Source organism: Helianthus annuus, chromosome 17 (genome assembly GCF_002127325.2).
Source record: "Helianthus annuus cultivar XRQ/B chromosome 17, HanXRQr2.0-SUNRISE, whole genome shotgun sequence".
Classification (NCBI taxonomy): Eukaryota; Viridiplantae; Streptophyta; class Magnoliopsida; order Asterales; family Asteraceae; genus Helianthus; species Helianthus annuus.
In genome coordinates, this window is record NC_035449.2 from 15,835,654 (window position 1) to 15,907,742 (window position 72,089).

General features: G+C 37.0%; 4 protein-coding genes across 4 annotated transcripts; 1 reads left to right on the forward strand and 3 right to left on the reverse strand.

Annotated features, from left to right (window-relative positions):
- Positions 1 to 10,896: 10,896 nt before the first annotated feature.
- LOC110921900 (armadillo repeat-containing protein gudu) lies at positions 10,897 to 12,558 on the reverse strand. Its single transcript, XM_022166228.2, has one exon. It carries the CDS (start codon positions 12,531 to 12,533, stop codon positions 10,959 to 10,961), a length of 1,575 nt encoding a protein of 524 aa, XP_022021920.2. The 5' UTR covers positions 12,534 to 12,558; the 3' UTR covers positions 10,897 to 10,958.
- Positions 12,559 to 19,711: 7,153 nt separating this feature from the next.
- On the forward strand, positions 19,712 to 22,260 carry LOC110923453 (mediator of RNA polymerase II transcription subunit 14-like). Its single transcript, XM_022167539.2, has 3 exons — positions 19,712 to 20,270; positions 20,661 to 21,586; positions 21,903 to 22,260. Exon 2 carries the CDS (start codon positions 20,844 to 20,846, stop codon positions 21,507 to 21,509), a length of 666 nt encoding a protein of 221 aa, XP_022023231.1. The 5' UTR covers positions 19,712 to 20,270; positions 20,661 to 20,843; the 3' UTR covers positions 21,510 to 21,586; positions 21,903 to 22,260.
- A 1,669-nt stretch (positions 22,261 to 23,929) lies between these two features.
- Positions 23,930 to 29,739, reverse strand: LOC110923764. Its single transcript, XM_022167826.2, has 5 exons — positions 28,008 to 29,739; positions 27,133 to 27,160; positions 24,201 to 24,240; positions 24,105 to 24,113; positions 23,930 to 24,010 (listed from the first exon to the last, which is right to left on the reverse strand). Exons 1-5 carry the CDS (start codon positions 29,737 to 29,739, stop codon positions 23,930 to 23,932), a joined length of 1,890 nt encoding a protein of 629 aa, XP_022023518.2.
- Positions 29,740 to 39,775: 10,036 nt separating this feature from the next.
- Positions 39,776 to 41,512, reverse strand: LOC110923763. Its single transcript, XM_022167825.1, has one exon. It carries the CDS (start codon positions 41,510 to 41,512, stop codon positions 39,776 to 39,778), a length of 1,737 nt encoding a protein of 578 aa, XP_022023517.1.
- Between the last annotated feature and the right edge of the window lie 30,577 nt (positions 41,513 to 72,089).

A 72,089-nucleotide genomic window follows, 5' to 3' on the forward strand; every position in this document is an offset into this window, starting at 1 on the left:
TTAAACCTCGATTAGTCACTTCGGCTTGCCCATTTGTTTGAGGATGATATGCTGTTGAGACCCGGTGATAGACCCCATACCTTGTTAAGATTTTTTCGAGTTGATGATTACAAAAATGGGTACCTCTATCACTTATTAATGCTTTTGGTGTCCCGAAACAAGAGAACAATTTTTTTAGGAATTTTACCACTACTCTTCCATCATTTGTTGGAAGAGCTTCGGCCTCTGCCCATTTAGACAGGTAATCGACTGCCACAAGTATATATTTGTTTCCTTTTGAAGGTGGGAAAGGTCCCATGAAATCGAGTCCCCACACATCAAAGATTTCACAAACGAGAATGCCATTTTGAGGCATTTCGTTTTTGGAAGAAATATTACCTGATCTTTGGCAGGCATCACATGTCTTTACAAGGTTTTGTGCATCCTTGTAAATGGTTGGCCAGTAGAATCCCGAATCAAATACCTTTCTTGCGGTACTTGCGGCACCATGATGTCCTCCGTATGGACTTTCATGACAATGACGGAGTATTCTTCGTGCTTCATTACCATGGACACACCTTCGGATGAGTTGATCGGCACACATTTTGAAAAGATAGGGGTCTTCCCAAAAGTAATGCTTTACATCAGCAAAGAATTTTTTTCTTTGATGATGTGGCCATCCTTTGGTGACTATACCGCTGGCTAAGAAATTAGCGTAGTCGGCATACCATGGTTCTTGTCTGCTTTCCATCATTTCCAGGGACTCTGTGGGAAATTTTTCGTTGATTTGCTCGTCCCTGGTTGTCTCCAAAGCTGGGTCTTCTAAGCGTGAGAGGTGATCTGCAGCAGTGTTTTCTGCTCCTCTCTTGTCCTTGATTTCAATGTCGAATTCTTGGAGGAGTAAAATCCACCTTATCAAACGGGGTTTTGCGTCTTGCTTCTTGAAGAGGTACCTGATGGCTGCATGGTCTGTATAAACTATTGTTTTAGAAAGAACAAGATAAGGACGAAATTTATCAAAAGCAAACACCACCGCTAGTAACTCTTTTTCTGTAGTTGTATAATTTTCTTGTGCATCATTTAGAGTTTTACTAGCATAATAAATTGGGTGGAAATGTTTTTCTTTTCTTTGTCCCAATACTGCTCCAACAGCAAAGTCGCTTGCATCGCACATGATTTCGAAAGGAAATTTCCAATCTGGTGCTATCATGATAGGTGCATTGACTAGCATTTCCTTGAGGGTTAGAAATGCTTGATTGCATTCCTTGTCAAAGATGAAGGGTGCATCTTTTTCAAGCAATTTTGTTAGAGGTCTTGAAATTTTCGAAAAGTCTTTGATAAACCTTCTATAGAATCCGGCATGCCCTAGGAAACTTCTGATTGCTCGCACGGAGGATGGAGGAGGTAATCGAGATATAGTCTCAATTTTTGCTCGATCAACTTCCATTCCTTCGCTTGAGATTTTATGTCCGAGTACTATTCCCTTTGTTACCATGAAATGGCATTTTTCCCAGTTAAGGGCGAGGTTAGTTTCCTCACATCGGGATAGCATTCGTTCAAGATTATCGAGGCATTGATCATATGAGTCTCCAAAGATGGCAAAGTCATCCATGAAGACTTCCATTGTTTTTTCAATCATATCATGGAAAATGGCGACCATACAACGTTGGAATGTTGCAGGCGCATTACATAGACCGAATGGCATGCGTCGATATGCAAAAGTTCCGTAGGGGCATGTGAAAGTTGTTTTCTCTTGGTCTTCTGGTGCTATCGGTATTTGGAAGTAACCTTGTTGCTTCATTTAATCTCCTATAGTCTATACAGACTCTCCATCCTGTGACGGTTCTTGTGGGTATTAATTCATTTTTCTCGTTAGTTATTACCGTCATACCTCCTTTCTTTGGGACTACTTGGACGGGACTTACCCACGGGCTATCGGAGATAGGGTAGATTAGTCCGGCGTCGAGTAGTTTGATGACTTCATTTTTAACCACTTCTTGAACATTGGGGTTCACTCTTCGTTGTGGTTGAATCACTGTTTTGTAGTCATCATTCATTAAAATTTTGTGCGTGCACATGGAAGGACTTATTCCCTTAATATCTACAAGCTTCCAAGCGATCGCATTTTTGTGTTTTTTAAGTAGGTTAACTAATTTTTCTTTTTCTATGCTAGTTAATTTAGACGAAATAATTACAGGTAGACTACCATCTTTGCCTAGAAAAGCATATTCCAAACCCTTAGGGAGTTCTTTGAGCTCGATGGGTGGGTCTTTAGGAGACACCTTATTTTGTGGCTCATCTAGATCAAGAACTTTAAAAGTTTGTTCTATGGCTACCTCTTCGTCGACAAAGTGGTCTTCCTCGTGGTTTGTATCAGGTGGTTCAGCTTCATCTTCAATTAGGGGGTCATTGTTGCCAAAAGGATATTTCATTGAGCGCTCAAGATCTATGCTCCTTTTGAATGCCCCTAATTGAAGAGTTAGAGTGTTGAATTTCCGGTTTTTCAAAGCTTTGTGAGTTTGTACAAAAGGTTTTCCCAAGACTAGGGGGGCATCATCTAAGATGACGAAGTTGGTTGGGATTACCATTTGCTTTGTTTGAACCAAAATATCTTCGACTACACCGATTGATTTCATTACTTTTCGGTCGGATAGAAAAATGGGTATTTGAAGTGGAGTAAAATCACTAATACTTAACTTTTCAAAAATGTAGTTGGGCATTATGTTAACACAAAGATCTTTATCAATAGTGATATTACTAATAAACGAATTTTGAAAGAAACATGGAACCGGTGTGATGTTAATTTCAAAAGGATCTTCTTTTATTAGCGAGGTTTGATCATTAGTTAACTTAACACTTACCATTTCTTTGATTTTAGCACTAGTGTTTAACTCTTTTAAAAACTTGGCATGAGGGGTTATTAAACAATGGTTTTCGAAAGTAGGTGACAAGAGAATAATTTCATCTAAATTAGACTCTTCTTGAATTTCAACATTATCGGACTCACCATTTTCGTTGTTTAACTCATGTGTCTGTTTTTCACTTTCTTGTTCTTCCATTTTTACATTTTCAACTATCTCTACGTTATTATTAAAATTTAATTCTTCTCTTGCGCGGGACTCCTCTTCCCTTGCGCGAGATTCTTTTATGCAACGTTCGATAGTTTTAATGTGTTCCATTATCCGATTAGTTACTTCGGTGAGATTGAAAGAATTCGGATCATCAAAGTTCGAATCCGGTTGTTCGATCCTTGGTTCCTCATAGTACCCAAATGAAGTAGATGGTTCACACCATTGTTCTTCATTGTAAGTGTATGATGGATAAGGGTCGAAACTTTGTTCTTCATAGTACTCATATGAGGTGGGTTGTTCACGCCATGGTTCCTCATAATAAGTGTATGAAGGTGGTGGCTCATATGTTGAATCTTCAAAGTATGAGTATGAAGGCTCATACCTTGGTTCATCAAAATATGAGTATGAGGAAGGAGGTGCATACCTTTGGTCTTCATAGGATGTGTATGAAGTTGATGGCTCGTACCTGGGCTCCTCATAATGGTTGTATGAATTGGATGGTTGATATGAGTTATTATATTGAACCGAGCGTGCATTATGACAATTAGTGCAATAATTACCTCTATAATCATCCTCATCATAGGTGTAGTTGTAACCTCTTGAGTATTGATCCATAGGAATCACTCAACAGACTACAACTGAGCCTCGGGACCAGAAAACAAAAATAAGACGGAAACAGAAGCTGGACACGGCCCCGTGTTGGGTGAACACGGCCCCGTGTTCAGGGACTGTATCTGGGCGTTTTAATTAAATTAACTGGTCACGTTGAGCACGGGGGCGTGTTGAGTGAACACGGCCCCGTGGTCAGACTCTGTATCTGGGTATCTACTCTAAAAATATGCAGCACGGGGGCGTGTTCAGCGAGCACGGCCCCGTGTTCAAGCTACTGTAAATGCAAAACTAAACTAAAATGCAGAAAAAAATGCGCGCGTTTTGAAAAGGTTTTGAAAAACTGATTAGGCCGTCGATTTTAAGCTTTCTTAAAATCCTTGTGTCCCCGGCAACGGCGCCAAAAACTTGATGCGTGTTAGTGTATATATGTTTTTAGATATATATTTAAGCCCTTTTTACACTTTTAGCCAAGTTTTAAATTTATAAAACACGATATTTACTAACACTAAACACACATATGGGCAAGTGCACCCATCGTGGACGTAGTATAGTGTTGGTAAGATACCGAGGTCGTCCAAGGACACAAGAGCTTTTAATACCGGTTTATCCTCAACGTCTAATCAAATCAAAAAGTTAGAAAAATGTTTTAAACTAAGAAAAATAAAAACTAACTAAATGCTGAAAAAGAAAATAAAATAAAAACAGATAGACAAGATGAATCACTTGGATCCGACACGTGTATTAGTATAACCTTTGATTATTTTCGCACTTTTGCACTTGTTTAAGAGATTATCTTAGTTATTGTAGTAGGCCCCTCTTTTGAAGGCGACGTTACCCTCAACCCAGTAGTTTGAGTCAGCAAGGATACAATCCTAAAGGGTCGGATTATTGAAAGATAATGAATTAAGTTATTAATGCAAATTATGGTAGGCCCCGCTTTTGGCGGTGACGTTACCCTCGGCTAAGTAGTCTGAGTCAGCAGGGATACAGTCCTAAATAGCCGGGTTATAGTATTAATAGTAGTTAGCTTATGAGGGGGTCAAAGAGTTTGGATCCCCGCCATCCAATACCTATGGGCATTGAAGGAGATCCTACTAAATTTGACCCAGGTCCCAAGCAGGACCTCTAAACGCTGAACAAGGGCAAGACCTTTACCAAACCGTTCCCTTAACCCCCGACCAGGTAGCCAACATACCTCCATATAGACCGTGGAGATATGAATGGTGAAAATCTTTTATTTTATATAGACAGTAAAATAACGCCAAGACACCACGGACAAACGATAAGGAAAGATCACCTTCAACATAAGTAACTAGTTATTAAAGTCATTAATACAAAACCAAATAAAAAGTGCAAAAGATTAAAAATAAAAAGTATTATACTAAACACTTGTCTTCACCAAGTGATGTAAGAGACTTAGGCAAACATGGCCTTGATTGTCAAGAACTCTTACGATCAATCTTGGATCCCGAGACGACTCACACACTCTATGATGGACAATGGATGATGGTGGTGGATGATGGTGTTATGGTGGTGGTGGGTGGTGGATGAAGTGTGAGAGAGGTGGTGTGCCAAGGGATGAGAGAGAATGAAGCCAAGCTCCTCTATTTATAGGCTGAACAGAACGCTGGACACGGCCCCGTGTCCGCTGGACACGGCCCCGTGCCCGTCTGACATTCTCTCTCTTCATTAATTGTAATTGCGAATTACAATTAATGCGCCTGCTGTACTTTCAACACGCCCCCGTGTCCGCTGGGCACGGCCCCGTGGTGAGCAATGGAAGCTTCTACTGGTTTGTCTTTTCTGCTGCTTCCTGGGCACGCCCCCGTGTTCACTGAACACGGGGCGTGTTCAGACTCTGTTCTTTTCTCTTTGTCTTGGGAGGTGCCGTTGAGGGTCCGGGCAGTTTACTTTTGTTCCTTTTCTTGTATTTATGGTAGAATTAGTGGTCTTTTTGCTTCTTTTGTGATTTTGAGCTCATTTCATCCTGAAAATACAAAAGGAAGACAAAAACACTCTTTTTCCAACATTAGTACTTAAAAAGGGTTAGTTTTATGCCTTAATTGATGTGTTTTATATGTTGCATTTTACACACATCAATTATATAAACGGGCAGTTTTAAATACTGAAAGATCCTGTTTTAAAAAGACTTCCGCTGTCGCCTAAATTAAAAACCACGGGATTTCTGTCCCGCGGCTCCTGAAACGGGTCAAACCGGGTCGGGGGCCATGACACTTGCACACTTCCACAATGCATCCTTGTATTGTTTACCTTTAAAGGTTCCTTTCATATTCTCATGAATATGTTTGAGACAATATCTGTGCTCAGCTAATGGAAACAATTTGGAAACTGCAGGTAACAGACCCTGTGGAAAACAGATTGTAAGTAAACCAATTTCAAATCTCATATCCATGTTAAAAACAGAATGCAAGTAATACTAACCTTTTTCCTATCACTAATGAAAGTAAAGGGTGAGTTTCTTGGTATCTCAAGGTCATCAGCTAACAGATCTAGGAACCATGTCCAAGCATTGTTTTAGCCTCAACAATTGCATAACACACTGGATAGATTCCATTATTAGGGTCAACACCCACTACACTTAAGATTTGTCCAGGATAGGGCCCTTTCATGAATGCACCATCCAAACCAAGCAAATCTCTAAATCCCTACCTAATGCTTTAAACCCCTGCTTTAAAGCCCCTAAACAAACATATATCCTTCTAAACTGTCTAGTCAGATCCCTTGGATGACCTGGTTCCAGATCTATCTTAACAGTGGTACCTGGATTTTTACTTTGCAACTCAAGGACATAGTCCCTCAACAGACCATACTGTGATGTGTAATCACCTTCCACCATCTTCTTTGCTTTTGTTTTAGCCCTGTAAGCCTTCATCCTGGATACACCAAGAGCATACTTTCTTTGAAACTGTTCTTAAACAGCCTTGACATGAATATCTGGGTTTTCTTCAATTTGATCAAGCATCTGTTGAGAGAGATAGGTTGAAGTACATGCATGTATTTTTCTGGTACAATTGCAAAAGGGCCAGGCACATCAACTTCTTCAACATCTGGATTCAACCTTCTTGTTACAGTAAGTCAAGGCACTATTGCAAAAGGGCCAAGCTCATCAATTTCTTCAATTAGAAAGCCCTTTTGTGGCTTCATAGGTGACTGAATGAACTCTTTAATAATGTCTAATCCATGTAGTGTAAACACATTGATAACCTTATGAAATTCTACATGCCTAGACAAGTTCAAAATATCTTGGTCACTAGTTAAGTCTTCAATACCATTATCTAAATCCTTTTCAAGATTTTGGAAATAATAATATATATGATCATTAACAGAATAACCTAGCTCATCCATCATCTCTGAAATGTCGTGAACTAAAAACATATCAATGTAGATCATGTCTACAAAATTAACCTTACCACCTTCGTATACACGACCAGGACTCTTGGTTAACCTACCACCATGTTGTAACCTTATACTGAATAGATGAGGCATACCAATTGCAAATTTCAAATTTTTACTAGTTAGAAATATGCACATTACAGTAGGTGTCTTGAATCATTATAAAGATCAGAATTTAGAGTAAAGCTAAACTTACCATACATCTGAAGAACTTCATCTTCACTAACTGTCTCTTGTATAAACCACATTGGTGGTACTAGTTCTGGCTCAGATTGCATGACCGTACAAGCAAGAATTCTTGTTGAAGAAGATGATCGAGCAGAGTAGATGAGGGATTTGGGGAGGATATGCAATTTCGTTAACCTAGGGGTGAAGATCAGGTGCGATTTGATAAATGAGGGATTTGGGGAGAAATGGGGGTTTTTAAATGATGGGTAGTTGGGTGGTTGAATGGACATAAATGCCCTCACGTGCTCTGCACGTGATCAAACTTAACTTAATTTTCTAACTAGGGTTGGGGTTAAAGACGAAAGATGTAACAGGTTTTCAAAATAAAGGATTGTGTCTGTAATTATTAAAGTTAAAAGTCATCCATTGCAACTAGCTACAAACATAAATGGCGAAAAGTGTAATTTACCCATATATTTTTGAAATCAATTATAACTTCTTCCGGAAATAAATAATTAACTGTCGGTAGCCAGGAACCAAAGAGCCGGACCCTATAAGACCCCCGGTAGTGGGGCGCCATGTATGGCATTTTTGCAAGGATCGCGCCCCATAGCGCCCCGCACACCACGACCGGCGGCGCTATGGGGTCAAAATGGGTTGTGGCGCCATGCTCTTCGCGGCGTGATGTTCTCCAACACAAATCCCCCACTCACACACATATATACATACATATGTATGTATAATTGAAGGGCTTTATAGAACCCCCTTACCACTACACCCTATTTTGATATAACGCCCCATAAAGCCCATCTCTTATGCATTTCGCCACGTGTCGCATAACGCCCTTAAAGGGACTTTATGACTACGGATGGCCTAACAAGTGGTATAAAATGTATACGATCATTGAACTCTGATCATATATATAGTTGTATAAGTTACAAGGCTAAAAAGTAGAGTTGTTATATAGATTAATGTGATGGTCCATTAAACAACAAAAGTTGTATAGATTGTGGATACTAAGCGTATTGTTATTTGCAATCATCATCATCATCCCACTAAACGTTATTTGTAAACGTTTATTAATTCATTTATTATGATTCTGAAATGATAAGTTGCAAATAAGTATAAAGTATGTCATCGTGTCCGAATGATATAGACACTTAAATTAAAGCAGAAACAAATTTGTGTATTTCATAAATCTACCTATTCGGCTATTTTTCTTGTCGATTTTAACAAACACCAATTTGGCATCATGTGAATCGTGTAAATAACTTAACTTAACTAGTCAAACCAAGTCAAATATAACTTAGGAGTTAAATGTCTGGTTGGTCCATGTGGTTTGCAAATATTGCAGACTTGGTCCCAAGGCTTCAAATAATTACAGAATTGGTCTTAGTAGTTGTAATTTTTACATTTGTGTGTTCCTTATCACTAACCTAAGTTAAATATTTCAGTTAAGTAAGTGTGAAATGTCTATATTACCCCTAAGGTTAAAAAAATATCCCACTCTAGTACAAGTTCAATCAAATAAGCCCTCAAGACATGTTGAATTGGTCTATGTCTATGTACTATGTAAACTTCAAAAACAATTACCATGTACTAGAATAAAATGTTTATACAAGTGACAGTCATACCATTGTTACTAAAATTGGAAGTAATACTTTAGTTGTTTGAAAATCGTATAAAGTTTAGGAGCCTCCTTGTACTTTATAATTTCTAACTTTGCTCGCCTTTGGTGGTGGTGGACGTGAAACTGTTCTTAGCTCTCTTCGACCCTCGAAAACAACGAGCTTGTGTTGCCATGCTTGAAACAACTCTCTTGATCTTGGACTATATCCGCAACCATTATCTAGTTAAACACACACCAATAGTTAGTAATCTATTTTCCCAACTTTAGTTATCACAATTAATTCAAAGTTTTACCTAGTAGTGTAGAGTAATTAAAGGTAGTGTACCTGAAATGGGAGAAGTGGTATGAAAGAATGATAGACAAACAATCACCAGAACTGAGGAAACTTAGCCATCTTGTGTTTCCTAAACATTTGTGTGTTTGTTCTAGTTTTTTGTCTTCAAATAGATGGATAAGTTGACTTTTAAAAAAGTCAACTGAATGATGATTCGTTCTCAAGCTAGATTCTCGTTAGGAAGGGTTGTCTTCTTTTAAAAAAACCTGCCAAATGGGCTTCTCCTACATAATATATAAATAAGTAGTCTCTTTTTTATTATTATTTTTATTTTTTAATTCTTTTTAACAACAATTAGCTATTCAACACGACAACATATTATATAACATGACACACACAAGAATGAATATATTATTTTATGTGTTACAAGCATATTATATTATAAGATAGTAACATGACACGAGAATGTGTGTATTATTTATGTGTTACAAGCAATATTATAAGAACTTGTATCGGTCTCAATGCTCATTCAGTCATTAAAGAGGCTAAACCAATCTAAAGATGTTATTTCAACACAATTCACCAGAATTTGATGTTAGAACCCCAAAAGATGTTACAAAATGACAACTACACATCTCACACACACAACTTTGTTTTTTAATTTAGATACTAAATATGTTAATTATGATAAACTATGTGTGTATTTAGTTAAGTCAAAAGTAAGATAAAAACAAAAACAATGAAGAGAATAGTAATGGAAAGAACTAAAATGAGTTTTGTATTTGATTTAACTAACTATAAAAACATTAATAACATTTTCTTAAATTATTTAACCAAAAGGTTTTTGGCCTAGCTGTACCAATGCATTGAATAAGTTCTTACCTTTCTAAGTGGCGAGGGTTTAATCCCTCTAGTTGACAAAAAAAATAAATGTAGTTTAGTAGTAGAATTAAAGAGTATGTAAGTTACCGTGATAAAAAAATGTTTGGTACTCTTCAGTTTTTATTTAAAACTAACCCTTAATTATGATTTTTAAAGAAAATATTAGAACAATAACAAATTCAACTTTTTTAAGAGAACTAGGGAGGGTATATGTATCAAAAACAGAGTAATGTTATGTTGTCTTTGGGTATGTATTTAATCACATGCATCCAAACCCTTCTCCCTAGCTCTTTCCTCTCCTATACCATAATCAAGAGGTTTTTAAATTAAGCATAAACAGTAAGAAAAATTGCTCATATATAATACATCATCCCTTGGTTTGCAAAGATCTATGGGAAACCGCTAAAAAAGATTGAACATGTGGGAGGATCCGAACGAATACTGAGTTCCTTACGTCACGGTCTGAAGAAGGTGAAGAAGGTAGGCTGCACACGGCTAGGAAGGCTACGTCCCATGCGTCAGTTTGTGGATCGCGGTCTCACACACTAATCAAACTTTTATTTAAAACACAACTAAAATCAATCCATTCATAACTCTTTTTTTTTTTTTTTTTTTTTTTTTGGTTTTTTTTTTTAGAATTAATTAATATTTTTTGAATAAGAGACATAAATTTTCTTCCTAACCAGAAAACTTGTTAAGTTACATCAAAACAGAAGGTAGACGGGCAACAAGCTGCGCCGCCAACCCTTTCATAACTTAATTGTTAAAAGTAAGAACTTATCATTGGAATATGGTACCCATTTGATCACCTCTTCCTACATAAGTAAAAATTACCCATATTTTGCTTCACATGAGATCTAAAAAAAGGAAAAAAATAGCTTCCCCAATATTTACATTGTTAGTCTAAGTGTATATACTATATACCAATCTAATAACCTGACAATTTGAGATGATGAACCGCCTGTGCAACCAAATCTCTCAATTCAGAACACTTATGAGCAACAGTTTTACCTGCACCTCTTAAAGCAGTTAAAATCCTTGCTTGTTGAAGTTGCTCATTATTTCCAGCATGCATTGCAAGATAACATAAAAGAACCAAAGCATGATACCTAGTCCTCTCATCATTCCCCCTCAACATGTTCAACAACCGTTGAACTCCTTCAAATTCAACTATGCTCTTTGCGTGCTCTGCGCGTAAATAATTCTCCGGACAAGTAAACTTCCCAAGAGCGATAACCGATTCAGTGGCCACATCTGGATCCATGTCACAAAGTTGTTTGACCAAAGGACTAATGACCCTAGTCTGTCTGGCAGGGAATGTTCGAGCCAGATGACCGATCGCCCTGATGGCTACAATCTTGATTACAGGGTTATCTGATTCATCAATCAGTCTAAGAAGCTGAACAGTTATAGCTTTTGCAGCTGGTGAATTATTCTTGAATGCTGATTTTCTAATGTCAGGATTGTTTTCAGCTGCAGATGTGATTTCCATAACCGTCATCAAACAATTAATCCGCAATTCCCCCTTTTCGTTTTCGATAAGCTTCGCCAAACAAAGTAACCCTTTCGTCGTCTCCGTTATCTTCCTACAATTAGCAACATTGTCTCTAGCAAGCATCCATAGTGCTCTACAACAATTAGTATTAAACTCGACTATCAACCGCGATACCTCTAGTAGTTTGCCCTCTTTCTTGTGTCTCGGCCAGATAGAGGACGATAAAGCTATCTTGTTAACCGAATTTGACCTCAAGAACTTGTTGATCTTACCTTCGGTCGACAACAATCTAACAAGTGTTTCAATCACATTCTTTCTTGCAAAAGCCTCTTGACAAACACCATCATGTTCTGCCATTCTTGCTATCAATTTTGCGACCTCGATTTGAACCAATATATACGAATTTCGTAAAGCCTGTGCTAAAACTGGGACACCATGCTCGTTAAAAATCGATCTAACCCTGTTTCGATCATTGGCTAAGTTAAAAAGCGCCATGGCACCCGCGATTTGGGTTTCGGGTGACAATTCATATTTTAAAAGCTTTAACAATGGAGCAACCCCACCTTCTATTACTATCATATCCTTGTTTCGGTCACTATCGCACGCTAATGTAGATAATTCTAGTGCGGCTTCTATTTTCAGATTTAATGAATGTGTGTGAAGGGAAGCTATGCATGACCAAACCAAAGCTAAACTGGTATCGTTACTCGCTATTGGTGGTAAAGTGAGAATAATACCTTCGTTCGCGGAGTCATATACGCTGAGCAACCACTTCATGTTATCCATCGACACGTCGAGGAGGTTAAATACTTTCCGAAAATCCAAAACACCAGCAATGCTAATGAGACGAAGAATGATACCGCGGTGTCTACATTTGTGGACTAAAGTTAGTGCATGGTTTAGGTTGATCCCAACGTTTGTAAAGATACCTATCGTAAACAAGATTACTTTGATCGGTGGTTGTTGCTGTTGGTGGTGATTGGATTGCAAGATGATCAGTTGATCCATTGAGGAGGTTTCAAACAAGGAATGAAATCGCATTGTGCCGTGTGAGATCTTTGTGGTGTTGTGCGCATAATAAGGTAACTTAAGGACGCGTTCAACTGAATTTCTTGGTCAGTTCGTTTCGCTTCCCCTTTAAGTTATTCGCAACTTTTATGGGTAAAGTGATAAAGATTTAACTTATTATGGCAATTTTTTTTATAGTTTGTAAAAGTGTAAATGCTAAGGTTTTAGACGAAAAAACAAACGTTTGGTATGTTTTTTTAAAATTTAATTATTTTCATCTTGTAAGAAAAAAGGTATGATAATTATATTGTTCTTCAACGAAACACAAAAGCAATTGGTGTGATATGGATATATAAAAAAATGTTATAATATAGCTAGTCAAAGACATACATAAGTCAAAGTCTCTTATCTGACATTTAATATTTTTCACCATAACTTTGAGACTATATGACGGGTTTCCATGTCGTTAAACTTTGTTTACGAAAATATTATGCAAAGATAAGTTCTATTTTTGGTAGATGTGATGATGAAATCGGGATTTCATAAAGCTAAATCTGGATTCGATCTTATTTTATCCATATTACTTATTTTACTTTATTATTATTATTATTATTATTATTATTATTATTATTATTATTATTATTATTATTATTATTTAACAACTTCTTAACTAGATAAATTTTTATTTTTATAATTTCACATTTTAAATAACAAAGTTTTATTGGGGATATTTGACACATTCCATGCTTATCAAATCAAATCAAACTATTAAAAAAGAACCTTGATAAACAGTGAATGTTGCAAGTAAATACTTATTTTCACTCACCGATATTAATCTTGGTAGTGCCTTCAAGGCCACCCAAGTTATTTTTTAATTTCTCAAATGCATTCACGTCTGTATTTAATTATTTGTTTATAATACTATTAGTGCTAATACTCGTGAATTTCGCGGTGTTGAAAAATGATATGTTTCTTAGTTTTAGAAAAGAAATTACGTTAGTGATCATAAAGAAACTATATACGTGAACTTATTATGGAAATCTGAGCTTGAATATTAAAATAAAACGAAGCATCGAACTATATATGTAACAAAACCGAAAAGATAAATAAATGAAAGAAATACGTTTTTCTGGTTTGACATATAAATTGAAAGCCTATTACTCTAATACTTCTACTTGCTGGAGTTTCGTAACCAATAACCTCGAATTTGTTTTAGACCAATTGAAAAAACAATCATCCCCTAATGAAATATGTTCGACTTCAATTATATCATGTCGTCCAACAACACAGTACCTATCGTAAACAAAATATATGAACAAAAAATTTATTAGTAACATACATAAAAATACATTGAAAACAAAAGTATTCAATAACATCAAAAATGGATTCACAAACCTTGTTTGACCATTAATATTATGTGTACGAAGATTCTTAACCAATACAGACGTACTTTTACGTATCTGCGACATTTTGTAGAATGCATAGTATATCTTCTTGTGAAATAATTTATCACATAACGAAAGTATGAAGAGATGTTAAGTAAAACACTTTAGCTTTGTTTATTCGACAGTTGTTATTAGTTCACCAACTAATAAACAACAAAATGGTATTATCGTTAAAAAAACGCTAAAAATGACAACATTTAAAAGTAAGACATATAAATAACAAATATAGTAAACACGCGTTTCATAGTAACTAATATACAGAAAATATATCTAGATTTAAGAACACGTACCTTATAAGATCTGAAAGCAGTGTGTAATATTAAACTTTATGACACTCAATGAGACCTTTTATAACTTGATAATGAGATTCAGGGAGTATGACACTTCAGTGGTCATATTTAAGCATATATATGTCCTTATATAACTTGACAATGAGACACATCGCTCAAAATGTGACATTTTAGCAAGAATTAAAGAGGCTGTAACAAATCAGATTCAAGTTTCTTGGTAGAAATCCACAAAAATATGTAGAAGCTAGCGACGGCTAGATGAACGGCTGCAAGATACAAAAAATAAACGATTACCGATAAAGCTTAACAAAATAAAGAAAAAATGGATTAATAGACAAATTCATACCTTGGAGACGAAGATGATAATCAGATTCAAAGAAGATGGCCATTGATTATTTTTAGTTTTGGGCCCGAAGAAAATAAGAAATCAATTATGGACAGTGATATTAGTAAGCCGAATTGTAATGTTAGTTATACAACTTTTGCCATCCCAGTTCGTGGTCAGAAATTCCTATAAAATAACATTTTCATGAGTTAGGCATCAGAAAACAAAGAAACACAACCCAGTTTTTAACTATTTTTTATGAGATTACCCGTTCCCATTAGTGAGAAATATAAAACTCAAATTAACCACCAGGGTCAAGACTTCCACCTCTATGCATTTATAGTGGGCTAATGATATTCGACTTGAAGACTTGAAAATAAAGTGGTTCTGCTTATCAAATAAAAAAAAGAAAGAGGTTATCTTCAATTCAACTTTAAACAAAGAACCATTAACTTAGATTGGAACAATGATGTAAAAACATTAAAATAATATATATCACAAAATCAGAGAGAGGGGGGAGGGAGGCTGCACCTAAAACAACTCGGGATACATGACTTGAAGTGATTCACCCTGATACAAAAGATGAAATCCCAAATTTTCACATTAATAGGCTTTAATTCTTGAATCTAATGAAACAGACAATATGTAACGTGAACTCACATGGATAGACTAAGAGACTTAGATACACCCGGGATGTTGCTTTTCCTTCTACAAACAAAAAAGAATTTTGATGCACCGACAAATTCTATGATAACAAAATCCATGGTAATATTTGCTCTAAGCAAGCAAAAGTGCTTGTGATGATGTATACGTGCAATAAAAATTTTGTAGTGCTAACCTTTAAAAATAATACACCCATGTCATCGTATATGGCTTAAATATTATCAACAACATGTTGATGTTGTATCTCCTACATTGACTCTGCCTTGTCCACATCTTTCTCAAAACGAACCCTAAGTATAATGAGGTTGAAACATCTTAAACCATACACAGATACCTAGATAATAAGGTTGAATTTCAAATCGAGAGAAGATACGAAACACAAAAGAATTATAAATTACCTTTTTTGAAAGTATAATGAGGTTGCTAATCATTCCTTGCTAATTAATCATTGCATTATTTCTAATCACTAATTATATATTAGGTAAGTTGAGTTGAAGCTCACCTGTGATATGCACTGCTCCACATCATTGCCTTTCTTCGTTACACTTTGCCACTATAAAGCATTTTACAATAAACAAACCAAATTAATTTCAAACAAACCAAATAAAAAAAGTACATATTTGTAGCTGGAGATAATTCTACATTTTTATACATAGAAAGTATCCAAACTCGGAATCAAGTTCTTCTTTCATTTTTACAAAAGTTACTACTTTCATGGACTGTTCAAGTAGTAAATATTTAGAAAAGAGTGAAAATACTTAGAGTTTTCATCCCCATCCCTTATCCATCTATCCCGCGAACGTTGCTTCATATCCTTTGTTTTATTATCTTCATATTCCCTAATGATTTTCTTGGTTTCTGACATGGCCTAATCCTCTTCCTCATCCAACTCCCTCTCCTCCATAATAAGCTCAAGTTCTTCTAATTCAGATCTCGTCAAGGAGACCTCGCCCTCCTCTTTCTCCTTCATTTTGTCTCTCCACAGCTTGATAAGGTTCCTGATAAACCGGAGTTTATTACAAAACAAAACATCCGGGGGCCCATTCCCACAAAAAGCTGATGCCGCGTCAGAGACCACCTCCTCAAAACCATCCCGTCCAAGCCACGAGTTAAAAACTCGAAAGGGTTTCGGCCCAAAATTTGAATTCTTTGTAGATAACAATAAAGGACAATGGTCCGAATAGGGATTAGGCAATGCACGAAGACACGCGGTAGGCCATTTACTGAAAAAAATCCGCGCTCACCAAATATCAATCTATTTTACTCATTTTCTTCCCACAATCCACCCATCTCGTAAACTGCTTATCAAACATCTTGTACTCCAAGAGGCCAGTATTAAAAATAAATGAATTGAAATTACTAGCACACCGAGGCTTGAACATGGAATTTTTACGTTCCTCTGGGAACCTCACGCATTGAAATCTCTGACTAAAACACAAAGACCCGAAAGATCCGCGACAACCCCCTTCAGAAGATCCCAAAGGACTTTTTAGCAGAAATACCTTGCGGAGCATAGACGTTAATGATGCTGAAACGAGACCCCAACCTTTTAGGAACCCCTTAATCAGCAAGAAGTTTATTTTTGACAAAACCATCAGCCGAAAAGATAGTCGGATCCTATAAGCAGACTAAACCCCGCGACTGGCCCGAAGAAGCCACATATTCTGAATGAAAACCCCTATCCCCCCAAATTCTTGATAACACAAGATCATCCGCCACCGCTAATTTGGATTCTTGAATGGCGATAAAATTAACGTTGAATTTGGACCGTAAAATTCTCAACCAACTGACTTTATTACCCCCCCCCCCATGCCTCTTATATTCAAAGAAATAAAATTCATGGAATAAATTCATTAATACCTTCTCCTTCAATCGAATCCTCCACCAGTTTCTTATTGATATGAAGATCCACTCCAAGTTGTGCCCCCATGTTAATAGTAGCAGCCACCTCTTCCACCAAGTTGAAACCTGTAACCGCCACATCGTTCCTAACCACAGCACCTGGAGCCAACTCCGCCCCTGAGCACGACTGACCCGTAGACAGTGAAGCCCTACGATTCAGGTCCAAAGAGGTATCTATCTCTCTAGTGGCCGAAACCCCATCAGTGCCCTCTCTCGGCTCGGTCAAGTTCTGAAAAGGGTATGGACCCTTAATAATTAATTCATCCGGTCCAAATAAATCCTCCTTCTCCAAGTGGGCTCTATTTCTCTTCCTGGGCCTGACATCTTTCCGGGGAGCCTATCGCAGATGGAGCAGATTTCCCCTTCCTTATTTTAATAACTTTGGCCCCTCTCAAATTATTAACCTTGTTCTCACTTTTAAACCCTGCCCCACCGCCAAAATTAAATGCATGAGAGCATGCAGCCTCCTCCATGCTTGGACCCTCTTTAGCATTAAAATTAGACTCCTCTTCCCCACAAAAGACTTTTTAGTATTAACCCTATCTTCCTCGAACAACGAATCGACGCCATCATCCCCATTCATCGAATCATCTCCCCTCCCAGAACTACCCTTCTCCGACTCCTCTCTCTCTGACTCCGGCGATCCGTTTCCGGTGAACCCAGACAGTCCGGGACCCACTCGTTCTCTTCCTCCGACACCCATAATCTAAACCACCTATCTCTCCACTTAAGCTTCACGGACTCCTAAATCCTAAGGTCATGACCTGCCAACACCCCCACACATTTGACACTGAGGTTCTTATCTTCCCCGACATCATTGGGGACGTACAAAATTTTACCGAAGAGATTGCCAACCATCCGAAGGATCTCTAAGTCGAAAAGATGCAACGGGAGCCCCTAAATTCTAAGCCATGCAATTCTTTCCACCGCTAAAACCTGGCCTTCCCACAAATATAACTTAGAGAACCATGCCCCCCATAACTCTTTGTTCTTCAGAAAGGATTCCGCCTCATCTATGCTTCCAAAAGAAACTAGGATCGACAAACCACCCAAATATTGAATCTTAGTAAACTTAACCTTGCCAATTTTGTGGAGACGATCAAAGTATATAAGAGTGTCCAAATCCGCAGTTCTCCTGACTACGGCCTTCCAATGTAAATCCTCAAAAGCTTTAACATCATACTTAACCTTCACCACCTTCTCCGGCTTGCCACTTCCGGCCGAGTTCTCCGACCCCAACAGTCCCGAACCGGCCACCATGGGGGTGACCACATCCCTGTAAGATCTGAAATCCCTGTGGGCGGGAAGCTTCATACTTTCTTGTGGTTTAGAACCGCCACCCTGTCCCTCTGGATGTCTTTTTCTCTCCTGCTCGCGATCAATAACGTTATCCTCAATTGCAAACCGAGCAACGTCAACCTTCAACTTATTCCCTCCCATGTTAGTCCCATTAATCCTCTTCTCCAAATCCTTCCAATCCCTAACAACCTTAAAAGAAATAAAATCGAACCGCTTACCGAATTTGTCTCTCTTCTTAGCCACATAACTCTTAGTAACCTCCCCATACTGTTGAATGAAACTCGATAACTCCCAGGGTGAACACCCCTCCGGTAAATACGAGACGAAGAACTTTGTCACCGAATCCGCCGAACCCTCCATATCAACAACCAGCGGCGAATGGATTAAGGAAAAACAGATTAGGGAGGGAAGTTAAATAAAGAGCCGCTGCCAACAAACAGGGTCGACCAAACTTCGCACGCTAACCTGAGTTTTCCGTCGTCGTCGAGCCACCAGAAGTTATAGGGAGAAGAAAATCGCCGGACAAACAAAGGAAAACTCAAGACACACAACCGAGGAATCCTCGCACACTATTCCGAGATGCCTCCCTCGTCGAGCACTTCCGGCGATCGATGGATACCTAGAGAGAGAAACCAGGAGATGTCCGAAAGGTTGAACTGCTATTACCAGTTAACCGTGCTCTCTCTCATGCATGATTTGTTCTATAACATGCGTGATTAATGGTTTTAATATGCGTGATTATTGTGTTTCACATGCGTGATTTTGGATTTTTGAGTTATAACGTGCGTGATTTTCAAATGAACGTGCGTAATTATCTGTCGTACATGATGTACGTTAAGCCGTAAGGTACGTTAACCTTCATATATATATGTATATATAGAAAGTATAATGTACAAAATGGCTTAACCTACATTAACATACGCGACAGAATTTATAACGTGCGTAATTATTTTTTTCACCATTATAACGTGCGTGATTATCACCTCCATGCGTGATTATCACCCAAAAACTGCTCCCATGCGTTATTAGGGCTCCCATGCGTGATTATTGCCCAGATCTGATGGTTGAGCGCGTCGCGTACGTGAAGTAGGATAAGGACTTTTGTATGTTAACCTTTCCCTATATATATATATATATATATGTATATATATATATATAGGATAAAGATCCGTTAGGAACCACCCTTTATTGCGAGAACCGCGAGAACCAATGTGAACACATGGCAAATTTGTAATTAAGTGAAATCTAATAAAAAACACGCACTCCTCTTATTTCATCCCCTGTTCACTATCGTCATTTACATTCTAGGGTTTCGCTGGAGATTTTTCATAATCAGCGACGGAGATCTTCGGCGGTGACTAATCTCTCTAGATTCACGGCGGCGATAGGCGGCGATATACACATCTTACAGGGGATTCAATTGGGATACTGATTTCGGCGTTTGTATACTGATTTCGGCTACACATGGCTTTGTCTGACTCATCTCGTGTTGGATTTGAACCTACGGCATCTGATGATCATCATACAACATTGTCTGCATACAATCCACATCCCGATTCTGGTTTTTTTGGCCCATCTGATGTCAATTTCAATCCTATTTCTGCCGTGGGTCCATCTGATGTTGATGTCAATACCTTACCTGCAGTTAATCCAAATGAAAGTTGCAATCCTGTGTTTACAACAGTTGCAAATCGACACACCTTTCATGGGTTTGAAATACAGACGTTTGATTCCATGTTTACACCAGGCAACGTAGGCTCTGAGACTGCTAATTTACCTGATCAATCATTATCAGTTGACACTGCATCTACTGGTAACACCACATCTACTGGTTGCAATTCATTCAATTTGTGACTAAATGTATTATGTTGACTGATGTATATACTTTGTAAATGATATTGTATTAACTGTTATGCACATGTGCATTATACTTACTGTAATGATGTTGTATTAAATTATATGCACATGTGCATTATGTTGATTGTAAATGATATGGTATTAAATCATATGCACATGTGCATTATGTTGCAAATTAGATTAAAAGTCTACTTTCTGTTAAATTTTAATAAGTGTAAGCCTCTAATCATGCAAAAGAATGTTTCAGTACTAATCTGCGAAAACTCAGATAGTTTTATCCTTCTATCAGGTATTAAACTTTTGATTGATTGATTGATTGCTTACAGTTCTGTTTTTTTTTTTTCAGTTTCTCGAGGATTTTATCAATGGGACGGAAGTTTCATCTCTTTTGGACTGCATTCGTCTGACAGCAGGACCTTTGCATGCTCTTGATGCTGCAACACGTCCTGCATGGGCTGCTCCGGTTTCTGCAGTTTCTGGTGCGGCTTCATCTATCCCGACACTATCAAGAGCAAATGTTAATGGGCAAATGCCAAATGGTACAAACCCAAATGTTGGTCATGTCTATGGTCCCGGTACGGGTCCTGGTGGAAACCCTGGTGCATCTGCCATGTTAACTGCTTCTACTGTGGCTAGCGGAGGTGGCATGGGAATCGTTCCTAGTACTCTGTTACCGATTGATGTGTCGTTTGTTCTTCGTGGCCCGTATTGGATTCGGATAATATACCGGAAATATTTTGCGGTTAACATGAGGTGCTTTGCGGGTGATCAAGTTTGGTTGCAACCTGCAACGCCACCGAAAGGAGGTCCTACAGTTGGAGGTTCTTTACCCTGTCCACAGTTTCGGCCCTTCATCATGGAACATGTTGCTCAGGAGTTGAACGGTTTAGACCCGAATTTCGATGGTGGTCAACCATCAGCCGGACCAACTAATTCCAACAATTCGGCTGCGTCTCCTGGTCCGCAACTCTCAGCCCCAAATGTCACCCGAGCAGGCCCTACGGTAATGTCTCTCCCAGGAAACCAACCCGTGGGATTTAACCGTTCTACAAATGCCATGTCAGCATCACCAAATTCACTCTTAGTGCGCAGAGCTACTGTGACAGTTCCTGCTCATGTTAGAGGAGAGCTGAATACCGCCATTATCGGGCTTGGGGACAATGGTGGTTACGGTGGTGGTTGGTCCATCTGCTGATAATACACTTGACAGTCACAATACACCTACAAATACAGAACATCAAGAGTTGCAATTCATTCGATTTGTGACTAAAGGTATTATGTTGATAACACCCATACTCGTCACTGATCATGCACATGTGCATTATGTTGATAACACCCATACTCGTCATCCGTAAACTGTTAACCATCATTATCATGAACATGAACATGTGCCAACAATCCATAATCATCACATATAAACTGTTAACCATCAGTACATAATTATGCACATGTGCATCACATTACCAACACCCCATACTCATCACCAAAAAAAATGTTAAACATTTATACATCGTGCGTATACACACCATCTACCATATACCATATTAATCATAATCTTATATGCTTTTCTCTTTTTTTCTTTATACAGGAACAATTACGACTTCTACACCTAATAGCACACCATATTGGATACCCGATGTTGATGCTGCATACATCCCTATTATAAACAGTACGTTTAACAGTTGGGAGTACGTTGAATCCAATGATACTGATGAAGATGTTGATGATGATGCTAAAGACCCTGCATATATATATGAACCTGAGTAACCTCGTAGACATTCATCCAGGCGTCATAAAACATTCAACGATTCTTGATTATCCTATATATAATGACAAATAGTTTCTAATCATTATTCTTTTTGTTTACAAACATTTTGCACTGTCTGTATACGTATTCATATGTTATGATTGTGATCATGATACTTTGATATCAATTAAATTACTTATTATACATAAGCGTATGTAATTTCATTATTGACCACCTAACAAATATTACCAACATGGTTACTGTTTTGAAAATGCACATGTGCATACATATTTACTGTTTCTCCTCACATGGTAATTGTTTCAAACAATAAACATGTGCATACATGTTTAATGTTTCACTACATATTGTTATTGTTCGACCAATGCACATGTGCATACATGAATATATTAACTACATGTAATTCGTTTTCCTTTACATATACATAATCATATGCAATGTGGTACCCCATACGTAATAGGGTACCACATCCGTAATATGATATGCTATATCAAACTTTGCACATGTACAATACCAACATTTTCTATACCAAACAACATAATACATCGAATATTAACAAACATACCAATATACCTGAACAATCAAATAAAGTTTTAACCCATCAACCACCATATAAGACATCGTATACGTCAAACTTCTTATATCAACCATTATTGTAAAAAACTACCCACATATTACAATCAAAAGACATCAAGAAAACAAAAAAAAAATGTCTTTATAAATTGCATATCCACAAACTACCTACATAACATTCGCATTAGTTCACAACCTCACACCTTCTGATCTTCTTTCCATTTCATAACTATCTTCCAACACTCCTCCTGTTTCAGCGCCTCTTCGTCCATCATTTTCCCTGGTATTTTTCATCCGTTAACCTATTAATCAAATACGCATTTGTTGTCAATCCATGAGCAGTTTCGAATAATTTTTTCCTGCATACATTACATATTTTACATTAATTATTTCATGTATGCACATGTGAAATAAACATATTACATACAATATGTACAATGTTTATGTTTTAAGGTAATAATGCACGTGTGCATATGCTTTAATACATTCATATTAACTTAATCTGACAAAATATGCATATGTGCATAACTATGCACATGTGCATTAACATGACTGACCTTATCAACAGGTTTATTTCAATAACAAAACTTAACCCTTACCAATCAAATTTCGTAATACCACCAATCATATTTAACATTAACTAGCAACAAAACCATTATGACAAACTATGCACATGTGCATAAGTTTTTTTTTAAATGTAAATGTTATTCACAGAAGCCAACATCCAAAACAGAGGCGGTCGAACAAACCACTACATCAAAACGTAAAACAACTCAACACAAGAACCTAAAGACCGGAGACTAGCAGCTACCTTATATCGAAACTACACCACTTTTCCAACTTACGGACCTATTTTTTGGACCGATTCTTATACCATAAAAACCGATGGGCTTAATATTACGGATAATCTCTCCGGGTTTAACTTGAGTTTCCAAGAACCTTTTATTGTTCCTGGCTAACCATATACACCATCTTGTCACGAACATAATGCCATGTAAAGCAACTTTCACTTCTCTATCCAGATTGCAAAACTCAGAGTCAATTATGATATCTTTAACCAAAAACAGGATAAAAGGACTCACCTTGCACCACTGACTGATGTGATACCAGACCCTGCACGAACAAAGAAGGTGTTCAGCTGTTTCATCGCCATCTTCACACCGACAACATTTCACGTATCCGCCCCAACAGTTTCGATCCTTGAATCACCCACATCTAACATCCATAACATCATATTGCCTGTTCCTTTTCCAGTTGTTGAGCACACCCCAGCATTCCTATTGCTTCAACGCCTCTTCGTCTAACATATGCTTAACTCTATCATCTGTTAATCCGTGTATTTTTTTGCCATAGATGATCTACAATGAGCATGTGTATCAACATTAATTTATGATCAACATATAAGATATGCACACGTGCATCATTATATACATGTGCATAAACATTAAATACCTTAAGAACCTATGTTGATAAATTATGCACATGTGCATATTAACATATTCTGACAATCTATGCACATGTGCATAACTATATATCACACAATTATACCTTATTAACATATTCCAAGATGAAATACATGTTAGCATAACTGTGCATAACCATATAGATCAAAGTCATATGCATCAACATTATCTACCTTGTTAGACTATTATTGCAAACTATGCACAGGTGCATATTAACCTATTATAACAATTTATGCACATGTGCGTAACTATATAGATCACAAATTTAGTTTATCATCCTGTTATGTGTAATCATATTCTGTCAAGATATGCACATGTGCATAACTATATATCACACAATTATACCTAATCGACATGTTCTGTGTAAGCCTGTTCGGTTAGAAAATATGCACATGTGCATAAAAAAAAAATATCTATATAGATCACAACATTACCTAATTATCTTGTTCTGTTTCTGTTAGAAAATATGCACATGTGCATATCTATATAGATCACAACATTACCTTATTATCCTGTTCCGTGTAAGCATATCTTGTCAAAATATGCACATGTGCATAACTATAGCTATGCACATGTGCATCGACATGACATAACTTATCAACAGTTATAGTTCAGTAAAAAAAAACCCTAACGCTTACCAAATCAAGTTGTGTGTTGCCCATCATATCTAGCATTATTCACGTAACATTATTCATCAAGAAAAACTACATGAACAAACACATAACTACCCCAATACATATAGTTCTATCACAACATTCGCCCCTGTTCACTCAAAAAATCATATATATAACACAATTTTCAATATTGCCGATATGAAACAGGTATGAAACGACTGTTTAAGTGTCATAATCACATAATAACATATCTGAATCGATGATTAAGAGTTGTATTGTCACATACGACTACAAAACAAAGTGTATGAACTTACAAATTCACAGAACTGTGCAACAACGAATCGTGATTCCGTTAGACGTGATTCCGTTAGACGCGATTCCATTAAACGACATATGTTCTTCAAATTATCCCTATCTGTACAACAAATCTTGATGATTATGGTCGTTTTGCCCTAATTTCGAATCGAAGAGGAATGTGAAATCGATGATTATGTTCTTTTTGCACTAATATCGAACATACGATGAAGTTTGATGATGAACTACTGATATTGTGGAGCGTCGAACTTGATTTTTTGTAAATCGCTGTGATGAATCGCAGATTGATGATGCTTGTGGGATTGTCGGACGTGATTTCTTGATAGATTATGATTTAGTTTTTGTTTGAAGTCCAGTAGTACAGATGCAGGGAGAGGAGGAGCGACTAATTTACAAGTTTTATGTATTTACAAAATTGCCCCCTGTTCACATTGGTTCTCGCGGTTCTCGCAATAAGGGTGGTTCTCGCATGAACCTTACCCTATATATATATATATATATATATATATATATATATATATATATATATATATATATATATATATATATATATATATATATATTGAAAGCAATTGTAAGTTCTTCCGGTTATTCATCCTCAATTTTTGCATACATTAATTAACTGTCGGTAGCCAGGAACCAAAGAGCCGGACCCTATAACAAGTGGTATAAGTTTGTTGACGTGTTCCTCAATTTTTACATTCGCGTGTTCCTTATCATTAACCTAAGTTAAATATATGAGTTAAGTAAGTGTAAAATGTCTATATTACCCCTAAGTTTAAAAAAATATCCCACTCTAGTACAAGTTCAATCAAATAAGCCCTCAAGACATGTTGAATTGGTCTATGCCTATATACTATGTAAACTTCAAAAACAATTACCATGTACTAGAATAAAATGTTTATACAAGTGACAGTCATACCATTGTTACTAAAATTGAAAGTAATGCTTTAGTTGTTTGAAAATCGTATAAAGTTTAGGAGCCTCCTTGTACTTTATAATTTCTAACTTTGCTCGCCTTTGGTGGTGGTGGACGTGAAACTGTTCTTAGCTCTCTTCGACCCTCGAAAACAACGAGCTTGTGTTGCCATGCTTGAAACAACTCTCTTGATCTTGGACTATATCCGCAACCATTATCTAGTTAAACACACACTAATAGTTAGTAATCTATTTTCCCAACTTTAGTTATCACAAATAATTGCAAAGTTTTACCTAGTAGTGTAGAGCAATTAAAGGTAGTGTACCTGAAATGGCAGAAGTGGTATGAAAGAATGATAGACAAACAATCACCAAAACTAACAATGAAGGAGGAAACTTAGCCATCTTGTGTTTCCTAAACTTTTGTGTGTTTGTTCTAGTTTTTTGTCTTCAAATAGATGGATAAGTTGACTTTTAAAAAGTCAACTGAATGATGATTCGTTCTCAAGCTAGCTTCTCGTTAGGAAGGGTTGTCTTCTTTTAAAAAAACCTGCCAAATGGGCTTCTCCTACATAATATATAAATAAGTAGTCTCTTTTTTATTATTATTTTTAATTTTTAATTCTTTTTAACAACAATTAGCTATTCAACACGACAACATATTATATAACATGACACACACAAGAATGAATATATTATTTTATGTGTTACAAGCATATTATATTATAAGATAGTAACATGACACGAGAATGTGTGTATTATTTTATGTGTTACAAGCAATGTTATAAGAACTTGAATCGGTCGCAATGCTCATTCAGTCATCAAACAGGCTAAACCAATCTAAAGATGTTATTTCAACACAATTCACCAGAATTTGATATTAGAACCCCAAAAGATGTTACAAAATGACAACTACACATCTCACACACACAACTTTTTTTTTTTTTAATTTAGATACTAAATATGTTAATTATGATAAACTATGTGTGTATTTAGTTAAGTCAAAAGTAAGATAAAAACAAAAATAATGAAGAGAATAGTAATGGAAAGAACTAAAATGAGTTTTGTATTTGATTTAACTAACTATAAAAACATTAATAACATTTTCTTAAATTATTTAACCAAAAGGTTTTTGGCCTAGCTGTACCAATGTATTGAATAAGTTCTTACCTTTCTAAGTGGCGAGGGTTTAATCCCTCTAGTTGACAAAAAAAAAAAAAATATAGTTTAGTAGTAGAATTAAAGAGTATGTAAGTTACCGTGATAAAAAAATGTTTGGTACTCTTCAGTTTTTATTTAAAACTAACCCTTAATTATGATTTTTAAGGAAAATATTAGAACAATAACAAATTCAACTTTCTTAAGAGAACTAGGGAGGGTATATGTATCAAAAAAGAGTAATGTTATGTTGTCTTTGGGTCTGTATTTAATCACATGCATCCAAACCCTTCTCCCTAGCTCTTTCCTCTCCTATACCATAATCAAGAGGTTTTTAAATTAAGCATAAACAGTAAGAAAAATTGCTCATATAATACATCATCTCTTTGTCATTTTAACTTGTTTTACTTTTAGCTAATGAGAAAGATCTCTGGGAAACCGCTAAAAAAGATTGAACATGTGGGAGGATCCGAACAAATACTGAGTTCCTTACGTTACGGTCTGAAGAAGGTGAAGAAGGTAGGCTGCACACGGCTAGGAAGGCTACGTCCCATGCGTCAGTTTGTGGATCGCGGTCTCACACACTAATCTCACTATGTGGAAGAGTGGGGACTAAGATCAATTCATAATTTAGTTTGTGGATCGCTATCTCACACACTAATCGCACTTTTTATTTAAAACACAACTAAAATCAATCCATTCATAACTTAATTGTTAAAAGTAAGAACTTATCAATGGAATATGGTACCCATTTGATCACCGCTTCCTAAATAAGTAGAAAATACCCATATTTTGCTTCACATGAGATCTAAAAAAAGGAAAAAAATAACTTCCCCATTATTTACATTGTTAGTCTAAGTGTATATACTATATACCAATCTAATAACCTGACAATTTGAGATGATGAACCGCCTGTGCAACCAAATCTCTCAATTCAGAACACTTATGAGCAATAGTTTTACCTGCACCTCTTAAAGCAGTTAAAATTCTTGCTTGTTGAAGTTGCTCATTATTTACAGCATGCATTGCAAGATAACATAAAAGAACCAAAGCATGATACTGAGTCTTCTCATCATTCCCCCTCCTCAACATGTTCAACGCCCGTTGAACTCCTTCAAATTCAACTATACTCTTTGCGTGCTCTGCGCGTAAATAATTCTCCGGACAAGTAAACTTCCCAAGAGCGATAACCGATTCAGTGGCCACATCTGGATCCATGTCACAAAGTTGTTTGGCCAAAGGACTAATGACCCTAGTCTGTCTGGCAGGGAATGTTCGAGCCAGATGACCGATCGCCCTGATGGCTACAATCTTGATTACAGCGTTATCTGATTCATCAATCAGTCTAAGAAGCTGATCAGTTATAGCTTTTGCAGCTGGTGAATTATTCTTGAATGCTGATTTTCTAATGTCAGGATTGTTTTCAGCTGCAGATGTGATTTCCATAACCGTCATCAAACAATTAATCCGCAATTCCCCCTTTTCGTTTTCGATAAGCTTCGCAAAACAAAGTAACCCTTTCGTCGTCTCCGTTATCTTCCTACAATTAGCAACATTGTCTCTAGCAAGCATCCATAGTGCTCTACAACAATTAGTATTAAACTCGACTATCAACCGCGATACCTCTAGTAGTTTGCCCTCTTTCTTGTGTCTCGGCCAGATAGAGGACGATAAAGCTATCTTGTTAGCCGAATTTGACCTCAAGAGCTTGTTGATCTTACCTTCGGTCGACAACAATCTAACAAGTGTTTCAATCACATTCTTTCTTGCAAAAGCCTCTTGACAAACACCATTATGTTCTGCCATTCTTGCTATCAATTTTGCGACCTCGATTTGAACCAATATATACGAATTTCGTAAAGCCTGTGCTAAAACTGGGACACCATGCTCGTTAAAAATCGATCTAACCCTGTTTCGATCATTGGCTAAGTTAAAAAGCGCCATGGCACCCGCGATTTGGGTTTCGGGTGACAATTCATGTTTTAAAAGCTTTAACAATGGAGCAACCCCACCTTCTATTACTATCATATCCTTGTTTCGGTCACTATCGCGCGCTAATGTAGATAATTCTAGTGCGGCTTCTATTTTCAAATTTAATGAATGTGTGTGAAGCGAAGCTATGCATGACCAAACCAAAGCTAAACTCGTGTCGTTACTCGCTATTGGTGGTAAAGTGAGAATAATACCTTGGTTCGCGGAGGCATATACGCTGAGCAACCACTTCATGTTATCCATTGATACGTCGAGGAGGTTAAATACTTTCCGAAAATCCAAAACACCAGCAATGCTAATGAGACGAAGAATGATACCGCGGTGTCTACATTTGTGGACTAAAGTTAGTGCATGGTTTAGGTTGATCCCAACGTTTGTGAAGATACCGCGTACTGGACGTTCGTATAAAGAAGTTGAATCGACAAAATGGCTGAAAAAGCGCAACATTCGAGTTAAACGATGAACTTGTTTACCCACATAGGCGCACTCGAGTTTGTAGAACTTTGACTCGTCGACAGCAGTGTGACAGATTCGGTCTGTTAGAAGGAGCAGATTCGACAAGATTACTTTGATCGGTGGTTGTTGCTGTTGGTGGTGATTGGATTGCAAGATGATCAGTTGATCCATTGAGGAGGTTTCAAACAAGGAATGAAATCGCATTGTGCCGTGTGAGATCTTTGTGGTGTTGTGCGCATAATAAGGTAACTTAAGGACGCGTTCAACTGAATTTCTTGGTCAGTTCGTTTCGCTTCCCCTTTAAGTTATTCGCAACTTTTATGGGTAAAGTGATAAAGATTTAACTTATTATGGCAATTTTTTTTATAGTTTGTAAAAGTGTAAATGCTAAGGTTTTAGACGAAAAAACAAACGTTTGGTATGTTTTTTTAAAATTTAATTATTTTCATCTTGTAAGAAAAAAGGTATGATAATTATATTGTTCTTCAACGAAACACAAAAGCAATTGGTGTGATATGGATATATAAAAAAATGTTATAATATAGCTAGTCAAAGACATACATAAGTCAAAGTCTCTTATCTGACATTTAATATTTTTCACCATAACTTTGAGACTATATGACGGGTTTCCATGTCGTTAAACTTTGTTTACGAAAATATTATGCAAAGATAAGTTCTATTTTTGGTAGATGTGATGATGAAATCGGGATTTCATAAAGCTAAATCTGGATTCGATCTTATTTTATCCATATTACTTATTTTACTTTATTATTATTATTATTATTATTATTATTATTATTATTATTATTATTATTATTATTATTATTATTATTATTATTATTATTATTATTATTATTATTATTTAACAACTTCTTAACTAGATAAATTTTTATTTTTATAATTTCACATTTTAAATAACAAAGTTTTATTGGGGATATTTGACACATTCCATGCTTATCAAATCAAATCAAACTATTAAAAAAGAACTTTGATAAACAGTGAATGTTGCAAGTAAATACTTATTTTCACTCACCGATATTAATCTTGGTAGTGCCTTCAAGGCCACCCAAGTTATTTTTTAATTTCTCAAATGCATTCACGTCTGTATTTAATTATTTGTTTATAATACTATTAGTGCTAATACTCGTGAATTTCACGGTGTTGAAAAATGATATGTTTCTTAGTTTTAGAAAAGAAATTACGTTAGTGATCATAAAGAAACTATATACGTGAACTTATTATGGAAATCTGAGCTTGAATATTAAAATAAAACGAAGCATCGAACTATATATGTAACAAAACCGAAAAGATAAATAAATGAAAGAAATACGTTTTTCTGGTTTGACATATAAATTGAAAGTCTATTACTCTAATACTTCTACTTGCTGGAGTTTCGTAACCAATAACCTCGAATTTGTTTTAGACCAATTGAAAAAACAATCATCCCCTAATGAAATATGTTCGACTTCAATTATATCATGTCGTCCAACAACACCGTACCTATCGTAAACAAAATATATGAACAAAAAATTTATTAGTAACATACATAAAAATACATTGAAAACAAAAGTATTCAATAACATCAAAAATGGATTCACAAACCTTGTTTGACCATTAATATTATGTGTACGAAGATTCTTAACCAATACAGACGTACTTTTACGTATCTGCGACATTTTGTAGAATGCATAGTATATCTTCTTGTGAAATAATTTATCACATAACGAAAGTATGAAGAGATGTTAAGTAAAACACTTTAGCTTTGTTTATTCGACAGTCGTTATTAGTTCACCAACTAATAAACAACAAAATGGTATTATCGTTAAAAAAACGCTAAAAATGACAACATTTAAAAGTAAGACATATAAATAACAAATATAGTAAACACGCGTTTCATAGTAACTAATATACAGAAAATATATCTAGATTTAAGAACACGTACCTTATAAGATCTGAAAGCAATGTGTAATATTAAACTTTATGACACTCAATGAGACCTTTTATAACTTGATAATGAGTAGGGCTGTTCATGAGCCGAGCCGAGCCGAGTCAGGCCAAGCTCGGGCTCGGCTCGATTATAAACCGAGCTGGCTCGGCTCGGCTCGTTTATGAAACCGAGCTGAAAATCTAAGCTCGGGCTCGGCTTGGTTTTAAACCGAGCTGGCTCGGCTCGGCTTGGTTTTGGCTCGATTTTATAAAGAAATATTAATATAAACATCTTAAAATTCAGTAGCCTTAAATATTATTCAGTACTTTAAAATAATATATTCAAAATAAGTTCAACCAAATACATTAGAAACCAAAATCAAGTCCAACAACGCAAAATAAGTTTTAATTTCAATGAAATACAATATTAGTTAATTAGTATGGTAATCAACCTTCAAATATGTCATAGATATCAAATTACAAACCTATATACATGTAAATAGTAATCAGTTTTTTTGTAATATATTATAATGTATATAAAATTAAAATTTATTATAAGTAAAATAATCCGAGCTAAACCGAGCCGAGCTACAAAGCGAGCCAAACCGAGCCAACTCGGCTCGTTACGAGCCGAGCCGAGCTAGGCTCACTTTCTAACCGAGCCGAGCCGGCTCGGCTCACTTTTAAACCGAGCCATATCGAGCGAGCTTTTTCCGAGCTAAATCCGAGCGAGCTTCGAGCGAGCTCCGAACCGCGAGCTTTTTGAACAGCCCTAATAATGAGATTCAGGGAGTATGACACTTCAGTGGTCATATTTAAGCATATATATGTCCTTATATAACTTGACAATGAGACACATCGCTCAAAATGTGACATTTTAGCAAGAATTAAAGAGGCTGTAACAAATCAGATTCAAGTTTCTTGGTAGAAATCCACAAAAATATGTAGAAGCTAGCGACGGCTAGATGAACGGCTGCAAGATACAAAAAATAAACGATTACCGATAAAGCTTAACAAAATAAAGAAAAAATGGATTAATAGACAAATTCATACCTTGGAGACGAAGATGATAATCAGATTCAAAGAAGATGGCCATTGATTATTTTTAGTTTTGGGCCCGAAGAAAATAAGAAATCTATTATGGACAGTGATATTAGTAAGCCGAATTGTAATGTTAGTTATACAACTTTTGCCATCCCAGTTCGTGGTCAGAAATTCCTATAAAATAACATCTTCATGAGTTAGGCATCAGAAAACAAAGAAACACAACCCAGTTTTTAACTATTTTTTATGAGATTACCCGTTCCCATTAGTGAGAAATAGAAAACTCAAATTAACCACCAGGGTCAAGACTTCCACCTCTATGCATTTATAGTGGGCTAATGATATTCGACTTGAAGACTTGAAAATAAAGTGGTTCTGCTTATCAAATGAAAAAAAGAAAGAGGTTATCTTCAATTCAACTTTAAACAAAGAACCATTAACTTAGATTGGAACAATGATGTAAAAACATTAAAATAATATATATCACAAAATCAGAGAGAGGGGGGACGGAGGCTGCACCTAAAACAACTCGGGATACATGACTTGAAGTGATTCACCCTGATACAAAAGATGAAATCCCAAATTTTCACATTAATAGGCTTTAATTCTTGAATCTAATGAAACAGACAATATGTAACGTGAACTCACATGGATAGACTAAGAGACTTAGATACACCCGGGATGTTGCTTTTCCTTCTACAAACAAAAAAGAATTTTGATGCACCGACAAATTCTATGATAACAAAATCCATGGTAATATTTGCTCTAAGCAAGCAAAAGTGCTTGTGATGATGTATACGTGCGATAAAAATTTTGTAGTGCTAACCTTTAAAAATAATACACCCATGTCATCGTATATGGCTTAAATATTATCAACAGCATGTTGATGTTGTATCTCCTACATTGACTCTACCTTGTCCACATCTTTCTCAAAACGAACCCTAAGTATAATGAGGTTGAAACATCTTAAACCACACACAGATACCTAGATAATAAGGTTGAATTTCAAATCGAGAGAAGATACGAAACACAAAAGAATTATAAATTACTTTTTTTGAAAGTATAATGAGGTTGCTAATCATTCCTTGCTAATTAATCATTGCATTATTTCTAATCACTAATTATATATTAGGTAAGTTGAGTTGAAGCTCACCTGTGACATGCACTGCTCCACATCATTGCCTTTCTTCGTTACACTTTGCCACTATAAAGCATTTTACAATAAACAAACCAAATTAATTTCAAACAAACCAAATAAAAAAAGTACATATTTGTAGCTGGAGATAATTCTACATTTTTATACATAGAAAGTATCCAAACTCGGAATCAAGTTCTTCTTTCATTTTTACAAAAGTTACTACTTTCATGGACTGTTCAAGTAGTAAATATTTAGAAAAGAGTGAAAATACTTAGAGTTTTCATCCCCATCCCTTATCCATCTATCCTGCGAACGTTGCTTCATATCCTTTGTTTTATTATCTTCATATTCCCTAATGATTTTCTTGGTTTCCGACATGGCCTAATCCTCTTCCTCATCCAACTCCCTCTCCTCCATAATAAGCTCAAGTTCTTCTAATTCAGATCTCGTCAAGGAGACCTCGCCCTCCTCTTTCTCCTTCATTTTGTCTCTCCACAGCTTGATACGGTTCCTGATAAACCGGAGTTTATTACAAAACAAAACATCCGGGGGCCCATTCCCACAAAAAGCTGATGCCGCGTCAGAGACCACCTCCTCAAAACCATCCCGTCCAAGCCACGAGTTAAAAACTCGAAAGGGTTTCGGCCCAAAATTTGAATTCTTTGTAGATAACAATAAAGGACAATGGTCCGAATAGGGATTAGGCAATGCACGAAGACACGCGGTAGGCCATTTACTGAAAAAAATCCGCGCTCACCAAATATCAATCTATTTTACTCATTTTCTTCCCACAATCCACCCATCTCGTAAACTGCTTATCAAACATCTTGTACTCCAAGAGGCCAGTATTAAAAATAAATGAATTGAAATTACTAGCACACCGAGGCTTGAACATGGAATTTTTACGTTCCTCTGGGAACCTCACGCATTGATATCTTCGACTAAAACACAAAGACCCGAAAGATCCGCGACAACCCCCTTCAGAAGATCCCAAAGGACTTTTTAGCAGAAATACCTTGCGGAGCATAGACGTTAATGATGCTGAAACGAGACCCCAACCTTTTAGGAACCCCTTAATTAGCAAGAAGTTTATTTTTGACAAAACCATCAGCCGAAAAGATAGTCGGATCCTATAAGCAGACTAAACCCCGCGACTGGCCCGAAGAAGCCACATATTCTGAATGAAAACCCCTATCCCCCAAATTCTTGATAACACAAGATCATCCACCACCGCTAATTTGGATTCTTGAATGGCGATAAAATTAACGTTGAATTTGGACCGTAAAATTCTCAACCAACTGACTTTATTACCCCCCCCCCCCATGCCTCTTATATTCAAAGAAATAAAATTCATGGAATAAATTCATTAATACCTTCTCCTTCAATCGAATCCTCCACCAGTTTCTTATTGATATGAAGATCCACTCCAAGTTGTGCCCCCATGTTAATAGTAGCAGCCACCTCTTCCACCAAGTTGAAACCTGTAACCGCCACATCGTTCCTAACCACAGCACCTGGAGCCAACTCCGCCCCTGAGCACGACTGACCCGTAGACAGTGAAGCCCTACGATTCAGGTCCAAAGAGGTATCTATCTCTCTAGTGGCCGAAACCCCATCAGTGCCCTCTCTCGGCTCCGTCAAGTTCTGAAAAGGGTATGGACCCTTAATAATTAATTCATCCGGTCCAAATAAATCCTCCTTCTCCAAGTGGGCTCTATTTCTCTTCCTGGGCCTGACATCTTTCCGGGGAACCTATCGCAAATGGAGCAGATTTCCCCTTCCTTATTTTAATAACTTTGGCCCCTCTCAAATTATTAACCTTGTTCTCACTTTTAAACCCTGCCCCACCGCCAAAATTAAATGCATGAGAGCATGCAGCCTCCTCCATGCTTGGACCCTCTTTAGCATTAAAATTAGACTCCTCTTCCCCACAAAAGACTTTTTAGTATTAACCCTATCTTCCTCGAACAACGAATCGACGCCATCATCCCCATTCATCGAATCATCTCCCCTCCCAGAACTACCCTTCTCCGACTCCTCCCTCTCTGACTCCGGCGATCCGTTTCCTCCGACACCCATAATCTAAACCACCTATCTCTCCACTTAAGCTTCACGGACTCCTAAATCCTAAGGTCATGACCTGCCAACACCCCCACACATTTGACACTGAGGTTCTTATCTTCCCCGACATCATTGGGGACGTACAAAATTTTACCGAAGAGATTGCCAACCATCCGAAGGATCTCCAAGTCGAAAAGATGCAACGGGAGCCCCTGAATTCTGAGCCATGCAATTCTTTCCACCGCTAAAACCTGGCCTTCCCACAAATATAACTTAGAGAACCATGCCCCCCATAACTCTTTGTTCTTCAGAAAGGATTCCGCCTCATCTATGCTTCCAAAAGAAACTAGGATCGACAAACCACCCAAATATTGAATCTTAGTAAACTTAACCTTGCCAATTTTGTGGAGACGATCAAAGTATATAAGAGTGTCCAAATCCGCAGTTCTCCTGACTACGGCCTTCCAATGTAAATCCTCAAAAGCTTTAACATCATACTTAACCTTCACCACCTTCTCCGACTTGCCACTTCCGGCCGAGTTCTCCGACCCCAACAGTCCCGAACCGGCTACCATGGGGGTGACCACATCCCTGTAAGATCTGAAATCCCTGTGGGCGGGAAGCTTCATACTTACTTGTGGTTTAGAACCGCCACCCTGTCCCTCTGGATGTCTTTTTCTTTCCTGCTCGCGATCAATACCGTTATCCTCAATCGCAAACCGAGCAACGTCAACCTTCAACTTATTCCCTCCCATGTTAGTCCCATTAATCCTCTTCTCCAAATCCTTCCAATCCCTAACAACCTTAAAAGAAATAAAATCGAACCGCTTACCGAATTTGTCTCTCTTCTTAGCCACATAACTCTTAGTAACCTCCCCATACTGTTGCATGAAACTCGATAACTCCCAGGGTGAACACCCCTCCGGTAAATACGAGACGAAGAACTTTGTCACCGAATCCGCCGAACCCTCCATATCAACAACCAGCGGCGAATGGATTAAGGAAAAACAGATTAGGGAGGGAAGTTAAATAAAGAGCCGCTGCCAACAAACAGGGTCGACCAAACTTCGCACGCTAACCTGAGTTTTCCGTCGTCGTCGAGCCACCAGAAGTTATAGGGAGGAGAAAATCGCCGGACAAACAAAGGAAAACTCAAGACACACAACCGAGGAATCCTCGCACACTATTCCGAGATGCCTCCCTCGTCGAGCACTTCCGGCGACCGATGGATACCTAGAGAGAGAAACCAGGAGATGTCCGAAAGGTTGAACTGCTATTACCAGTTAACCGTGCTCTCTCTCATGCATGATTTGTTCTATAACATGCGTGATTAATGGTTTTAATATGCGTGATTATTGTGTTTCACATGCGTGATTTTGGATTTTTGAGTTATAACGTGCGTGATTTTCAAATGAACGTGCGTAATTATCTGTCGTACATGATGTACGTTAAGCCGTAAGGTACGTTAACCTTCATATATATGTATATATAGAAAGTATAATGTACAAAATGGCTTAACCTACATTAACATACGCGACAGAATTTATAACGTGCGTAATTATTTTTTTCACCATTATAACGTGCGTGATTATCACCTCCATGCGTGATTATCACCCAAAAACTGCTCCCATGCGTTATTAGGGCCCCCATGCGTGATTATTGCCCAGATCTGATGGTTGAGCGCGTCGCGTACGTGAAGTAGGATAAGGACTTTTGTATGTTAACCTTTCCCTATATATATATATATTGAAAGCAATTGTAAGTTCTTCCGGTTATTCATCCTCAATTTTTGCATACATTAATTAACTGTCGGTAGCCAGGAACCAAAGAGCCGGACCCTATAACAAGTGGTATAAGTTTGTTGACGTGTTCCTCAACTTTTACATTCGCGTGTTCCTTATCATTAACCTAAGTTAAATATATGAGTTAAGTAAGTGTAAAATGTCTATATTACCCCTAAGTTTAAAAAAATATCCCACTCTAGTACAAGTTCAATCAAATAAGCCCTCAAGACATGTTGAATTGGTCTATGCCTATGTACTATGTAAACTTCAAAAACAATTACCATGTACTAGAATAAAATGTTTATACAAGTGACAGTCATACCATTGTTACTAAAATTGAAAGTAATGCTTTAGTTGTTTGAAAATCGTATAAAGTTTAGGAGCCTCCTTGTACTTTATAATTTCTAACTTTGCTCGCCTTTGGTGGTGGTGGACGTGAAACTGTTCTTAGCTCTCTTCGACCCTCGAAAACAACGAGCTTGTGTTGCCATGCTTGAAACAACTCTCTTGATCTTGGACTATATCCGCAACCATTATCTAGTTAAACACACACTAATAGTTAGTAATCTATTTTCCCAACTTTAATTATCACAAATAATTGCAAAGTTTTACCTTAGTAGTGTAGAGCAATTAAAGGTAGTGTACCTGAAATGGCAGAAGTGGTATGAAAGAATGATAGACAAACAATCACCAGAACTAACAATGAAGGAGGAAACTTAGCCATCTTGTGTTTCCTAAACTTTTGTGTGTTTGTTCTAGTTTTTTGTCTTCAAATAGATGGATAAGTTGACTTTTAAAAAGTCAACTGAATGATGATTCGTTCTCAAGCTAGCTTCTCGTTAGGAAGGGTTGTCTTCTTTTAAAAAAACCTGTCAAATGGGCTTCTCCTACACAATATATAAATAAGTAGTCTCTTTTTTATTATTATTTTTAATTTTTAATTCTTTTTAACAACAATTAGCTATTCAACACGACAACATATTATATAACATGACACACACAAGAATGAATATATTATTTTATGTGTTACAAGCATATTATATTATAAGATAGTAACATGACACGAGAATGTGTGTATTATTTTATGTGTTACAAGCAATGTTATAAGAACTTGTATCGGTCGCAATGCTCATTCAGTCATCAAACAGGCTAAACCAATCTAAAGATGTTATTTCAACACAATTCATCAGAATTTGATATTAGAACCCCAAAAGATGTTACAAAATGACAACTACACATCTCACACACACAACTTTTTTTTTAATTTAGATACTAAATATGTTAATTATGATAAACTATGTGTGTATTTAGTTAAGTCAAAAGTAAGATAAAAACAAAAATAATGAAGAGAATAGTAATGGAAAGAACTAAAATGAGTTTTGTATTTGATTTAACTAACTAAAAAAACATTAATAACATTTTCTTAAATTATTTAACCAAAAGGTTTTTGGCCTAGCTGTACCAATGTATTGAATAAGTTCTTACCTTTCTAAGTGGCGAGGGTTTAATCCCTCTAGTTGACAAAAAAAAAATATAGTTTAGTAGTAGAATTAAAGAGTATGTAAATTACCGTGATAAAAAAATGTTTGGTACTCTTCAGTTTTTATTTAAAACTAACCCTTAATTATGATTTTTAAGGAAAATATTAGAACAATAACAAATTCAACTTTTTTAAGAGAACTAGGGAGGGTATATGTATCAAAAACAGAGTAATGTTATGTTGTCTTTGGGTCTGTATTTAATCACATGCATCCAAACCCTTTTCCCTAGCTCTTTCCTCTCCTATACCATAATCAAGAGGTTTTTAAATTAAGCATAAACAGTAAGAAAAATTGCTCATATATAATACATCATCCCTTGGTTTGCAAAGATCTCTGGGAAACCACTAAAAAGATTGAACATGTGGGAGGATCCGAACGAATACTGAGTTCCTTACGTCACGGTCTGAAGAAGGTGAAGAAGGTAGGCTGCACACGGCTAGGAAGGCTACGTCCCATGCGTCAGTTTGTGGATCGCGGTCTCACACACTAATCAAACTTTTATTTAAAACACAACTAAAATCAATCCATTCATAACTTAATTGTTAAAAGTAAGAACTTATCATTGGAATATGGTACCCATTTGATCACCTCTTCCTAGATAAGTAAAAAATACCCATATTTAGCTTCACATGAGATCTAAAAAAAGGAAAAAAATAACTTCCCCAGTATTTACAGTGTTAGTCTAAGTGTATATACTATTACTATATACCAATCTAATAACCTGACAATTTGAGATGATAAACCGCCCGTGCAACCAAATCTCTCAATTCAGAATACTTATGAGCAACAGTTTTACCTGCACCTCCAAAAGCAGTTAAAATCCTTGCTTGGTGAAGTTGCTCATTACTTCCAGCATGCATTGCAAGATAACATAAAAGAATCAAAGCATGATACTGAGTCTTCTCATCATTCCTCCTCAACATGTTCAACGCCGGTTGAACTCCTTCAAATTCAACTATACTCTTTGCGTGCTCTGCGCGTAAATAATTCTCCGGACAAGTAAACTTCCCAAGAGCGATAACCGATTCAGTGGCCACATCTGGATCCATGTCACAAAGTTGTTTGACCAAAGGACTAATGACCCTAGTCTGTCTGGCAGGGAATGTTCGAGCCAGATGACCGATCGCCCTGATGGCTACAATCTTGATTACAGCGTTATCTGATTCATCAATCAGTCTAAGAAGCTGATCAGTTATAGCTTTTGCAGCTGGTGAATTATTCTTGAATGCTGATTTTCTAATGTCAAGATTGTTTTCAGCTGCAGATGTGATTTCCATAACCGTCATCAAACAATTAATCCGCAATTCCCCCTTTTCGTTTTCGATAAGCTTCGCCAAACAAAGTAACCCTTTCGTCGTCTCCGTTATCTTCCTACAATTAGCAACATTCTCTCTAGCAAGCATCCATAGTGCTCTACAACAATTAGTATTAAACTCGACTATCAACCGCGATACCTCTAGTAGTTTGCCCTCTTTCTTGTGTCTCGGCCAGATAGAGGACGATAAAGCTATCTTGTTAACCGAATTTGACCTCAAGAACTTGTTGATCTTACCTTCGGTCGACAACAATCTAACAAGTGTTTCAATCACATTCTTTCTTGCAAAAGCCTCTTGACAAACACCATCATGTTCTGCCATTCTTGCTATCAATTTTGCCACCTCGATTTGAACCAATATATACGAATTTCGTAAAGCCTGTGCTAAAACTGGGACACCATGCTCGTTAAAAATCGATGTAACCCTGTTTCGATCATTGGCTAAGTTAAAAAGCGCCATGGCACCCGCGATTTGGGTTTCGGGTTGCAATTCATGTTTTAAAAGCTTTAACAATGGAGCAACCCCACCTTCTATTACTATCATATCCTTGTTTCGGTCACTATCGCGCGCTAATGTAGATAATTCTAGTGCGGCTTCTATTTTCAGATTTAATGAATGTGTGTGAAGGGAAGCTATGCATGACCAAACCAAAGCTAAACTCGTGTCGTTACTCGCTATTGGTGGTAAAGTGAGAATAATACCTTGGTTCGCGGAGGCATATACGCTGAGCAACCACTTCATGTTATCCATTGATACGTCGAGGAGGTTAAATACTTTCCGAAAATCCAAAACACCAGCAATGCTAATGAGACGAAGAATGATACCGCGGTGTCTACATTTGTGGACTAAAGTTAGTGCATGGTTTAGGTTGATCCCAACGTTTGTGAAGATACCGCGTACTGGACGTTCGTATAAAGAAGTTGAATCGACAAAATGGCTGAAAAAGCGCAACATTCGAGTTAAACGATGAACTTGTTTACCCACATAGGCGCACTCGAGTTTGTAGAACTTTGACTCGTCGACAGCAGTGTGACAGATTCGGTCTGTTAGAAGGAGCAGATTCGACAAGATTACTTTGATCGGTGGTTGTTGCTGTTGGTGGTGATTGGATTGCAAGATGATCAGTTGATCCATTGAGGAGGTTTCAAACAAGGAATGAAATCGCATTGTGCCGTGTGAGATCTTTGTGGTGTTGTGCGCATAATAAGGTAACTTAAGGACGCGTTCAACTGAATTTCTTGGTCAGTTCGTTTCGCTTCCCCTTTAAGTTATTCGCAACTTTTATGGGTAAAGTGATAAAGATTTAACTTATTATGGCAATTTTTTTATAGTTTGTAAAAGTGTAAATGCTAAGGTTTTAGACGAAAAAACAAACGTTTGGTATGTTTTTTTAAAATTTAATTATTTTCATCTTGTAAGAAAAAAGGTATGATAATTATATTGTTCTTCAACGAAACACAAAAGCAATTGGTGTGATATGGATATATAAAAAAATGTTATAATATAGCTAGTCAAAGACATACATAAGTCAAAGTCTCTTATCTGACATTTAATATTTTTCACCATAACTTTGAGACTATATGACGGGTTTCCATGTCGTTAAACTTTGTTTACGAAAATATTATGCAAAGATAAGTTCTATTTTTGGTAGATGTGATGATGAAATCGGGATTTCATAAAGCTAAATCTGGATTCGATCTTATTTTATCCATATTACTTATTTTACTTTATTATTATTATTATTATTATTATTATTATTATTATTATTATTATTATTATTATTATTTAACAACTTCTTAACTAGATAAATTTTTATTTTTATAATTTCACATTTTAAATAACAAAGTTTTATTGGGGATATTTGACACATTCCATGCTTATCAAATCAAATCAAACTATTAAAAAAGAACTTTGATAAACAGTGAATGTTGCAAGTAAATACTTATTTTCACTCACCGATATTAATCTTGGTAGTGCCTTCAAGGCCACCCAAGTTATTTTTTAATTTCTCAAATGCATTCACGTCTGTATTTAATTATTTGTTTATAATACTATTAGTGCTAATACTCGTGAATTTCACGGTGTTGAAAAATGATATGTTTCTTAGTTTTAGAAAGAGTAAACTACTAAAATCATTTCTGAGGTTTGACTCAAATTGCTAGATCAGTCCAAAATCAACTTTTTTTTGCTAAAACAGTCCCTGAGCCTAGTTTCTGTTGCTATTTCAGTCCAATAAATTAACACCGTTAGAACCTCCGTTAATGAATTGGTAAAACTGCTAAATTCGTCCCTGGGGTTTGATTCAAGTTGCTAGATCAGTCCAAAATCAAGTTTTTTGAATTTGTTAATTATAAACTTATTTAGGTATATAATTTTTCTAGACTTGCATTAATTTTTTGAATTTGTTAATCATAAACTTATGTAGATTATAAACTTATTTAGGTATATAATTTTTCTAGACTTGCATTAATTTTTTGAATTTGTTAATTATAAACTTATGTAGATTATAAACTTATTTAGGTATATAAATCATTAATATCACAAGATTATAAACTTATTTAAGGCGGGTCCAGTTATATTTATGTTCGTTGAATAAATCATTAATATCACAAGAGAAAAAAAATGGTAAATGACAGGTTCTTAATGCATCAATACTTGTACCAAATGCATTATATATTTTCTTAAATGTCTTAAAACTTAAGATAAATTACAAGTCTACCCTAAATATATAATTTAAATTTGTGTTTAGCTATAAAAATATAAACAGAATGTAGCTCTTTTGGAGAGCGCAATTTTATTTACCCTGTCTTAAACACTGGTTTGACCCGAACCCGTTTTGACTCAAACCAAAATAATCCTTTTTATGAGACTTGTTCTGGCACGACATGTTGTCCGACCTCACCTGAATGATAAGTATTATTAAATAAGAAACCACTTAATTAAGTAGAAAAAATGAATAAAAGAACTTTATAATACAAATATTAAATTAAAATAATTGATAAATATTAAACATTAAATATTACGATTTATATAAAAACAAATAAAAATTATGTTAATTTCTTAATATTTAAATTTACATATAATGTTTGTATTTTTCATAACTAAATATCGTTTAAATTAACTGTTGTCTTATTTAAATTCTTAAATAAATACTAAATATTTACGTGGCAACAACAACAACAACAACAACAACAACAACATCAAAATAAAATCAGTATTTAAGGCTGGGCCGGTTAAATTACGCTCTTCAAAAAAGCTACATTTATATTTTTAAAACTAATTTTATTTAAATTAAGTATTATCTTATTTAAATACTTAAGTATATAATTAGTAAACATTTAATGATAATAATAATAATAATAATCAAAATAACTAACAAATAATTTTTCAAAATAACTAACAAAAGGATTTTTTTCTCTTGTGATATTAATGATTTATATACCTAAATAAGTTTATAATCTAAATAAGTTTATAATTAACAAATTCAAAAAATTAATGTAAGTCTAGAAAAATTATATACCTAAATAAGTTTATAATCTAAATAAGTTTATAATTAATGACGAGGTATGGTACTGGACCCGACTCGAGCGGTCGGACTTTCTTGCTATTTATCACTTTTATAGTAATTATATATTATTATTGTGTACTAACCCGCGAAGCCCAGCGCGTTGTAGTTTATGCTACACTAGGCTGTGGGCTCGTAGAGACAACCCCTAACTGGGCTTGGCCCATTGAGGTTAAGGTTTCTTTGTAAAACCCTTGAGGATCACAATGATATCAATCTAACTTTGTGAGAGTGCGGAAACCAAACACAAAGGTGATTCAAGAAACAATATATATAGATCGAATAAAACACAATGAATAACAAAACAAACCAAACTTGCATTCAACTTGAAGATGACTGATACAAGATCGGTAGGAACTCGGTTCCTTGCTATGTGTCGCCCCCTGCTTCTATTCGGTATCAACAACCCTTAATCTATTGATTAAGGGTGTTTAAATACACTACATAAGGGCCGAAACTACTCAAGCCCATGCGACACACTTACAAGCCCAACCCACATAAGATTAACCCAAAACATAATTAAACTAATTACAAGATCAATCCCTATATATTGTTAACTTGCATGAATAAACCTTTAGGTTCCAACAATCTCCCCCTAGGTTTATGCATACAAGTTCTTCTTGCTTCAGCTTCCTTGATGACCACCACTCATGTTATCCTTGTATCCACCAAATCCCTTCCTGTGAATATGCATCACAGAGGCTACAGCAGACGTCCACCCTTTAGCAATTTCTTCATATTTTTCGGTGGCTCGGATTTGGTTGCTTGCCAGTACTGCAAGATCTTCAGGTGCAAGATTCAATAAATCAATCTGATCCACCAGACAGTAACTTTCATCTCCATCACAAACGATCACAGCTTGACCAAGTCTTTCATTATATGCCCAGAAGTGCATCGTCTTCAACGCCCCTTTCGGAATCTTCCTTACCAACGGAATAGTCTTTTCTTTATCAGTAGCGGGCCAGTGTACTATCTTCATCCGCTTGTTGGTGTATGGATCTCTGATCCCTTTTGCTGGTTTAACTGTGGTATCTGCTGTACGCATCGAAGGAAAGCCTTTTGCCACTTCCCTTTTCAATCTCTCGAAGAACATATAACCAGGACCATTAGGCTTATCATCCACATAAGGTTTATTTACCAGATCTGTCAAATCAACCTTAGTGAATGACTGAAATTGCCCTGATCGCTTGTACCATTCGACTGGTCCAACCTTCCTCTTAATCCACCATCGTTTACGGTCGTGATCATACCCCCAGCTAACTACACCAGATCTATTCCCTTTCTTGTCATAGAGAGTTTCACCCACATCCATCAAATGATGTGTAGCATGCGCATCTTCATCGTCAGGATTAGCATTCTTGTTTTTCAGAATCACAAACTCTCTCTTCTTCTTCAACCTTTCAGCTTTCGCTTTTTCTGCTTCTGGATCAGTAACCCTTTCAAAGTACTTTTCCATAGCAGCAGCCTTTTCAGCATTATCCTTCTCGAAAGCTTTCTTTCTGTTCTCTACATCGGTGGGATCAGAAAACTCTTGACCAAACTTCTTCTCAAGTTTGCCTCGCATATCATAAACAATATTGAATAACAGGCCAACATCTCCCTGTAGTTGTTCAATTTGTTGATCCTTCTTCACAATAATGTCTTCAAGCTGTATGATCTTAGCATCTTTATGTATGGAATCTTGTTCGAGCACAACCAAACGCTTCTTCATTTCCCTCATACTTATGAACTCATCATCATCGCTTGAATCACTGTCAAAAGGCATTCTGAGTGGTTCAACAGGTCGTTTACCACTAGAGCTGCCCGGTTCTTCATGAATGGTACCGGAAGATCCAGCACCAACAGCTTCAGAGGGCCCAGCTTCAGTACGAGTCTCAACACTAGATACAGCTTCAGTTTGAACTTCAATATTAGGCACTGCTTCATTTTGAGCTTCAGCATTTGCCATAACTGTATCATCACCTTGAGTACCAGCATCAAACTCAAAGATGTTGTCTGTAGTGGTCGTGGTAGTGGTGTCATCAACATTCCTTTCGAAATCAAAGTTGTATAAACCTTCAGCATCATCAGCAACAGTAACAGATTGATCTTTCCTTTGTTCAATAAACATTCCAGGTCTCGGATCCCGTCTTTTCCTTTTTAGTGGAATATCATCAGAATCCCTTGGGCTTTCTTCAGGCTCTTCAGTAGACACTGACAGATTAGTAGGAGGATTACCCATCGTGTCAGTCACTTTCTTTAACAACAGAGCCAAGTTCTCAGCAGAAATCACTGGAGTAACAGTAGAAACGGTTTCAGCATTAGCTTCAGGAGGAAGCTCTATGTTATCATCATCAGAATCACACGTAATCTCAACACCTTCATCGTCAGAGTTGATGGTGATACGCTCTGGCTCAGGCTCATTTTCATCTCTTTGCTGGATGTCATGTTCTTCAGCTACTATGGCACGTGCTGGTACGGCTAGTGCCCTGACTGGATTCACAGCAACTTCTTCGGTCTCAGCAAACTGACCGAACTTCTCCAAAGCAATCAAACCTTCAAACTTCTTTTCTGTTCCTTTCTTTGTTGTAAGTGCTCCAAAACAAGAAGGACCCATGGGCTTTAATTCCAGTGTGTTGCCCGATCTCTTCAATTCTGGATATCGAGCATTCAGAATCATTTGTACAAACCTAGGATACATCAGAAACTTATCCTTTCTTAGCCCGATAGCATTCCTCTTCATTGCTTCTAAGACATATCGCGAATAATTGAACGGCTCATTTGTAATTACGCAGATCAATGCAGCCGTTTGTGTTGTGTTTAGTTGATCAGTTCCTCCTCGGTTCTCAGTCATGCACAATAGGAACGTGTGCAATAATAAGCGCCAATATGGATGAACAAACTTCTTGACCAGGGGCGGAAATCTCCCTTCATAGCTTAGACGTGGCAAGATAGCTTCAATTACCCCAGCAGCAAGCTCGATTGGATCCGCTTCTTGATCATTAAACTGCAACACCTCCCTGATAACCTGCTCTGTCACAATAATCGTTGTTCCGTCAATTTCAGCAGCTATCGCTCCTTTGCCTTCAACTATTTCCACCTTCGCAGTCTTCCAGAAGTCTCGGATAAGACTTTCATACACTACCGGATTGTCTCGAAGAGCATGAACAATGCGGCATGTATTCAAGTCTTTAATCAAAGACGTGTACAACTCCTTGTGCTTTACCGGTGGGGGTGCCAAATACGCAACTTGATTGTGAGAAGCAATAAACTTGAGGTCCATTTTTCTGCAAATACACAAACAACACATGAGTTCCCAAATTTAACAGTGATAAAAATAAGAATTAAAAATAAACACTGTTACTGTTCACTCGTAACCATGAGTCGCAACCCAAGGTTTCGAGTCGAAACCGTGAGTCGCAACCAGGATTACTGAGTCGCAACCATGAGATTGCGAGTCGCAACCGAACAAGATGAGTCGCAACCATGAGATTGCGAGTCGCAACCGAACAAGATGAGTCGCAACCATGAGTCGCAATCTCGAGGTTGCGAGTCGTAATCGTTGGTCTCGAGTCCAGTTGTTCTTGATTTCGACTGGAATCTTCAAGAATTCGCCGGAAAACTCATCGGAATCTTCAAGAACTCGTCGGAAAACCCATCGGAAACTTCAAGAACTCGTCGGAAACCTGCAAAACTTGAACAATGACGTCATAATTTCTGTTGATGATCTACCTTAATTGCGAGTCGCAACCGGAATTCGAGTCGGAATCTTGATTTCGGCCGGAATTGTTGAGAGAAAATTAGAGAAGATTTCGAGTGAATTATGGTGATAATGACTCGTGATCAGCATTTATATGGCCAATGTTCTCATGGGCCCAAATCTGTTGGGCCTAGGCCTCATGAACTTGGGCTTAATATCTTTTAGCATTTTGGGCTAAATAAAATGATTTTCAAAGATAATTTTAACCAACCCAACCAAAAAATCTGATTTTCAAATAACCCATCAAACCCATTGAGCATTATTTTGCAAAACAAAACCTAAAACAAAAATAAATAATAAAATATTATTTACAAAAATAAATCAGGAAATTTGCATAGATGCTCAGGGATCAAATCACAGGGTCTCGGGCATGACTTCACTTATCAACACTGATCTACTTTAGAATAACCTAGACGATTGCCAGTATTTTTGTCCTCTTAAACTCATCTCCCTAGACCTTTTCCATATAACTGCCTGTATTTTAATTTTATCATGTTTTGATATTTTAATAATGAGCACCCAAACAAATACTAATCAAATCCCGGAATTATGCACAGCTCACTCTATCATGCAAGCAGTTTCCCTACCACATATTTCACAAGCCCAATCCAAATTTCTGAAATCTTAACTGGGAATAGGTTGAGAAAAGAACAGAATAGATCTTAGAATGAGATGATATAATATACAAATCAAATGAGTTTTCTCAATTTGATATAGGTTTCTTGGGTTTCTTTTGGGCACTAGAGGGCCTCTTTCGGGTGTTAATTGATCTACAGATCGACAACGTACAGCTAGGTCAGCATGTATCTGGATGCAGCAGAAGCTGACGTTGCCTAGCACCTCCAGGTCAGCATGTATCTGGATGCAGCAGAGGAGGTACACGACTTTTTCAGATAAGATTTCAGAATCAGACCAAAATTGTGTGTATCGGGAAAGCATACAAACATTCAAATAGACTTGAGCTAATTCCAAGTGATTTTCTTTTCTGAGGTCATGTACTGGTTTAGTTCTGAACAGAAATAGCTATTGTTTCCAATCTTAAGGATAGAGCCTACCAACACATCATACTAGAGTCAAACAATTTCGATACTGGTCTTACATGAGTCAGCCCTTGACCATAAAGTGAAAATTCATTTCATTTCCCAGTCCAGCCATACTTCCTTTTGAAACTCTTTTTGTATTTTTCGATTTTTTTTAATGTTTTTGTATTTTCGATTTTTCAATTTTTTTTTTTGTATTTTTCGATTTTTCTCCCCCTAAATTTGTGCATAAATAAAAAACTACCTAAGAATAGAAAGCTTTATGAACAAATTTACCTACGAAAAACAAAACAAAAAAAAGATATGCTCAATCAGTAAAACGGATCATTTTTAGAAAATCCACAAGCACTCTGAATTTCGAGCTGCTGACAGGTTTAGTGAACAAATCGGCAGCATTTGCATCTGTGTCGATCTGTTCAAGCGTAATCAGACCTCTGTCAAAGCAGTCTCGAATGAAATGAACTTTAATATCAATGTGCTTGGTTTTGGAGTGAAAAACAGGATTTCTAACAATTTGTATTGCAGCATCATTATCGCAGTAAATAGTAGTGTTAAGATATGTCAAACCATAATCCTGCAATTGATGTTGCATCCACACCACTTGAGAGCAAGAAGCAGAAGCAGCAACATACTCAGCTTCAGCTGTGGATATCGCCACCGTTTGTTGTTTCTTGCACTGCCAAGAAATGAGCCGATCACCCAAAAATTGACATCCCGCAGAAGTGGATTTTCTGTCACTGTCAGTACCTCCAAAATTGCTGTCAGAGAAAGCAAACAAGTCAAAATTGGAATCTTTCGGATACCACAGACCAAACCGAGGTCGGCCTTTAAGATACCGAAAGATCCGTTTAACAGCAATAAGATGAGAAGTTTTAGGATTAGCCTGATAGCGTGCACAGTTGCAAACAGCAAACATGATGTCCGGACGGCTAGCTGTGAGATACATTAATGACCTGATCATAGACCGATATTGACGTTGATTGACAGACTCTCCTTCTTCATCTTCAGTCAACAATGGTCTCTCAGCCATAGGTGTCTCAGCAGACTTTGCATCCGAGAACTTGAACTTTGCCAGCACATCATCCACATACTTCCCTTGATGAATCAGAATTCCTTGCGAACTCTGCTTGACTTGAAGGCCCAAAAACAGAGTCATCTCCCCCAGAGCACTCATTTCAAACTTTTTCTTCATAACTTTCTCGAATTCCTTGCATAGATCCTCGCTTGTTGATCCGAAAATAATATCATCAACGTAGATTTGAACCAAGATTTGATCACTGCCTATCCTCTTGATGAACAAAGTCTGGTCAATAGTGCCTCGTGTATATCCATGAGCCAACAGATGTTCTGTTAGGGTGGCATACCAAGCTCGAGGAGCCTGGTGTAACCCATACAGTGCCTTGTCTAACTTGTAGGCATACTCAGGATGATCTGGATGCACAAATCCTGGCGGTTGCTCAACAAAAATTTCCTCCTTCACATCTCCATAGAGAAACGCGGTCTTGACATCCATCTGATAGACAGTGAATCCCATGTATGACGCGTACGCCAAAAAGATCCGGATAGCTTCAAGTCGTGCAACCGGAGCATAAACTTCATCATAATCCAGTCCTTCGATTTGCCTAAATCCCTGAACCACCAGTCTTGCTTTGTTTCGAACAATGACACCTGCAGAATCCTGCTTGTTTCGAAAAACCCATCTAGTTCCAAGCTTACGCTTTCCTGCTGGCAACTTGACAAGCTTCCATACTCCAAGTTTTTCAAACTGGTTCAGCTCTTCGTGCATAGCATCTACCCAGCCAGGTTCCTGCAAAGCTATATCAATGGTTTTAGGTTCGATTTGAGAAAGATAACTAGAATATAAGCAAGTGTTAATGGTCCCTGATTGACTCCTGGTCAAAACTCCTGCATTTACAGGACCAATCACATTTTCGATTGGATGATTGCGTTGAACGCTCGTCGGTATGGCCAAATCTGGTACCGTCTCCTCTTCAGTGGTGGTGTTGCTACACTCCCCCTCATCAGGTGCACTTGTAGTGTGAATTACAGGAGAAGTGACTGTACAATCCTCAGGGATTGGATCAGGAAACATTGCAGAGTCACTGGTTGATGCACCTTCAGGGGATTGATTGACCACCGGTGTCGGTGTAGGATGTTGCGTGAACACCATTCCCGGCGGATCAACAGTATGATGCTTCACAATTTCATCTATCTGTACTTCGTCCTCTGTATCTTCAAACGACAATGGTTGTTTTGGAACTGATTCACCTGCAACTGAGACATCACTTGACAAAATGTTAAATGATTTAAACAGAGCAGAATAATCATATAACCAATCTGGACCGACTCTAGCGTCCGTAGCATTCTCTTCAAGCCATTCGATGTTGCACGACTCAACGACTTTCCTAGTTACTTTGTTGTATACCCTATAAGCAGAGCCTTTAGCATATCCAACAAAGTAACATTCGTCACCTTTGACTTCAAACTTTCCATTTGAGTCCATTAGTAATAACACACATGGACAACCAAAAATACGAAAGTGTGAAACCGAAGGTTTATGTCCTTCCAGAATCTCGTAAGGGGTTTTCATGTGACGTTTATTAACTAAAGCATGATTCTGGATATAACAAGCCGTGCTAACAGCTTCGGCCCAAAAGAAGCTAGGAAGCTTTGAATCAGCCAGCATGGTACGAGCTGCCTCAATTAGAGTACGATTTCTTCTTTCAGCCACTCCATTCTGTTGTGGAGTTCGAGGCGCACTGAACTGTCGATCAATTCCCTTTTCACTGCAGAACGTATCCAAAGTAACATTCTTGAATTCTGTTCCATTGTCTGATCGAATAACCTTCACCTTAGTACTCGCTTGATTTTCAGCCAATGTAATAAACTGTTTCACCAGTGCAGCAGTTTCGTTTTTGTGACTGAGAAAATACACCCATGTGTAGCGAGAGTAATCATCGACGATTACTAGACAGTAGGCTTTCTTCCCGATACTCAGCACATTCACTGGACCAAAAAGATCCATGTGAAGTAGTTCGAGTACAGCCTTTGTCGAGGGTACTGGTTTAGACTTGTGAGGTTTTCGATGAGCCTTCCCTTTCGCACAAGCAACACACTTCTCTACCAACATGAAATCCTTGATCGGAAGATCTCGTACCAAATGACCTTTAGCTAGACGATTCAGATTTTTCATATTCACGTGCCCTAGTCGACGGTGCCACAATAAACCATCATGCTCTGAAATCTTCGAGAATAAGCAGGTGATCTCTTCACATGGCTTCTTGTTCATATCAATGACGTAAGCGTTTCCTTTTCTTTCAGCTGTCATCAAGAACCAGTCTTCTGGAATAACAATCCCAGGCTTGAGAACATGACAACCTTTCTTCGTAAAGTGAACTGAATTTCCTCTATCACAAATTTGCGAAATGCTCAACAAATTGTGCTTCAGTTCTGGAACGTAGTTAACATTTTCAAAGCTGAGAACTCCGTTTTGAACAGTTCCTTTCAACGTGATTCTGCCAGATTCACCTCCCGCAAACGAGACATATCCACCATTAAATTCTTTGACATTCACAAGTTGGGATAAGTCTCCTGTCATGTGCCTGGAACAGCCACTATCCATGTACCAGAGGCGCACGGTAGTCCTCCACAGCTGTTCCTGCACGAATAGCGGGATTAGTTAGATTTAGGAACCCAGCCCATAGTGGATCTGGGTTTTCCTTGAGCATCGAAATACGTTACCCTCTGCCAAATTAAATTGTCTTTGTTTAAGAAATTTGATAAATTTGCATTGACAGAATTTTTCTGAAGTGTATGAGGCAGATTGGAATGCTTGGCCTTGGGTTTAGGTTTCCAATATTGTTTAGACCAGTTGTTAGCATAATTACCAAACGCTTGAAATCTGTTTTCAGAAAAATGATTTTGCTGATTTTTATGTCTACGTTTGGCTGCATTCCAATCTTGATCAGAAGGCTTGACCTTACGATGGTCGTTCTTCATTGTCTTAGACTGATGAGTCGTCATTGACTTAGAAGGACCAGATCGATTTGGTTTGACTTTCTGATGCTGTGCATGTTTAGTTTTAGACTGCACAGAGGAAGATGGAGAAACACAGTTTCTGGCAATGTGCCCAGCTATCCCACAGTTGAAACAAATTTGCCGTTTCACTGCGGAAGATTTTTGACGATTCACAGAGGCTGCGGGTCTTTTGGGTCTTGTAGATGGAGCTTGCTTGTTCTGTTTTGATTTACTTGCTTGTGCCTTCCCTGAGCTTGTAGATACCTGAGGATCAGAATCAGAACTAGCACTGGCACAAGCATGAGAATCCGAAAAATTTGATTTTTCATTTTTAACTGCTTCATGAAAATCATTTTGATTAGAGTTTTCAGGTGTTGACCTATGATTTTCTTCACAATCTTTTTCTTTTAAATTTTCATTTAAGAAAACTTCTTTCTCTTTTTGCAAATCATTTTGAGTTTCAGTCTCGATCGAAGCTGAGACGTCATCAACAAATTTCGATTCCTTTCGATCATTGTCATCCAATGATGTTCCCTCAGATTCATCAGTAGAAATATTTACTGAATTTGATTCACACGAAAAATCAGTATGTGATTGATTTTCTTGTGAAGCATCATCAGTGGTTTCACTGGATGTGTTCTGAGGAACATCGTTGGTCACACTATTTTCTCCTAGAGAATCAGAAATATCAGAATCACAACTTTCAGCAATTTCAAAACAATCATCATCACACGCAGTTTTAAAAGGTTCATCACAAGCATTCACTGTTTTGCCCAAAACATCAGGCCCAAAAGAAGACGAAACATAACTATGAAAAGAGTTCAAAAACGCTTGTCCAAACACACAACCAGAATTAGTATCATCAAAAGAAGTTTTAGAAGAATCAGATTCTAAAACTTGTTCACTTCCAAACACATCTCCCCATATCACTTCAGGTACTTTATCTGCACATGACGAAGAACTGTTAGGATCAAAAGTACCCTTTGACACAAAACATGTCTCTGATTTTACCTGCTCTTCAGTAAATTTGCCATTGATTGATGACTTACTGTTTTTGGAACTTTCAACATTTACCGAGGGCTTATTATTTTTGGGTCCGTATGTCATTTTACTTTCATTCAGCATCTCCTCCTCGGTCATAGGCAAGTAGGTATAATTGTTATTGTACGGAGGAGGAGCCTGATTATAACCCAAACCCGACCCTTTCTTTTTAGAATAAGCCAATTGTTGATCACAGAGATTCTTGACTAATTTACTGGAGGAATCAAATTTTTTAATATTTAACTCATTAATTTGATATTTATCCTGAACATCCTCCAGTTCCTTAGTTACCTCACACAATTTTTCTTTAACCATGATGAGTTGTGCCGTGGCTACACTAACATCGTCTTTGAGTTGGACGATATCCTTACGCTGAGCTTCGATTTTCTCTTTGAAAAGTTTTTCATTTTTCGTTAGAGTGAAATTTTTGCGTTTAATTTCATTATAATCTTCAATTAGCTCAGCGTTATGGATTCTATAGGCCTCAACTCGTTCCCTACATTCAGAAGTGCAAAAAACAGAAAGTACCTCTTCTTTGGTGAGACCCTTGACCGGAGCTGACAGAATTTGAGTCATGAAGGCGAAATTTTCAGCTGACGACTCCTCCTCCTGTGCAGCCTTCACATCGTCACTCACAGAAGCATTGCTGGCCATGAAAGCGATATTGCTTGGGGTGGCTTGATTCTCAGGAGCTGAAATGTTTAATCTTTCGATCTCTGAACTCCAGTCAAAAGGCGAATCAGGCTGAACCACCAAAGCTTGGGCCAATCCCACTTGTGGGCTTCCACTGTTGACACTATCAGCAGGCACACCAGTTGTAGTCACAAGGGCTCTTTCTCGATTTGGTGTAACAGGAGCAGCAGGCTGAGCTGGAGTTTGCTCATCATTCACCTTGGGTTTCGTACAGTTTCTAGCCAAATGACCCTGTTCATGACAATTATAACAACGATATTCAAACGGCATCTTTACGGGTCCTGTGAACTTAAGATTTTGCCATTTGTTTTTCCCTGTCTTCCTCACAAAGTTTTTAGCTCTAAAAGCCGCCATAGCCATCTGCCACGTGATATCCATTTCTTCCACATCCTCTGGATGAATTTGATCCAAATCATCCATGGAAAACTTAGGAGGGTCAAGATTTCCCGAAGCAAAGGCGTTCATGCAATTTATGACAGATGCTGCAATTTCAAGATTTTCCTTTGACTGCCTAGAGAAGAAGGCAACCATTTCATTGCTAGCAACAGAAACAGAAGGTGCAGCAGAAGTCTTTCCAGCACTTGCAGGGGAAGCTTGAGTGGAAGACCCTGAGTTGTAGACATTTGCTGAAGTGGGAGCTGGTTTAGTATTGCGAAACATTTGGAATCCTCCTTGAGACAGAAGAGCTGTATTGCTGTCACTGGATGCAGTGGGGGCTATAGAAAAACCGGCAGCCAGCATGCTGTTCTTGTAGTTAGTCTCTCTCTGCTTGTCATCCAATTCACAAGCTTTAATATGCGAGATCATCTCAGACAGGGTGCATCTTGCAAGATCTTTTGTTTTCTTTATCATAGCAACATGATGATCCCAGCTCTTGGGTAATGCATTGAGAAGTTGCCTATTTGTCGAAGCATTTGTGGTGTGAATTTCTTCCATTTGCATTTGAGTCACCAGCTTGACAAACCTTTGGATCTGATTATCCACTGTTTCACCATAAATATGGTTGAAGTTGTTGAAATTCTGTTGCAGCAAGTTCCTTCTGCTTTCTTTCATGTCCTCATTACCTTCATACACTTCCACCAGAGAGTCCCAAAGTTCCTTGGCAGATTTACAAGTGCGAAATCCCATAGCAATGTTTGGACCCAAACCCATGGTCAGATAAGAAAGAGCTCTATCATCTTCTTCAACAATAAGCACATCTTCTTCCGTGTATTGATCACGAGGCTTCTTTACTTTGACTTCAGGTTCAGTAGGGCTTTCCATCATGATCTCTCTTGGTCCTCTCAATATGCTGCGCCATAGCTTGTAGTCTTTAACTTTCAGATGCTGTTCAAAGCGCCATTTCCACTCGGGAAAGTCATTAGCATCAGTTAAACGTGGAATACGCGTTGTGGTTCCTAGCTTTGAATCCAATTCTTGTTGCTGAGTTAAAGCAGACAATTCACTGTTGGTGGTTGACATTTTTAATAAATCAGTTAATTAATGGATTGATTTAATTAAGTCCAAGTCAACAGTCCAAAAGTCCGTTTCAATTTGTCGTTGCGAGTCGTAACTGGGTTGCGAGTGGAATGTGCGAGTCGTAATGAGGTGATTTCGAGTCGTAATGAGGTGTTTGCGAGTCGTAATCGTAGACGGTTGCGAGTCAGGTCAAACTTGAATGCGAGTCGTAACCAATATGGTTGCGAGTCGTAACTGGACAGGATGAGCCGAAACCGTGGTTGCGAGTGATGATCAAAAAGCTGGTTGCGAGTCGTAACTGGGCGAGATGAACCGAAACCAAGGCTGATTGCGAGTCGCAACTAAACCGTGATGAGCCGTAACTGGGAGATTGCGAGTCGGAACCTGCAAAACAGAAAGTGATAAGGACTGTTTACTCGCAATCCCGATTTTTCAGCAGTTTCCAAAATTCAAAGATTTGGTAATCTTTGAATCTGTTGAACCAATATCCCGAGATTTCAGCAAACACCGAGACTGAAATCAAACAGAACCAAAATCAGTAATTTTTCAAGGAATTTTCAGGAACAGTCGATGAACAGATCTGCATACACACTTCAACAAATCGAATCAGTAAAATATGAGATTCTTGAATCTGATTGATATCAAACCGAGCCTTTGAATGGCTTCAATGGCTCTGATACCAATTGTAAAACCCTTGAGGATCACAATGATATCAATCTAACTTTGTGAGAGTGCGGAAACCAAACACAAAGGTGATTCAAGAAACAATATATATAGATCGAATAAAACACAATGAATAACAAAACAAACCAAACTTGCATTCAACTTGAAGATGACTGATACAAGATCGGTAGGAACTCGGTTCCTTGCTATGTGTCGCCCCCTGCTTCTATTCGGTATCAACAACCCTTAATCTATTGATTAAGGGTGTTTAAATACACTACATAAGGGCCGAAACTACTCAACCCCATGCGACACACTTACAAGCCCAACCCACATAAGATTAACCCAAAACATAATTAAACTAATTACAAGATCAATCCCTATATATTGTTAACTTGCATGAATAAACCTTTAGGTTCCAACATTCTTATTTAATTAATGAGATTTGGCACCATCCATGGGACCTGGCGACAAACGCATCTCGTTTTTCTCCAATTCCCAGATCTGTGTTCTGTATGTTTTTAGGGACCCACAACTTCAAATATGGGTTTGTTTTGGGTTCTGCACATGATGCCACATATGCCCCTGCATAATCTTTTATTATTACATCCAAATCTCACACACCTTTTGATATAGTCAACACTTTTTGTTTTGAAAGATAACAAAACTATGCCTTAAAAACACTTCACAAAGGCAACAGATGGGTAAACCATCCATAAACGTCATATTGGCATGCTGTATCGGCTGAAAGAGATGTGCATCCTTATCGAACAAGGTACGAAACATACATGCATAGGTTACCTTTTATTATAAAATTCGTCTCTACTTCTTGCAGATATAAAAGAAAGTGGAAAGACACGAGCTTTCATACGGGGTGCTATCCAAATTTAAAGGTATGGTTTCTTCCGTTTGCGCTGGGTGATGTCATCGCTTATTGATATTGTGGCATCGCCATAGCATGTTGTGACCCGCTCAACCTTTATGACGCCATCACCACAACCCGTCTACGGCACGCCACGCCACCCGGTGAACACTTTTATTCACCCCGACATAACAGGCGAAAGTTCTTATACACCCCTACACCTCCGGCTGACGATGTTCTTCAACCCGCCAAATCGCGGGAAAAGCTTTTTGCCCACCCCGCCGCTCGGAGGGCGTTTTGTCCACTCATGCCATCTCTGGCAGACCCGTCCTTGCTGACGCCACCAACCGGCGGGCATGGTCCTAAGTCACGCCATATCCGGCAGAACGGTTTAGATACCCAATCACACTGAATGTCTTCAGGTGGACGATTTTGGGGTACGCTACCACCGTTGTGCCACCCTCATCTCGCGACACTTGAGTGTTGTTGGCTAAGCCGCTTATTGTCCATATCGGACACTCACTCTACAAAAATTATAAATGGGCTTTGCATCTTCAGCGTACTAGAAAGGACTTTGATCGTTTAATTCCAAGTCGAATCAGATAAGTTTTTTCACTTCTATAACATATATAATTTAATCGCCAAGGAATCTATCATGCTTTGCTTAAACTTTGTGTGTATCATTACGTTGATAATTATTACACCTCCATTAAGTAAATATATAAACCAGGGAAGGGTAGGCCCTCATAATTTATTATGTTACCCTTCTAAGTACAATCAACAACGCATTGTACAACAGCGTATTATCGTACTGGTTGATCGGTCACGAATGTAATTCACAAAGTTAAAGGAGGTAACCTTCATATTCACACATGTTGAAAGAGGAAAACAACTCCTGATAACATCCATATAAAATAATGTAAATATGTGGAATTAGAATTCAAATGAGTGGTATAAACGTATATTTAGATACAACCGCAATGCCACGTTCTTATACTTTCTACTTAATATGTACAAAAAATATCATCTCATATTTGTTTATAACATACGGTTCCGGTGGGTATGCGTCTTTGTTCACCCCATGACCTTGGTAAGCGGTTTTCTTTGCCACTTTAACTTAATACGACGCTCTGCCTCCGCTATGTTGTCTCAGATCTACGCGGGAGAAATAAAAATAGTAAAAATAATAAAATTATAAATTGGTTATGCAACATTACAAGCTAAACCTATCAAGATCCATATGTTTAAACACTGTTACTAATATATTCCCATGTAGTTGATTCATGGATAAATAGCATCTGATCTCTTTTTGGAAGGCCAAGTTACTTGAACCCCTTGTTTAAATTGGCTATACTAATATCATCTGCTTCAGATAGCATTTATATAAATGTTTGATCGAATTGTGTTATTTGTGGAATATTTCTAACATATTTAGCAGCCTTGAACCTGGGAACGCGCAGGATACAATATATATTGGCGTTATCGGACATCAAAGAAACGGCAATATGCTTTGAACATCCTGACTAACACACCAAATTGTTCTCGTTTACGAATGCGGCTTGGTACAATACATATATGTTCCGTCCAAAGGCTTTCTTGTTGTTGAACAACTTTGAACTGTGAGCACTTACACAACTTCAAAGCCAATAATCGTGTCACCGGGATCCACGTGTCAGGGCTCCCCGACCAACATGGCGGACGTTCCTTATTCAGTGATATATATTATGGTACTTTATGTCTACAAGTACTTGAAATTGAAGGTAAACATTCGGACCTTCACGCCACCCGGTTCGTGCTGCACGCCTTCGCGCCGCCAGCATAGATTCTTAAAAATGAAAAGCAAAAAGTGATGCGCCATCCCATTGTTCCACATGTTTATCATGCATTCCCGCCTCGACCATGTATTAGTTTGGAGAAAGCGGGTAAAGGTGTATATACGGTTTGCGAAAAGGCCACATATCCCCCGCATCCCTGCCAGAGAGTAGGGACTATCCGGTAAAACCCGCGCCATTTCCAGGCGAAAAAGCTTTAACCCGCGCACGGCGGATAAGCTTTGTTCTTTGGTGGCAGCGTGTTTCAACATGCCTTTTCGCAAGGTGCACTGGTACCGACAAACTACAATCTCTATTCACTATCTCCGGTGTACAGCTATCATGCTCCGCTCAGCAGACAACTACCACGTTCTGCCCACTTCTGGCGGACCGACATCTCACTCCGCCACCTACGGTGGACAGGTATCACGCTCCTCCCACTTCTGGCGGACTAACTTCTCATTCCGCCATCTAAGGCGGACTATCTTTATGCCCCCTATCTTTCCCGTCATCAACGGAGGGCAACCACTTTCACGCCTGGACTGGAGTTCTATGTTATTCGCGATGATGACCGAGAGTCTACACATGACTCATGGATCAACAGCGACCAAATCTTTATTTTTTCAAAGCTCGCCGGAGTGCAATAACTATCCGGCGTAACCCACGCATCTTTCAGGGAATCCTTCACATGGCTGGCAAGCTCCTGCCACCCGCCCATGACGGACGAGCTCGCCACCTGCGCATGACAGTCAAGCTCCGCTATTCGCTTAATCGCCACCTGCGCATGACAGTTGAGCTCCGCCACTCGCTTACCCAGTATATACTAGAGACTCCGGTTAACAGACATCCCTGGAAGCTTATTATCTGGAAGAAACCTAAAGCCTTATATTTTGGTGGATAATAGCTCATAGCTTTAAACTGTTATACTATAGAATCAACTCATTCATGCTTTACCCGCCGTTGAAATTTTGAAACCACCCTTTAATCATTTTCTGAACAATGAAGCTTGTCTTCTAACCTTCAAACTCTTAGACGAAGGAGATAATAATTGTTGCCCGCCATGTTTTAAAACGCCACCGCACCCTTTGTGCCGGTAATCTTCTTTGGCGTCCTGTGCCATGCTTCCTCCGACTGGTACGGCGCGCCACCCTATCCACCGAAACCGTTATGCCACGCCAGTTGCCACTCCTTAATAGGTTGGAACTGAGGAAGATATGAAGTATTGTATTAGATATGAAAACTTTATAATTTGTACAGTAGGGAATGGAATTTATCAACTACTTACGATCACATGTGGTTGGGTTCGATACGTCACCATTGGGTACGAGGAACGTGAAAATCAAAACAAAGCGCCAAAACTAGGTCGATATCTCAATTATAAAAGGGGAGGTACAATTTAACAATGCCCGTCGGGGTATAAACCTAGATAACACGGTACAATCTTACTTGGTCCAGGAAGACAGCTTGCCAGCAGTTCGCTCACACTTCCCGGATACATAATCACAACCCAACGGCATTCCACGCCCCCTATCTTTCCCGCCATCGTGCGATTGGCCCTAACGCCGACCACATTTGTGCATCTGCAACCAAACCGTTTACATGTGTGACCCTTGGACTTATGCCAACTATCCTTCATACCACCTGACCTCGCACTACCCATATACGTGTGGACTAACCTCGCACCGCTCCTATTTGCATTACGAGCCCTTACACCACATCAACTTTGATGAACGGGGAGTCATATCATAAATGAACTAACTGTGTGACACGGCGGAGTAGTAACTCCGCAGCCTTGAGCCAATCAGTAGTGCAATTATCATAACTATCATCAAGTACATGGATAAACAATTTAAAGTCGCATGATTGCAACCAGCCAGTGGAACCAATTAGCAAGAAGGATGTTGACATGCCTGAGCTAATTAATAGTGTGGGTATCACAACAATTCGCGGACACATTAGCTCAATATTGGGTTTCGCATTCTTTAGGTCACTATCATGTTGAGCCTACAATCCTACATTGTTTATGTTACTTAAGAAACTTTTCTGGTCATCTTTCAACATTCATATTCTGATGACATGAAATTCTGGCTGGAGACAAGCGCAAACACGCCTTATGAACTTATCAGAGCAGGCCTTTTCTCTGATGACATGTGTGCTCAACAAACATGGTATATCCTATCACATACAATTCACTTTTATATATGCCTGCATTACTGCTTTTGGAACGTCTCTTATATTATTTAAGTTCAATGCTACTAACATTATTTACCAGCAATGAACTGGGGGACTGGCAGGGTATAGCGCCACTACGCCTTAAAAGAGTAACATTATTTAAGAGGTACGTTGGAGATAAAATCATTTTCTCTTAGGCCGCCCATTAAGATGGTGTCTACTGCACATCATCGGTTCTTATATAAGGTGGATGTTTCAATACGCCAGATGATATTTATACTTCTCACATCATTTGGCCTACGACTGTACCACTTGACACAACATATGCAACTTGGTAGTCAAGACAAACGCACGACAAAACCAATATACGTGATCATTTAAATAAGTATTCCACACGCTATGCGACAGGAAAAATACTTATTCAGATGTGTATTCCCCACGCCAATATGTGGCATGGATAACAGAAAACCTTCACACCATAGTCGGCAAGGTCATTTAAACAGATATGCCATATACTATAAGTGTTTCCCACGCCAATGTGCGTCTGAGCAAAGCACGTAGTAGCTTACATAAAGTGCTCATTCACGCCTAGCGCGTGTAAAGCATTTTATTATCTCCATAAGTGCTCGTTCACGCCTAACGCGTATAAAGCATTTTTTTATCTCAATAAGTGTTCACTCACGCCAAGCGCGTAGAAAGCACTTTGTTGTTCAAGTGTTCATTAACGCCGCACGGGTTATAAAGCACTTTCTGATATCTACAAGTGTTCATATAAACATTTGTAAACACAACATACCACCGCATTTGAACTGCATATCACGGTAAAACACAGCTCTGACATGAAATACTTTTCATAATAACAAAGTCAGATGATTAAATTATACAACGCTAAGAGTGGGCATCTTGGTAATAAATGTATTCAACCACTACTACTCTGGTGGGTATCTTGGTAATAGATGCACAACCACCGATGAAAAACCAAGTACTTGTCCCACAATCATAAAAACATTGTGGGAAACATAAATAACGCTCTAAGTACCCTTCCGAGGTCACTGAGCATAGCAAGCACTTCTGCAGGGGTGCCTTGTATATCTTTCTTTCCGAATGCAACGATAATTACTATAACCGGATCGTCAATAACAACGACTGGCACAACCACCAGCGGTTTCACATTCGCCTAAGGTGGCATAACATCCGCGTATGCATCTATAACCACCAATGGCTGTACAGAAAGACAACGGGGATCCCGGTGACACAGACGCGTTGACACGGACGAGTGGTAGGGATCGTCGTCACATCAACATCGACTCTTTCAATGGGTTGAACGCCGTTAGTGTACCATATGCTAACCAACAAAAGTCACATCAAAGGGTGAATATTCTGCAATGGCCCCCATGACTATGGGCGTACCACTGAAGCAGGGCCACACCAGAAAAAATCACCCAAAGGCGAGGTACTTAACTACCAAAACTAGCCTGTTCCAAGACTCGTGCACGAAACCTAACAAAGCACGCGCAACCTTAACGAGCTCATGGCAATGCGCCAGTACAAATGGCAACTGCCTGCAATCAATCAGATTGCGCCAGGTTTATCCAACCAGTTTCCACGACCGTGTGATATTCACTACTCCATTATCTCTACTCACAACCAACGACAATCACAACAAACGTGGCCAGCGACTTTCTCGCACCCAAACGACATGTAAGCCTAAAATTAGTGATCTTCACTCCCGAGCTCCTAATAAGTCTAAGCGCTCCTCTCACGCTTGCACGTGGGAGCAACACTAGACTGGGGGACATGACGAGGTATGGTACTGGACCCGACCCGAGCGGTCGGACTTTCTTGCTATTTATCACTTTTATAGTAATTATATATTATTATTGTGTACTAACCCGCGAAGCCCAGCGCGTTGTAGTTTATGCTACACTAGGCTGTGGGCTCGTAGAGACAACCCCTAACTGGGCTTGGCCCATTGAGGTTAGGGTTTTTCCCATATCTCCTATATAAGGAGGTCTCCACCTCCTTATTAGGGCATGAGATATAGGGCAACACTTTTGTAGCTGGAAATAGGGGATTTCTTCCTCTACCGACCGTCTCTACATTGCCCACATTTTTTCTCTCCTTGTTTGCAGGTCTAGGATGAGATGGAGAAGATGAGGTGTGGTCATATCCGTATTCATCACCGTAGAAGTACTGACCCGCTCAGGTCATGTTTCTTCAATTAACAAATTCAAAAAATTAATGCAAGTCTAGAAAAAATATATACCTAAATAAGTTTATAATTAACAAATTCAAAAAACTTGATTTTGGACTGATCTAGCAACTTGAATCAAACCTCAGGGACGAATTTAGCAGTTTTACCCATTCATTAACGGAGGTTCTAACGGTGTTAATTTATTGGACTGAAATAGCAACAGAAACTAGGCTCAGGGACTGTTTTAACAAAAGAAGTTGATTTTGGACTGATCTAGCAATTTGAGTCAAACCACAGGGACGATTTTAGCAGTTTACTCTTTTAGAAAATAAATTACATTACTGATCATAAAGAAACTATACACGTGAACTTATTATGGAAATCTGAGGTTAAATATTAAAATAAAACGAAGCATCGAACTATATATGTAACAAAACCGAAAAGATAAATAAATAAATGAAAGAAATACGTTTTTCTGGTTTCACATATCAATTGAAAGCCTATTACTCTAATACTTCTACTTGCTGGAGTTTCGTAACCAATAACCTCGAATTCGTTTTAGACCAATTGAAAAAACAATCATCCCCTAACGAAATATGTTGAACTTCAATTATATCATGTCATCCAACAACACCGTACCTATCGTAAACAAAATATATGAACAAAAAATTTATTAGTAACATACATAAAAATACATTGAAAACAAAAGTATTCAATAACATCAAAAATGGATTCACAAACTTTGTTTGACCATTAATATTATGTATACGAAGATTCTTAACCAATACGGACGTACTTTTACGTATCTGCGACATTTTGTAGAATGCATAGTATATCTTCTTGTGAAATAATCTATCACATAATGAAAGTATGAAGAGATGTTAAGTAAAACACTTTAGCTTTGTTTATTCGACAGTCATTATTAGTTCACCAACTAATAAACAACAAAATGGTATTATCGTTAAAAAAACGCTAAAAATGACAACATTTAAAAATAAGACATATAAATAACAACTATAGTAAACACGCGTTTCATAGTAACTAATATACAGAAAATGTATACTGATTTAAGAACACGTACCTTATGAGATCTGAAAGTAGTGTGTATAATATTAAACTTGATGACACTCAATGAGACCTTTTATAACTTGATAATGAGATTCGGGGAGTATGACACTTCAGGTGTCATATTTAAGCATATATATGTCCTTATATAACTTGACAATGAGACACATCGCTCTGAATGTGACATTTTAGCAAGAATTAAAGAGACTGTAACAACATCAGATTCAAGTTTCTTGGTAGAAATCCACAAAAATATGTAGATGCTAACGACGGCTAGATGAACGGCTGCAAGATACAACAAATAAACGATTACCGATAAAACTTAACAAAATAAAGAAAAAAATGGATTAATAGACAGATTCATACCTTGGAGACGAAGATGATAATCAGATTCGAAGAAGATGGCCATTGGTTATTTTTAGTTTTGGGCCTGGAGAAAATAAGAAAGCTATTATGGACAGTGATATTAGTAAGCCGAATTGTAATGTTAGTTATACAACTCTTGTCATCCCAGTTCCTGGTCAGAAATTCCTATAAAATAATATTTTCATGAGTTAGGCATCAAAAAACAAAGAAACACAACCCAGCTTTTAACTATTTTTTATGAGATTACCCGTTCAACCCATTGGTGAGAAATAAAAAACTCAAATTAACCACTTGGGTCAAGACTTCCACCTATATACATTTATAGTGGGCTAATGATATTCGACTTGAAGACTTGAAAATAAAGTGGTTCTTCTTATCAAATGAAAAAATAAAGAGGTTGTCTTCAATTCAACTTTAAACAAAGAACCATTAATTTAGGTTGTAACAATGATGTAAAAATATTAAAATAATATATATCACAAAATCAGAGAGAGGGGGAGGGAGGTTGCACCTAAAACAACTCGGGATACATGACTTGAAGTGATTCACCCTGATACAAAAGATGAAATCCCAAATTTTCACATTAATAGGCTTTAATTCTTGAATCTAATGAAATAGACAATATGTAACGTGAACTCACATGGATAGACTAAGAGACTTAGATACACCCGGGATGTTATTTTTCCTTCTACAAACAAAAAAGAATTTTGATACACCGACAAATTCTATGATAACAAAATCCATGGTAATATTTGCTCTAAGCAAGCAAAAGTGCTTGTGATGATGTATACATGCAATAAAAAACTTGTAGTGCTAACCTTTAAAAATAATACACCCATTCGTATATGGCTTACATATTATCAACAGCATGTCGATGTTGTATCTCCTACATTGACTCTGCCTTGTCCACATCTTTCTCAAAACTAACCCTAAGTATAATGAGGTTGAAACATCTTAAACCACACACAGATACCTAGATAATAAGGTTGAATTTCAAATCGAGAGAAGATACGAAACACAAAAGAATTAGTAATTACCCTTTTTAAAAATATAATAAGGTTGCTAATCATTCCTTGCTAATTACTCATTGCATTACTTCTAATCACTAATTATATATTAGTAAGTTGACTTGAAGCTCAACTGTGACATGCACTGCTCCACATCATTGTCTTTGTTCATTACACTTTGCCACTATAAAGCATTTTACAATAAACAAACCAAATTAATTTCAAGCAAACCAAATTAGAAAATCACAGATTTGTAGCTGGAGATAATTCTACATTTTTTATACATAGAAAGTATCCAAACTCGGAATCAAGTTCTTCTTTCATTTTTACAAAATTTACTACTTTCATGGACTGCTCTAGAAAAGAAATAAAGTATAAAGGAGCTAAAATATGAATTTAAATACTTCAAGTTGTGTTTATCTATTTGGAGTAAATCTAAAACTAATATTTTTAACTAATGGGTGAGTTCCACCAATACTGATGATTCTGCAGCAGCAGAGAAGTTACAAGTTGCATGTGGACCAAAAACCTGCCATGCCCAATGTGGAGTAGATCCCATACTATTCTCTATTGTTGTCACCTGATTATGACAAACATTAATGTACATGTTTTGGAGTTAATAGACAATTATACATTCATGAATACAAAAAAAAATCGTTCAAGTTACCTGGTCAACAGGATATAAACCGGAAGCCACAACACCGCTCAGGTTGAGAGGGACATAATCATCTAAAATACACTGAAAGTTCAAAAGTCTTTGTATCTATTATTTTAATGATTTAAAGCATATATGGTAACAACAAATAAATGTTTTTAATATGATTGTTGAATAATTTGAATCTAATTAGTTATATAGAAACCAATAGTTGTTGATTAGAGGTTATTAAAAATTAGGATAATTAGCAATTATAAAAAATGAATGTAGTCAATTTCTATTTCAGATAACTTTATTTAAAAATAAGTCAAATATAATTTAAATTTAAAATTACTGTAATATGTTGGAAGAATTTAATAAAAATTATATATAAAATTTTAAACCACTAACATGTCTAGGTACATTGAACCAAACTAAAAAGAAAATCCAATTATTGTTATTAACTCCAAATCGTTTACTTCCATATTATCCTCCAAATCAAATTTTTGAATTTAAAATCAAGTAATTATCTATCCTCTAAATAAGAAATTTATCAGCCAAAAATACTAAAAACACATTTTTTGTCGTTTTTTAAGAATAGTAATTTATTGTTAAAACAGACTTCGAATAATTAAAATGATATTAGTAAACATACCAATGCTAGCATCTTGAGGGACATAATCATCTAAAATACACTGAAAGTTCAAAAGTCAGTTCTGTATCTATTATTTTAATGATTTAAACCATATATGGTAACAACCAATAAATGTTTTTAATATGATTGTTGAATAATTTGAATCTAATTAGTTATATAGAAACCAATAATTGTTGATTAGAGGTTATTAAAAATTAGGATAATTAGCAATTATAAAAAAGAGTAAACTGCCATTTTGGTCCCTGAGGTTTGGTCACTTTTGCCACTTTAGTCCAAAACTCAAACTTTTTGCATCTGGGTCCCTATGGTTTCAGTTTTATTGCCATTTTGGTCCAAAAATCAAATCAGGTCATATTTGTCTTATAAAATCCTGCATTTTTTGTCATTTTCCTCAAGGGCAAATCAGGTCATATTTGTCTTATAAAATATGTAATTTATTTATAAAAAAATGATCATTTTGCCCCTGCGGAAAAGGACAAAATAACAGGATTTTATAAGACAAATATGACATGATTTCATTTTTTGACTAAAATGGCAATAAAACTGAAACCACAGGGACCCAGATGCAAAAAGTTTGAGTTTTGGACTAAAGTGGCAAAAGTGACTAAACCACAAGGACCAAAATGGCAGTTTACTCTATAAAAAATGAATGTAGTCAACTTCTATTTCAGGTAACTTTATTTAAAAATAAGTCAAATATAATTTAAATTTAAAATTACTATAATATGTTGGAAGAATTTAATAAAAAATATATATAAAATTTTAAACCACTAACATGTCTAGGTACATTGAACTAACCTAAAAAGGAAATCCAATTAATGTTATTAACTCCAAATCGTTTACTTTCATAATATCCTCCAAATCAAAATTTTAAATTTTAAATCAAGTTATTATATATCCTTTAAATAAGTAAATTATCTGCCAAAAATACTAAAAACAAATTTTTTAACGTTTTTTTAAGAATATTAATATATTCTTAAAACAGGCTTCTAATAATTAAAACGAAATTAGAAAACATACAAATACTAGCATCTTGAGGGAAACAATCATCTAAAATACACTGAAAGTTCAAAAGTCAATTTCGTATCTATTATTTTAATGATTTAAAGCATATATGGTGACAACAAATAAATGTTTTAAATATGATTGTTGAATAATTTAAATCTAATTAGTTATATAGAAACCAATATTTGTTGATTAGAGATTATTAAAAATTAGGATAATTAGCAATTATAAAAAATGAATGTAGTCAACTTCTATTTCAGGTAACTTTATTTAAAAATAAGTCAAATATAATTTAAATTTAAAATTACTATAATATGTTGGAAGAATTTAATGAAAACTATATGTAAAATTTCAAATTTTAAACCACTGACATGTCTATGTACATTGAACCCACATAAAAAGAAAATCCAACTAATGTTATTAACTCCAAATCGTTTACTTCCATAATATCCTCCAAATCAAAATTTTGAATTTTAAATCAAGTTATTATCTATCCTTTAAATAAGGAAATTATCTGCCAAAAATACTAAAAACACATTTTTTGACTTTTTTTAAGAATATTAATATATTCTTAAAAAAGGCTTTTAATAATTAAAACGATATTAGAAAACTTACAAATGCTAGCAACTTGAGGGACATAATCATTTAAAATACACTGAAAGTTAAAAATTCAATTCCGTATCTATTATTTTAATGATTTAAAGCATATATGGTAACAACAAATAAATGTTTTTAATATGATTGTTGAATAATTTGAATCTAATTAGTTATATAGGAACCAATAATTGTTGATTAGAGGTTATTAAAAATTAGGATAATTAACAATTATAAAAAATGAATGTAGTCAACTTCTATTTCAGGTAACATTATTTAAAAATAAGTCAAATATAATTAAAATTTAAAATTACTATAATATGTTGGAAGAATTTAATGAAAATTTTAAATTTTAAACCACTAACATGTCTATGTACATTGAACCAACATAAAAAGGAAATCCAACTAATGTTATTAACTCCAAATCGTTTACTTCCATATTATCCTCCAAATCAAATTTTTGAATTTAAAATCAAGTTATTATCTATCCTCTAAGTAAGGAAATAATAATTAAAAATAATAATTTTGTAACGAACGGATGGATAGCACTGAACCGTTATCATGATCTAAAATTCAATTGTCAAACATCAAGGATCAAACCATTAAATTCCAAGAACACATATGATATTCAATCAATCCTCAAACAAAACAATAGAAAGGTGGAGCAAAGATTCAACAACATAATGAAATAAAACACAACCAAACACTTCTAAATTTCCATAAATTTATCTAGCCTAACAACAAACTACAAACACAACAATCATAATCCGATGGTCAATCACAATATCAAATCCTTAAGCAAAAAAACAACATTAACACGAAAAATCATTCACTAAAGGGGGAGATAACAAGCATATCTATTACGATAGATCAATAATATATAACATATTGAAGATAAACTCACTGGATCAAAAACATAAAGGAAGAATAAAGATCAGAAGTAAGATTCAATTGAAAAAAAAAAACCATATACAACATATTAAGATTTATTGAAATAACAATGATCTTTAAAACCATAAAAAAGAATCAATGGATACACACTTACAATCCCTAAAAAAGAATCAATCGATACAAACTTTTACCATACGAAGAGGAAATCTATGGAACAACGAATAAAATCGAAAGATGATCCTTTATAAAATTTACATATTTTAAATAACAGAATTTTATACAAAAATCATTCCAGATGTTTACTAATTACTGTTGTTCCTTATACATAATTGAAGAAACAGTGATCTAATTAAGGTATTAATTAGGTGGGTTTATGTTCCTATCATAGAGGTTAATCTTCTTTTAGGTATTTGAGCTCCGACTGGTTAATCAACCTGCAAAACAGAACACCGTTACTCGTTAAGAGGGGAATGTCGGGGTTTCCCTCTTAACCGGGCTCCGGCGTGAGAATAAGCGACTGCTTTGAGAGTAATTAAGTAGTTAAGAGTAAGAGCCGAGAGAATAGAATGTTTAACCTGAGGAATGAAGGTCTCTATTTATAGTCGGAGAGGTATAAGAGGTTGTGGGCTGATGGGCCTTGGGCCAGAAACGGACAACAACGAATATGCTCTTTGCCTCGCTGGCCTCGACTGCTTAGTGGCTTCTAGATGCTCGTCGGTGCTGGCGCCCCTTGATTGGAGCCACGTGTCATTGTTGTCGGCCTTGTTGTCCTTCTGTCATCAGCAGACGAGTGGAGATCGTGGGACAGTTGTCTCCGTCCTCTGATTGGTGCCATGTAGGCGTCCTTGTGTACTTCTCGTCAGGCGATCGTGGCGCACGATTGACCAGAGCCTGCTAGACGCTCATTGGCTCCTTTTACTGCCACTTGTACCTTGTGTACCACTGTAGGTAGCCGCGCGCTTCCTTACCGAGTGGATTTTGTTTGCTGGCAACTAACCCGCGCGGGGCTAGTGTGCTCATCTATACCATTGTTTTTATGCTAAGTGTTGGTATCTGGGTTTGTTATGTGCTCTTCCTCGCGCGGGGTAAGTTATAATGTGACGTGAGTTGCGCGAGGCTGTATTATCAAGTTGTTATGTTAAGGAGTATGGTCTCACGTGCAACCTGTTATGAGGTTTGCGCGACTTTTTGGGACCATACCCCTTCAATAATATTATGTATTTGATAATGAAATAAATATTATCTAAGCAAACCTTTAAGAAATCAAACAACACATCTAAACCTTAGATCTTATACCTTGGTGATGAAGCCATTAGAACAGAATCAAAGATTTGTGCTCCAAAACGTAAAAAACCTAGACACGAAAAAGATCAAAATCAAAAAACACAAATACAATAAAACATGTTAGAATGATAGATGGATATCAAGTAAAAACAATTTAAATAAACACTAATTTCGTACCTTGGTAATGATGCCATTGGATTAGCCAGAAAGATATATGCTCGAAGATGATGAAACCCTAGATACGAAAGGAAACTAATCAGGCAATATACATCACAAAATCAACAGAATGTTTAAGAAAAAGAACATCTACATGTTAATAGCAACAAATCCGGATCATACCTTGTTATTGAAGATTTCGAGTGATACGAATTAGAAATCAAAGGAACGATGAAAACCAAACAGAAACAAATAAATCAAGATCAAGATTCAACAATAAACAAACAAGTTTATTCAATTAACATATACCTTAGATCTTGTATTGTTTGATTGGAAAAGTAGGGAGAAAACCCTAATCGCTGTTTGTTTCTGTGATTTTGTGAGGAATTTGAGATGAAAAGCCGGGTTATGTCATTATATATGATACAAATTTGTGACCCGTTTTATGAATATGGATAGTCCATAGCGATGCACCATAGGGAATGATGGAATGTGAAGAGTTTTGGCGGGAAAGAGTAAATTACAAAAATCATCCTTTATGTATGTCAGTTATTGCAAACCATGTCCTTTTTCTTCAATAATTACAGAAAACGTACTCGATGTTTGCAAATCCTTGCAAGTTATGTCCTTTAGCCCTAACTCAGTTAATTTTTTGGGGTTAAATCTGACCAAATAGACCCCACATGAGGGTATTTTTGTGGTTAAATCTAAACAAATGGACCTCACATGAGAGTAAAATGACCAAAATACCCTCATGTGGGGTCCATTTGGTCAGATTTAACCACAAAAAATTAACTGA

What these genes read in the sequence shown, in the direction of transcription:
- LOC110921900 (XM_022166228.2), bottom strand. Translation starts at nt 12,533, where the DNA reads ATGGATCAACTGATCATCTTGCAATCCAATCACCACCAACAGCAACAA.
- LOC110923453 (XM_022167539.2), top strand. Translation starts at nt 20,844, where the DNA reads ATGCCAAATGGTACAAACCCAAATGTTGGTCATGTCTATGGTCCCGGT.
- LOC110923764 (XM_022167826.2), bottom strand. Translation starts at nt 29,739, where the DNA reads ATGGATCAACTGATCATCTTGCAATCCAATCACCACCAACAGCAACAA. An exon ending in TCATCATCTCAAATTGTCAG is followed by an intron (nt 27,161 to 28,007) that starts GTTATTAGATTG and finishes TTTGTCAACTAG; the next exon opens with AGGGATTAAACCCTCGCCAC. An exon ending in AACCCTCGCCACTTAGAAAG is followed by an intron (nt 24,241 to 27,132) that starts GTAAGAACTTAT and finishes GGTTATGCACAG; the next exon opens with TTATGCTAACATGTATTTCA.
- LOC110923763 (XM_022167825.1), bottom strand. Translation starts at nt 41,512, where the DNA reads ATGGATCAACTGATCATCTTGCAATCCAATCACCACCAACAGCAACAA.